The following is a 72089-nucleotide window of genomic DNA, read 5'->3' on the forward strand; positions in this document are numbered from 1 at the left end:
CTTTTTATGGCTGAATAATATACCATTGTGTATATGTACCATATTTCTTTCTCCATTCATCTGTTGATGGACACTTAGGTTGTTTTTGTATCTTGGCTATTGTAAATAATGCAGCAATAAATATAGAGGTACATATATGTTTTCAAATCAGGGATTTTGTTTTCTAAAGGTAAATTCATAGGAGTGGAATTACTGAATCAAATGGCATTTTAGTTCTTTGAGGAACCCCCATATTGCTTTCCACAGCAGTTGTACCCATGTATATTCCCACCAATAGTGTAGGAGGGTTTCCATTTCTCTTCATCCTCGCCAACATTTGTTATTTCTTATCTTTTGATAGTGGCCATTCTAACAGTTGTGAGGTGATAACTCACTGTGGTTTAGATTTGCATTTCCCTGATGATTAGCAATGTGGAGCATCTTTTCATGTGCCTCTTGGCCATTTATTTGTATTTCTTTTCTGGAGAAGTGTCTGTTCAGATCCTCTGCCCATTTCTTAATCAATCAGGTTATTTATTTTTGGGGGTGTTGAGACATGTGAGTTCTTAATATGTTTTAGATGTTAACCCCTTATCAGATGAGTTATTTACAAATATATTCTTCCATATAATAGGTTGCCTTTTTGTTCTGCTGATAGTGTCATTTGCTGTACAGAAGCTTTTTAGTTGGTATAGTCCCACTTACTCATTTTTTATTTTGTTTCCCTTGCCCAAGATTTGTCCAGGAAAAAAAATTGCTTACTTATGTTCAAGAGATTTTTCCCTATGTGTTCTTCTAAGAGTTTTATGGTTTCATGTCTTATATTCAGATCTTTGATCCACTTCGAGTTTACTTTTGTGTATGGGGTTGAACAGTAACTCAGTTTCATTCTCTTACATGTAGCTGTCCAGTTTTGCCAACACCATTTGTTGAAGAGGCTATTTCCCCATTGTATATCCATGGCTTCTTTATCGTATATTACTTGACAATATATGTTTGTATCTGGGCTTTCTGTTATGTTCCATTGATCCATGGGTCTGTTCTTCTGCCAGTACCAAACTTTCAGGACTAACTTTCTAACAGGGACTATTTATAAAGCTAGGCTGGGCCTCTGAGAACTCAGAAGTACCACTGTGGGGCCCCCTTACCCTTTCCCCTCTCACGTTCAGCCCCTATCAGCGCAGTGCCTCTTGCTACAGTGGGTGACAGGCCCACCTGGGTCCTCCACTCAGCAGTAAACAGCTGAGGAATGTAGTGAAATTGAGCCTGGCCTTCCGTGACCTATCAGGTGAGGCACAGTGATGAGAGCTGTGAAATTTGGCTCATGCCAGTGTATCCAGCCAACCCTGACTCAAGTCATTTCCTCTGAGAAGCTACCTGTATGGATTTGGAGGTCAGATGGAAGGACTCAGTTGCTTCCTTGGCATTTGTGTTTCCTTGGTAGGTGGAGAGGTCTGTGAAGGATCAAACTGATGGTGTCTCTGGCCTGCCGTCATCAGGCCCCCCTCACAGCACATCACCCAAGGCCCCACCCAACACAGCAAATGCATCTGGAAGGTTTCAGGCAGGGGTACAGGGAGCATAGTGTGCTTGCTATACTAAGTTCATTTTAAAAACCCCAGACTCAGGCAATTAGAAATAAAGAGTGTGTTTCAGTATTTTCTTAACAAATGAATTGGCAAAGAACAAGCTCTCTGGTAATATCACTGCTCTCTTCACCACTTAGCATTCACCATGTGCCTGCCATGGTGGTAGGTGTTTAACATGCTCTACTAGCTGGGTTCTCAGTGGCTCCAGCTCAATCACCCTCCCAACTACTTGGGCAGGAAGAGACTTCCTTTCCTCAAGAAGGCGAGAGAGACAGAGGCTTCTGTTTGGACACCAGGGCCACAAAGGCAAGCCAAGCCTTACTCCTTTTGAGGGATGGACACTGATTCTCCTGAGGCACAGCACCTTCCGGAGGAGGTCAGCCCAGCCATGTGAAAGCCCTGAGTGGAAACTCAACACTATGAAGGCATTGTCCTTTATCTTAGACCAGCAAAGAGGGCACCCCATGATCTTTGCCAGCAGATGGTGAGACTCCAGGCCTAAACCAAAAGCCTGTGACACGTCCTTTTCTTGGCACCAACTCCTTTCAAAACCTTGAATGAATTCCCCCACTGTACACACCTCAGTATCTACAGATGTGAAATGGGAAGAATATCAACACATGGGGAAGGATTGAGGAGGGACACAATATTTCAGTAAACCATTTACTGAGCACCTTTTCTCCAAGAAACTTGGTGCCAACTCTGCACTACATTGTCAACTCTTCCATGAAGTTAGCAGTGCCCACACCACTCCCCCCTGGTGTCGTCTGAGCTCAAAGTCTTATTCCTCTCGTGTCAGATAAAAATAATGGGTATGCATTAATGTCTCTTCATAGTGTATTTACAGTAACTAAAACCACTCACAAGGCACACTCTTTTCCTGCAAAACTGTAGTAACAGCTACTCAGAGTCTGCCAGTCAGTGTGGGCATGGACACTGATCTGCATCATCAAGGCAGCAGGCTCGCTATTGCAGTCTGTCTTTCAGACATCAAAAGGAGGCCACTGCACAGAGTGGTGTCCTCTGCCAGAGCATCTCAGGGCCCAGACTTGTGTGCAGGAAATGTCCTCTCAGAAGCAGACAATCCGCTTATCATCTTCAAAGACTTTGGCTTCCTCTGGCTTTATCAAGTTTCCATTTAGGCTGTTGTAAAAAAACAAGTGAAATGTTAGGGACTGTTGTACACTCTTTCCCAATATGTGTCCCTAACACACTCTTGTGCTTCACATGACCCTGAAACTGAGGAATGTGCTCTATTCAAATACTTGTTTGATGTATTACTCCTTCCCAGTCACCATCGCTCTGTGAACTGGGTCTTATTAAGGTCACCAGCAGCCTCTATGAACCTGCATGTAACATTTTCCAGGGCTTGTCTTTCTTGACAGGCACAGGCATTTGGCTGCCCTCTCCCTCCTTGGACACTACCTTCCCTGGGCTTGCCGGAGCACTCCGGTTCTTCTCCTGTGTTTGGTCATTCCTTCTCCGTTTCCTTGCCCACATTCTCCTACTGAGATTTCCTCCAGGATTGGGGCTAGGCCCTGTTCCCCAGGCTACCTCCTCTATGCCATGACCTCACCCGTAGGCTAGTGGCAGCAGCCGAGAGTCCTCCACTCCAGAGCTGCCTACCTACTTGACATGTCTTGGGTATCTTCCAGGCACCTCAAAGCGGCCCTACCTCCCCAGAGTTCCCTAGCTCAGTGTATGGTACCACTCTTCATCCCATTGTGCAAGTTAGTGACCTGGGGGACAATCGTGATACCCTCTTCCTCCCCTTCACATTCTGTCACAGACTCCATTCTATTCCCTAAACATCCTTGGTTGCCTCCCTGGAGCCTCTCCATACCTCCACCACCCCCGTTCCTGGTCTGAGCACTCACCTCTTCTCTGGATCACTGCAATGTCCTACTGACTGGTCCCTTTACATGTACTCTGGCCCCCTCAAGTCCCATTTTCCTAGAGGAGCCAGAGTGGTCTTTTTACAATACAAACTTTAACATCCCTCTCTGCTTCAAATCCTTCAGTGGCTCTGCACTGCTTCTAGGATAAAGACCAGCATATGGAACATGACCCACAGATCTCCTCCATCTCCACTGCCCCCTATTCCACAATGTCTGAACCCTAAGACACATCACCTTACTGCTCTTCCAAGGACCCCATGCTCCTTCCTGCCTCAGAGCCTTTGCATATGTTGTTCCTCCTACCTGGAACACATTTTCTCCAACCTCAACCAACTAAATCTTATTAATCCTTCATAGCTTAGTTTATTTTTATTTATTTATTTTTATCCTATACTTCTTGATCCCCTTCACCTATTCTTCCTCTTACCGCACTCTCCTAACCTCTAGCAACTGCCAGTTTTTATGAGACTGTTCCTGGGTTTTGTTTTTTGTTCATAGGTTTCACATATAAGTGAAGTCATGGGTATTTATCTCTGACTTACTTCACTCAGCATAATAGCCTCTAGGTCCATCCATGTTGTTACAAATGGCAAGATGCCATTCTTTTTTTTATGGCTGAGCAAGAATCCATTATATATATATATGTACCACATCTTTTTTATGCATTCATCTATCAATAGCCATTCAGGTTGTTTTGATTATCTTGGTTCCTCTAAGTAATGCTGTGTTAAAGGAGTGCATGTATCTTTTTAGGTAAGTGATTTTGTTTTCCTTGGGTAAATTCCCAGAAATGGATTTGCTGGGTCACATGGTATTTCTATTTTTAGTTTTTTGAGAAACCTCCGTACTGCTTTCCACTGTGACCGCCAATTTATAATCCCACCAGCAATATACAAGGGTTCCATGTTCTCCACATCCTTGCCAACACTTGTTATTTATTGTCTTGTTGATACTAGCCCTTATGACTGGTATGAGGTGGTACCTCATTCTGGATTTGATTTGTTTATCTCTGATGATGAGTGATGTTGAGCATCTTTTCATGTGGCTGCTGGCCATCTGTCTTCTTTGGAAAAATGTCTATTCAGGTCCTCTGCCCATTTTTTAATTGGATCATTTGTTTTTTTGGTGTTCAGTTGTATTGAGTTCTTTATATATTTTTTATATTAGTCCCTTATTGGGTATATTGTTTGCAAGTATGCTCTCCCATTCAGGAGGTTGCATTTCTGTTTGGCTGATGGTTTCTTTCACTGTGCAGAAGCTTTTTAGTTTGATGTAGTTTCACTTGTTTATTTTTGTTTTTGTTTCTCTTGTCAGGAAAGACATATCCGGAAAAGGAACTGCTAGGGCCAATGATGAAGACTTTACTGCCTGTGTTTTCTTCTAGGAATTTTATGATTTCAGATCCTACATTTAGGTCTTTAATCCATTTCAAGTTTATTTTTTGTATGGTTGTAAGACAGTGATCTAGTTTCATTCTTTTGTATGTAGCTGTCCAGTCTTCTCAACACCACTTATTGAAGAGACTGTCTTCTCTGCATTGTGTATTCTTGTCTCCTTTATCATACATTAATAGACAATATAAGCATAGGTTTATTTCTGGGCTCTCTGTTCTGTTCCATTGGTCTATGTGTCTGTTTTTGTGCCAGTACCATACTATTGATTACTACAGCTTTGTAGTAGAGTTTGAAATCAGACTGTGATACCTCAAGCTTTGTTCTTCTCTCTCAAGATTGCTTTGTCTATTTGGGGTCTTTTGTGCTTACAACAAACCTTAGGATTATTTGCTCTAGTTCTGTGAAAAAGGCCAATGTTATTTTGATAGGGACTGCATTGAATCTGTAGATTGCTTTCAGCAGTATGGCCATTTTAACAATATTAATTCTTCCTATCCATGAGCATGGCATAGCTTTGTTTGTGTTTTCAATTTCTTTCATCAGTGTCTTAGTTTTCAGAGTACAAGTCTTTTAACCCACTGGTTACATTTATTCTTATGTATGTATTCCTTTTGATGCAGTTGTAAATAGGATTTTCTTAATTTTTCTTTCTGGTAGTTTGTTACTTGTATATAAAAATACAACAGGATTCTGTACATTGATTTTGTATACTATAACTTTACTGAATTCATTTATTCTAGTAGTTTTTTGGTAGAGTCTTAAGGGTTTTCTACATATAATATTATGTATCTGCAGATAGTCACAATTTTACTTGTTCCATACTAATTTGGATGCCTTCTGTTTCTTTTTCTTGCCTGGTTGCTATGGCTAGAACTTCTAGTACAATGCTGAATAAAAGACAAGGCACCCTTGTCTTGTTCCTGATCTTAGAGGAAAAGCTTCCCATTTTTCATCACTTAGTATGACGTTAGTAGAAGGTCTGTCATATATGGCCATTATGTTGAGATATGTTCTCTTTCTACCCACTTGGTTGAGAGTTTTTATCATGAATGGATCCTGAATTTTGTCAAATGCTTTTTAGGCATCTGTTGAGGTGATCCTTTGGTTTTTATCCTTTTATTAATGTGATGTATCACACTGACTGATTTGCAGATATTGAACCACCCTTGCATCCCTGGAATAAATCCTCTTGGTCATAGTGAATGATCCTTTTATGTATTTTTAAATTCAGTTTGCTAATATTTTGTTGGGAAGTTTTACATCTATGTTCATCAGGGATATTGGTCTGTAATTTACTTTTTCTGTAGCTTTTTTGTCTGGTTTTGGTATTAAGATGATGCTGGCCCCATAGAATGAATTTGGAAGCTTTCTTTCCTTTAATTATTTGAAATAGTGTGAAAAGAATAGGTATTAACTCTTCTTTAGATGTCAAGTAGAATTCTGTGAAGCCATCTAGTCCTGGACTTTTGTATGTTGGGAGTTTGTGATTACTGCTTGAATTTCATTACTAGTAATCAGTCTGTTCAGATTTTTTACTTCCTGGTTCAGTGTTAGAAAATTGCATGTTTCTAGGAATTTATCCATTTCTTCTGGGTTGTCCAATTTGTTGGCATATAATTTTTTATAGTAATCTCTTAAAATTATTGGTATTTCTGTGGTGTCAGTTGTAACTTCTCCTTATTCATTTCTGATTTTTCAGTCTTTTCTTGATGAGTCTAGCTGAAGGTATACCAATTTGTTTATTTTTTCAAAGAAGCAGCTCTTAGTTTTATTGACCCTTTGTATTGTTTTTTTACCTTCTACTTAACTTATTTCTGTTATTATTTCCTTCCTTTTAACTCTGGGGTTTCGTTCTTTTCCTAGTGCCTTTAGGTGTAGGGTTAGATTGTTTGAGGTTTTTCTTGTTGAGGTAGGCCTGTAATGCTATAAACTTCCCTCTTAGAACTGCTTTTACTTCATCCCAAAGATTCAGCATTGTTTTCTTAAAATTTTCATTACTCTCCAAGTATATTTTTATTTCCTCTTTAATTTCTTCATTGACTCATTGACTATATAGTAGCATGCTGCTTAGCCTCTACAGGTTTTGTTTGTTTGTTTTTTCAAGTATTTTTCCTGTAGTTGGTTTTCAGTTTCATACTGTTGTGGTCAGAAAAGATGTTTGGTATGATTTCCATCTTCCTAAACCTATTAAGACTTGCTTTGTGGCCTAACATGTGGTCTGTCCTGGAAAATGTTTTGTATATACTTGAAAATAAATATTCTGTTTTTGGATGTAATGTTCTGTATTTATCTGTTAGGTAGATTGTCTAATGTGTCATTCAAAGTCATTGTTTCCTTTGATGATCTATCTATCCATTGATGTAAATGGGGTGTTAAAAGTCCCCTGATATTGTATTGCTGTCAGTTTCATCCTTCATGTCTGTTACTATTTGCTCTTTGTATTTAGGTGCTTCTATTTTGGGTGCATAGATATTTGTACTTGTTATATCTTCTTGTTGGACTGATCCCTTTATGATTATGTAATGTGCTTTGTCTCTTGTTTCTTTGCTTTGAAGTCTATTTTGTCTGATATAAGAACTGTTACTCCTGCTTTTTTCTCCCTTTTATTTGCACGAAATACCATTTTCCATTCCTTTCATTCTGTTGTAGTTGTTATTACAGTTTTGCAGGAAAAGAGTGTGCCTTGTGAGTGGTTTTAGTTACTTACAGTCTATGTCTGTCTTTGGTTCTGAAGTGAGTCTCTTGGAGGCAGCTAATAGTCTTATTTTTTTTTCATCCATTCAGTCACCCTGTGTCTTTTGATTAGAGCATTTAGTTCATTTACATTTAATTATTGATGGCTATGTACTTACTGCCATTTTGTTAAACATTTTCTGGTGGATTTTGTCATTTTTATTTGGTACATTTTTTCTTGTGCTCTTGTGTATGATGACTTTTCTTCTTTTTAGTGTTATGACTGGATTCCTTTCTCTTTATTTTTTGTGTATTTCAGGTTATGTAGCTTCTGTATGTCTCATATATATAGGGGTCTATGTTAAGTTGGTAGTTGCTCAAGTTCAAATACATTCAAACAGCGCTATATTAACTCCTCCTCCTTCACATTATGTATATGTTGTCTTAACACCTTTTAGTGATTCCCTTAACTAATTTTTAGAAGTAGTTGATTTTACAACTCTTGTCATTTAACCTTCATACTGGCTTTTAGGTGATTGGTCTACCACCTTTGCTATCTTTCATCAGTGAATTTTTTTCTCATAATTTTCTTCTACTATGGCTTTCCTTTTCTTCTTAAGCCCCTTTAACATTTCCTCTAAGTCTGATTTAGTGGTGGTGAACTCCTTTAACCTATCTGAGAAACTCTTTCTCTGGATTTTAACTCTGAATAATAACCTTGGTTGAATGGTAATTCTTGGTTGTAGGTCTTTCTCTTTCAGCACTTTGAATAAATCATGCCACTCCTTTCTGGCCTGTAGAGTTTCTGCTAAAAAAAATCTGCTTTAGCCTTATGGAATTTCCCTTATATCTAACTCATTGCTTCTTTCTTGCTTCTTTTAATATTTTGTCTTTGACATTTTAATTGCATGTTTTCATGTGGATCTCTTTGGGTTCATCTTATCTGTGGCTCTCTGTGATCCCTGGATCCGGATGTGTTTCCTTCTCTAGGGTAGGGAAGTTTTCAACCCTTTTCTCTTTCTTTTCTCCTTCTGGGACTTATATAATACAAATGCTAAGACATTTTATGTTGTCCCAGAGCTCCCTCAGCCTATCCTCATTTCTTTTTATTCTGTTTTCTTTCTGCTGTTCCGTTTGGGTGCTTCCATTACTCTCTTCCAAGCTGCTGATCTGTGTTCCTCTGCAGCCTCTAATTTGTTGATTCCCTCTAGTATATTTTTTATTTCATTTGTTGTATTCCTCATTTCAGATTGGTTCTTTTTTAGGTTTTCTCTTTGTTTAAGTCCTCTTCTGTCAAGTCTGGTCGGTTATCTTTATAATCATTGCTTTGAACTCTTTAATTTTTTTAATTCAGTTTTTTCCTAAAGCTTTCTTCATTTGGAGTATATTCCCCAGTCTGTTCATTTTGTTTGACTTTCTGTGCTTCGTTCTATGAATTAATCGAAAGGGCTACCTCTCCCAGTCTTGAAGGATTGGTCTTGGGAAGACTGCACGTGCCTGGTGGTTTTGGCTGGTTGGGGGTCTCCCAGGTGGACAATGGGCTGGCCCCTCTCTGGCAGGGTGGCTGTGGAATCCAGGAGTCTCCTGGGTTTTTCTCTGGGTGGGGACCAGGAGGCCACCTCCATCAGGGCTGGTGTGTTCACTCTGACTCAGCTCTTGGACATGATGTGTGGGGAATGTAAACATTGTAGCTCATCTGCTCCTCTAGTCCCAGAGAGAGTTTCAGCAGTTTCCCTGTCTTTTCAAAACCACCCAACAACTATTGAAACTGTCCCACTGTGGCGTGTGGTAAATGCTATAATTTACGTCAGGTCATTGAACGCTTGAATCTTTGAAGGAGAACTCACTAAGGGATTTCATGTTTCAAGTTCTTTTTGGAGGGAGATGAAGTATAAATAAATGTCAGATACAGGAAATGGGTCCATCTATGCAATGATGGCTCCTGGACTGCACACCTTGAAGCTAAAGACATATGGCTCTATAAAAACAGTCCTTTGGGCAGGAAAGGTGGTTTTTGGGAGGTAGCAAATGCACATTTTGAAGCTTAACAGAATTAAAGCAGTGTGTGTTCTCACATGGGCCTGACCAGTCTTTGACAAAGTGGAGGCACACTGCTGTCTGCAAACTTTTGCACCCTGGGCTGAGGGTGCAGTGGACTCTGCTTTGTGAGTACATGTGCCACAGCAGCTTTCATCAGCCATGAAGCTGGGCTTTCTTCTCTAGGGCAGTGTTTTTCATGACCCCAGTTAAGAATTACATTGTGAACCAGCATCTGTGCATTCATACACCCACATCTGAAACAAGATTATGAAATACTTCATACTATGCACAGTGCATTCTGTTATTCAGTTTCATTTTTTAAATAATGCTACTTGTAACCCACCAAATTGATTTTATAATCTAACAAATTCCAAAGCAAAATGAAAAAAAAAACATCTCTAGGAGCTGAGTTCAGGAAGCTAGATCTTAATTAATTAACTTATTTTTGGCTGTGAGATTTTGAAACCGGCATGACAGAAGTAGTTGATGAATAACTACCCCCTGAACTGAGGGTTGGGGTTCACAGTGAAGTGCTCTATGGATCTCGGGGGAGCCACCAGGGGGGTAGGATTCCTGTGATCTGTGTCCTCAAGAGAAGTCAGGCTCTGCTCCACACTGGGCTTCTCCACAGGTCAGAACCCCACAGTGCAGGGCTGTGTCAGGCCTGAGATGGAGGACAAATTCCAGAGGACTTAAGCATCTAGGTTCAGGGCCCTTCCTGTCCATTTCACTGCCATATGTCCAGCACCTAAACAGCTGTTGCAATTTGTTACTGATGGGAAAACCCACCACACTTTATATAAGCCTCAGGGGTGTGTGTGTCTTGGGGGAGGTAAAGTGGAATGGGGCTCAGTGTTATATAGTAAAGCAAATGATGTGGTTTCCCTCCTCTAGAATAAGCAAGTCCTCAGACAGAGAGGGGAAGTGAGAAAAAGCACACCTCAGCTCCGATCCAGCCTAGAAACCCAGAGGGGGAAAACAATGCACCCGAAATTTCAGCCAGCATATCCATCTCTCCGTCTCATGAGTCCCAGGGTGACTCACTTTCTCTGGGAGCCCATTCTGAGCTGTTGCCCCTATGCAGGCAGACAAGGCAGGGAGGTCTGGAGAGGAGAGCACTGACTATGAAGTGGGGCAGTCTGGGCCTCAGTTTCTGCATCTGTGGAATGGAAATAATCATTGCTGCTGTTATCAAGAGGTAGATGGGCCTTACCAAATCTCCATTATGCCAGTGTTCTTCTGTAATGCACCCGCCAGCTGGGCAATCCCTTTAGCTGTGATCTGGTTCTGGATCAGCCTGAAGGAAGAATGTGTCTCATATAAATATGTAATGCTAGACCTGCCCCATTCATTAAGGAGTTCCAAAGGCATGGTGGGAATGAGACAGGGTCAGAGGAAGAACTGCGTCTATGTGGCTTATTAACCTGGCTGAGAGCATCTTGATATCTACCAGAATAAGGGGCATCCTTTAAAATGTTTGACTTTTTTGGTATATTTTTATAGTGAGCATATGTGTATTCACATGAAAATAGTTTGATACATAAACTTGGGTGTGCCTGACATTACTCATTGCAAAGGTACCCAGTCAAAAATGTTGGGCGTCCACCAGTTCAAACAACGAATTCTAAGAAACATTCAGGAAATAGGCAGTCTGATGTTTCCTGCTATAAAAGGAGTGGCTATAAAGTTAAGTAGCTGCTACGATGGTACCATGACCTACCCAACCTCAGAGGGAGAAGAAAGAGTGCTGCTGCCACTCATGGGTCCCAGCGGCAAACCATCAGTAACAGGGCCTCTAAGCATAGAGCCCATTATGTTGGGTAGCAGTGGTTCAAATGACGCAAAGGTTTCACATATAGCTGGGAAGCCCAAGCAATTCCTGAAATGCTCTCAACCCAGCCAGGAAATAAATGCAGCATGAGGCAGTAATGTGCCTGCTTCATCACAGACTCACTCCTGGCTCTCTGTAGAATACAGCTGCTGCCAAACTTGACCCTTAAAAGGCCTGGGCACTGAACCTGACCCAAGAAGGCACCCAGCCAGGAAGATGAGGGTCTATGCTGTCGTGATTGATGGGATTATAGAAATTAAGTGTGAAGGGGCCAACCACTGAAAGAAGCAGTATAGCAAGTGGTTAAAAGTCCCTCTCCTACAGCACCCAGTCCCTGCTTCTCAGCTGCAGATCGGTGAGGAAATAAGCTATCGGTGCCTCAGTTGCCTCATCTGTAAAATGGGAATAACTTTAAGGACCTCGCCCCCCAACCCCAGCCCCAGGTGAGGTTCAATGGGAGGGTGTGATGAAGCAATTCTCGCAATCTCTCCACAAGGCCAGTAGAAAGGAGCTCGTCACCATTGCTGCCTAAGTACCAGGGTTAGGCGGCTGTGCTGCAGCTGGGACCCCTGGACTCAGCAGCAGAGGTGGTGACCTGGTAAGCACGATCCCAATGTAACCTGGCATTTTCACAAAAGGAGCAAACACAGAACCTGCAAGTGGTAGTTAAACTCAGCTAATCTCATCACCTCTTTCACTCTTACTGCCACTGGCACCACCTATGCCTTCCGGGGGCAGGGTGAGCTGCCTCCAGCCAAGACTTGGCAAGAAGCCAGGCAGGAGAGCTAAGAAAAAAAACCTGCTAGTGCTCAGGAACGTGTGGCTGCTGGGGCCATTTTCAGTAGGGCCACTGTGGTCTGTGCACACACCAAGCAGCCAAGACTCACTCCCTCGCCCTGTTCTCCCTGCAGGCACTGAACTCTACCTCGGGAAGGACCAAAAAGAAACAAAACCAAAAACAGCAGTAGCTCTGACAGACTACCTTTTTTACAGAAATTGACAAAGTGATATAAAATTCATATAGAAGTGCAGGAGACTCAGAATAGCCAGAACAAGCTTGAACACAAAAACTGGAAGACTCTAACTTCCTGATTTCAAAGCTTACTACAAAGTTAACAATAAACAGGAGTGATCTGGGCATAAGGATAAACACAGGGATCAATGAACTAGAATAGAAAATCCAGAAATAAACCCATACATTTGTGATTGGTTGATTTTTGGCAAAAGAATGAAGTTGGACCCATCTGCCTCATAACAAATAAAACTCCATATGGATCAAAGATCTAAATGTAAGCACAAAACTGTAACATTTAAGAGAAAATGTAGGCATCTTTCTTAGACACCTAATGCACAAGCAACAAAAGAAAAAATAGGACTTCATCAAAATTAAAAATTATTGTGCTTCAAAGGTCACTGTCAAGAAAGAGTGAAAACCCAGATGAAATACTTGCAAATTGTGTATCTAGAGGCAGAGCCAAGATGGCGGCATGAGTAGAGCAGTGGAAATCTCCTCCCAAAACCACATACATATATGAAAATATAACAAAGACAACTCTTCCTCGAATAAAGACCAGAGGACACAGGACAACATCCAGACCACATCCGCACCTGAGAGAACCCAGCGCCTCGCAAAGGGGCAGCCCGAGCCAGGCCACGCCCACAGCAACAGCGGAGATTAACTCCATAGCAGCCGGGCAGGAAGCAGAAACCCTGTCTGCGCGCAGCTGCGCAGCACAAGCCACTAGAGGTCGCTGTTCTCCCAGGAGAGGAGGGCCACAAACCAACAAGAAAGGAAGTCCTTCCAGCCGTCACTCGTCCCAGCTCTGCAAACTATTCCTATCACCATGAAAAGGCAAAGCTACAGGCAGACAAAGATCACAGAGACAACACCAGAGAAGGAGACAGACCTAACCAGTCTTCCTGACAAAGAATTCAAAATAAAAATCATAAACATGCTGATAGAGATGCAGAGAAATATGCAAGAGATATGGGATGAAGTCCAGAGGGAGACCACAGATGCCAGAAACGAGATCGCAGAAATGAAACAAACTCTGGAAGGGTTTATAAGCAGAATGGATAGGATGCAAGAGGCCATTGATGGAATTGAAATCAGAGAACAGGAACGCATAGAAGCTGACACAGAGAGAGATAAAAGGATCTTCAGGAATGAAACAATATTAAGAGAACTGTGTGACCAATCCAAAAGGGACAATATCCATATTATAGGGGTACCAGAAGAAGAGAGAGGAAAAGGGATGGAAAGTATCTTGGAAGAAATAATTGCTGAAAACTTCCCCAATCTGGGAGAGGAAATAATTGAACAGACCATGGAAATACACAGAACCCCCAACAGAAAAGATCCAAGGAGGACAACACCAAGACACATAATAATTAAAGTGGCAAAGATCAAGGACAAGGAAAGAGTTTTAAAGGCAGCCGGAGAGAAAAAGGTCACCTATAAAGGAAAACCCATCAGGCTAACATCAGACTTCTCGACAGAAACCCTACAGGCCAGAAGAGAATGGCATGATATATTTCATGCAGTGAAACACAAGGGCCTTGAACCAAAGATACTGTATCCAGCACGACTATCATTTAAATATGATGGCGGGATTAAACAATTCCCAGGCAAACAAAAGCTGAGGGAATTTGTTTCCCACAAACCACATCTACAGGGCATCTTACAGGGACTGCTCTAGATGGGAGCACTCCTAGAAAGAGCACAGAACAAAACACCCAACATATGAAGAATGGAGGAGGAGGAATAAGAAGGGAGAGAAGAAAAGAATCTCCAGACAGTGTATATAACAGCTCAATAAGCGAGCTAAGTTAGGCAGTAAGATACTAAAGAGGCTAGCCTTGAACCTTTGGTAACCACAAATCTAAAGCCTGTAATGGCAATAAGTACATATATTTCAATAGTCACCCTAAATGTAAATGGACTTAATGCACCAATCAAAAGACACAGAGTAATAGAATGGATAAAAAAGCAAGACCCATCTATATGCTGCTTACAAGAAACTCACCTCAAACCCAAAGACATGTACAGACTAAAAGTCAAGGGAGGGAAAAACATATTTCAGGCAAACAACAGCAAGAAGAAAGCAGGGGTTGCAGTACTAATATCAGACAAAATAGACTTCAAAACAAAGAAAGTAACAAGAGATAAAGAAGGACACTACATAATGATAAAGGGCTCAGTCCAACAAGAGGATATAACCATTCTAAATATATATGCATCCAACACAGGAGCACCAGCATATGTGAAACAAATACTAACAGAACTAAAGGGGGAAATAGACTGCAATGCATTCATTTTAGGAGACTTCAACACACCACTCACCCCAAACGATAAATCCACTGGGCAGAAAATAAGTAAGGACACAGAGGCACTGAACAACACACTAGAATAGATGGACCTAATAGACATCTATAGAACTCTACATCCAAAAGCAACAGGATATACATTCTTCTCAAGTGCACATGGAACATTCACCAGAATAGACCACATACAAGCCCACAAAAAGAGCCTCAGTAAAATCCAAAAGATTGAAATTCTACCAACCAATTTTTCAGATCACAAAGGTATAAAACTAGAAATAAATTCTACAAAGAAAACAAAAAGGCTCACAAACACATGGAGGCTTAACAACATGCTCCTAAATAATCAATGGATCAACGAACAAATTAAAATAGAGATCAAGGAATATATAGAAACAAATGACAACACCAACACAAAGCCCCAACTTCTGTGGGATGCAGCGAAAGCAGTCTTAAGAGGAAAGTATATAGCAATCCAGGCACACTTGAAGAAGGAAGAACAATCCCAAATGAATAGTCTAACATCACAATTATCGAAATTGGAAAAAGAAGAACAAATGAGGCCTAAAGTCAGCAGAAGGAGGGACATAATAAAGATCAGAGAAGAAATAAACAAAATTGAGAAGAATAAAACAATAGCAAAAATCAATGAAACCAAGTGCTGGTTCTTTGAGAAAATAAACAAAATAGATAAGCCTCTAGCCAAACTTATTAAGAGAAAAAGAGAATCAACACAAATCAACAGAATCAGAAATGAGAAAGGAAACATCATGACAGACTCCACAGAAATACAAAGAATTAGTAAAGACTACTATGAAAACCTATATGCCAACAAGCTGGAAAACCTAGAAGAAATGGACAACTTCCTAGAAAAATACAACCTTCCAAGACTGACCAAGGAAGAAACACAAAAGTTAAACAAACCAATTACGAGCAAAGAAATTGAAACGGTAATCAAAAAACTACCCAAAAACAAAACACCGGGGCCGGACGGATTTACCTCAGAATTTTATCAGACACACAGAAAAGACATAATACCCATTCTCCTTAAAGTTTTCCAAAAAATAGAAGAGGAGAGAATACTCCCAAATTCATTCTATGAAGTCAACATCACCCTAATACCAAAACCAGACAAAGATACCACCAAAAAAGGAAATTACAGACCAATATCCCTGATGAATGTAGATGCAAAAATACTTAATAAAATATTAGCAAACCAAATTCAAAAGTATATCAAAAGGATCATACACCATGACCAAGTGGGATTCATCCCAGGGATGCAAGGATGGTACAACATTCGAAAATCCATCAACATCATCCACCACATCAACAAAAAGAAAGACAAAAACCACATGATCATCTCCATAGATGCTGAAAAAGCATTTGACAAAATTCAACATCCATTCATGATAAAAACGCTCAGCAAAATGGGAATAGAGGGCAAGTACCTCAACATAATAAAGGCCATATATCATAAACCCACAGCCAACATTATACTGAACAGCGAGAAGCTGAAAGCTTTTCCTCTGAGATCAGGAACTAGACAGGGATGCCCACTCTCCCCACTGCTATTTAACATAGTACTGGAGGTCCTAGCCACGGCAATCAGACAAAACAAAGAAATACAAGGAATCCAGATTGGTAAAGAAGAAGTTAAACTGTCACTATTTGCAGATGACATGATACTATACATAAAAAAAACCCTAAAGACTCCACCCCAAAACTACTGGAACTGATATCAGAATACAGCAAAGTTGCAGGATACAAAATTAACACACAGAAATCTGTGGCTTTCCTATACACTAACAATGAACCAATAGAAAGAGAAATCAGGAAAACAATTCCATTCACAATTGCATCAAAAAGAATAAAATACCTAGGAATAAACCTAACCAAGGAAGAGAAAGACCTATACCTTGAAAACTACAAGACACTCTTAAGAGAAATTAAAAAGGACACTAACAAATGGAAACTCATCCCCTGCTCTTGGCTGGAAAGAATTATTATAGTCAAAATGGCCATCCTGCCCAAAGCAATATACAGATTTGATGCAATCCCTATCAAATTACCAGCAACATTCTTCAATGAACTGGAATAAATAATTCAAAAATTCATATGGAAACACCAAAGACCCCGAATAGCCAAAGCAATCCTGAGAAAGAAGAATAAAGTAGGGGGAATCTCACTCCCCAACTTCAAGCTCTACTATAAAGCCATAGTAATCAAGACAATTTGGTACTGGCACAAGAACAGAGCCACAGACCAGTGGAACAGACTAGAGAATCCAGACATTAACCCAAACATATATGGTCAATTAATATTTGATAAAGGAGCCATGGACATACAATGGCAAAATGACAGTGTCTTCAACAGATGGTGCTGGCAAAACTGGACAGCCACATGTAGGAGAATGAAACTGGACCATTGTCTAACTCCATATACAAAAGTAAATTCAAAATGGGTCAAAGACCTGAATGTAAGTCATGAAACCATTAAACTCTTGGAAAAAAACATAGGCAAAAACTTCTTAGACATAAACATGAGTGACCTCTTCTTGAATATATCTCCCCGGGCAAGGAAAACAACAGCAAAAATGAACAAGTGGGACTATATTAAGCTGAAAAGCTTCTGTACAGCAAAAGACACCATCAATAGAACAAAAAGGAACCCTACAGTATGGGAGAATATATTTGTAAATGACACATCCGATAAAGGCTTGACATCCAGAATATATAAAGAGCTCACACGCCTCAACAAACAAAAAACAAATAACCCAATTAAAAAATGGGCAGAGGAACTGAACAGACAGTTCTCCAAAAAAGAAATACAGATGGCCAACAGACACATGAAAAGATGCTCCACATGGCTAATTATCAGAGAAATGCAAATTAAAACCACAATGAGATATCACCTCACACCAGTAAGGATGGCTACCATCCAAAAGACAAACAACAACAAATGTTGGCGAGGCTGTGGACAAAGGGGAACCCTCCTACACTGCTGGTGGGAATGTAAATTAGTTCAACCATTGTGGAAAGCAGTATGGAGGTACATCAAAATGCTCAAAACAGACTTACCATTTTACCCAGGAATTCCACTCCTAGGAATTTACCCTAAGAATGCAGCAATCAAGTTTGAGAAAGACAGATGCACCCCTATGTTTATCGCAGCACTATTTCCAATAGCCAAGAATTGGAAGCAACCTAAATGTCCATCAGTAGATGAATGGATAAAGAAGATGTGGTACATATATACAATGGAATACTACTCAGCCATAAGAAGAGGGCAAATCCTATCATTTGCAGCAACATGGATGGAGCTGGAGGGTATTATGCTCAGTGAAATAAGCCAAGCAGAGAAAGAGAAATACCAAATGATTTCACTCATCTGTGGAGTAAAAGAACAAAGGAAAAACTGAAGGAACAAAACAGCAGCGGAATCACAGAACTCAAGAATGAACTAACAGGTACCAAAGGGAAAGGGACTGGGGAGGATGAGTGGGTAGGGAGGGATAAGGGGGGGTAAGAAGAAGGGGGTATTAAGATTAGCATGCATGGGGGGGTGGGAGAAAGGGGAGGGCTGTACAACACAGAGAAGACGAGTAGTGATTCTACAACATTTTGCTATGCTGATGGACAGTGACTGTAAAGGGGTTTATAGGGGGGACCTGGTATAGGGGAGAGCCTAGTAAACAAAATATTCTTCATGTAAGTGTAGACTAATGATAACAAAAAAAAAAGAAAGAAAGAAAAGGGGGTTTACTCCCTGATAGGATAAAACTAACTGTAAATCAACAATTAATGCATGCTTTAAATATCCTTAATTTTGATCACTTAAAGGGTGTCAGATGATCAGCTATGGAGGTACATTTTTCTGATAATATTCGTTTCTCTTAAAAAAAAAAAAAAAAAAAAGCAGTTCCTGTGTGGTGACCTGCAATGAGTTCTACACAATGGTATAAAGGGCATATCAAAGTGTAGGCAAAGGGTCTGTTTGTGTTTATACAGAGGATCAAAGCCTAATTGGGCTACCCAGAAAATGAACTAAGATACGATATGAAGAAGAACTTCCAACATCAGCACTCTCTGGAAGAGTCATACCAGAAGATGATCATCAAAAAACCTCAACAAAGATCCAGGCGATGCTGCAGTTGTAGCTGCATTCATCCCACCGGTTCCTGGACTTGCCATGGGAATGAAGAAGGAGATATCTAAGCTGGCCTGTGCATACAGTAAAACAACAAATTTGACTGGATCTATACTGTTGGAACTCAACCAAGAATTAGTAGAAGTGCAAGTTGTAGCACTTCAAAATCTTACGACTACAGACTATCTACTGTTAAAAGAACATATGGGATGTGAACAGTCCCCAAGAATGGGTTGTTTTAATTTGTCTGATTTCTCTCAGACTGTTCAAGTTCAGTTGGACAATATCCACCATATCATAGATAAGTTTTCACAAATGCCTAAGGTGCCTAACTGGTTTTCTTGGTTTCACTGGAGATGGCTGGTAATTATAGGTCTGCTTTGGTTATGTAACTGTATTCCTATTATGTTAATGTGTGTACGCAATTTAATTAGTAGTTTAAAACCTATACATGCTGAAGTTACTCTACAAGAAGATATGTCAAAGAAATAATCAATCTTCCCATGTTTTCTTCCATCTGCTACTCCTATAGCTTTTCTTCTTCCTTCCTAATTACAACCCTTAAATAGAATTCGTGCCTCATATCGAATTTACCGAGTATCATAATTCTTCCAAGTGGTAAAGATACCTCAAGACAAATACTGGGCATAAAAGCCACAGGGCATAAATCTGCAAAGAAGTAAAAAGCTAACCTTTTCAAACAATAAGGCTTCTCTCTCACTTACCAACTTTACATCTCCCTGTATGGCCCCGGAAGATGACTGGTTAGCCAGAGACGGGTAAGATTCCTCAAGGGAGGAACAACCTAAGACAGGCACAGTTGCAGGGGGGCCATCAGGTGAGAAATTGGGGATCAACAGAGGTGAGGCTTAGAACCTCACCCCCCGTTTTGAGAGAAATCTTCTGCATCCGTGGATGTTTTATTGCCCTTGTCTAGCTTGGATTAACACTTAGTCTACAGGCACACACCTGATCATCTACATTTGCTCTCTTACAACACTAAACTATGTTTTCTACCTTTATCTTGCATCTACCTACCACTTCAGCATTTTATTTAAAAAAATAATAATAATAATAATGGGAAAATGTGGGATTCACATATAAATCAAGTATAAAAATCAAACAAATATTCATATTTGACCTGATTGTTTATAGTTCATAATGCGTGATCAAAACCGAAAGTTTCTGTGATGACTGCCCTTGTACTGTTCACCATGTAAGAACTTACTCACTATGTAAGAACTTGTTCGTTATGCTTAAGATTGGAGACTGACGAGAATTAGGCTTGGGATGGATTAAGCATTGTGCATTGAGCATTGAGTCCCCTATACAGAATTTTATTGTTGTTAACAACCATTTGATCAATAAATATGAGAGATGCCCTCTCAAAAGAAAAAAAATATATTTTTGAAAGGAGATGGGGTAACAAACAACTAATCAGCTAATTACTTAATCAAAGAGCCATAAACATAGGAAGCCAAAATCTGATGAGGTGACATACTGAAACCTACTCAAACTAAATTACCATCAGTCAAGCCAGCAGTAGACTTTCCAGGTTGTGCAGATGCCAGCAAATGGAGGCAAGTGGGTCCAAATGAGAAAAGCAAACTTCACGGCACTGATATTTCTGCCTTACATTTGCCTCCTTAACCTCCCTACCTAAAGTGAGAGTCTTTGCCCAATACCTTTGCATCTTGCAGGGACATGATTGCTGAGCTTTGTGATGCACTAACATTCTTTGAATAATTTATGAAAATTTTGTTCACTTTTTATTTTCAAAGTTTGAATTTATTCATTTTTATTTTGAAATGATTCATTAATTGAAGTATTGTAATAGTTTTCTAGTTGTTTTTGTTTTTAATTGATTGATGCAGAGTATATGAGGTCTACCTGACATTGCAGATTTAAGGATGACGTACTATTTCACAAGAACACGACACAGGTTGTTTGGCTCACACTTGTTGTGGTATCTAAGATCCTTATGTGACAGCTTATACTCTAGGGGGGAAATGGAGACCTCAGTGTTCTAGGCCTCCAGTGGTGACCCTTCCCATCACAGGACTGCCCTTCTATCCCACCTATGACAGACCTCCCTTTCAGCACCTATTCCTTTGTTTTTTTTATCTGTTTATATAATCTGTCATCTCTATTGGAATTTGAGCATATTGGGTTTTCTGTGTGCCCTGCAATTAATACAACACTTGAGAGATGTTTGCTCCGTAAGTATTTATGGAATAAATGAGTAAATGGTTGAAAAAAAAAAAACTGTATATCTAGTAGATGTCTAGTACTCACAATATAAAGAACTCTTAACTCAGCAATAGAGACAACCTGAATTAAAAATGTGCAAAGGACATGGAGACAGTACCCAAGTGGCCAACAGGCACATGAAAAGACAGACAATAACAAGTGTTGGTGAGGATGTGGAGAAATGGGAACCTTCATGCATTACGACTGGGGGGAATATAGAGCCACACAGCCACTTTGAGAAACTGACAGTTCCTCAAAAAGTTGAACAGAGTGACCACATGACCCAACAGTTCCACTAATAGACACCCAGGAGAAAGGAAAACGTGTGCACATACACACATGTTCACAGCAGCAGGAGACATGACCCAAATCGCCACCAACTGATGAAAGAGTAAAACGTAAAATATTTCTGTAATGAATGTCAGCCATACAAAGCAATGAGGTATTGATAACATGCCATATGTAGATGAACCTTTAAAACTTAGGCTTCTGAAAGACCACAGAGACAAAAGGTCATGTATTGTCTGACTCTGTTTCTCTGGAATGCCCAGAATAGGCAAATCCACAGAATAGTTTTGTGTTCTCCAGGGTCTGGGGAGGAGGATGGTGAGCTCAGTGTGTACAGGGTGTTTTGGGGTGGGGGAGGTGGGTGGGTAAAACTATTCTAGAATTAGATGGTGATTGCACAGAAATACTAAAAAATGCTATACTAAAAACCACTGAACTGTATATACTACAAAAGGGTGAATTTTATAGTTTGTGTATTTTATCTCAAAAAATTATTTTCAAAAAATAGCAGTCTGAAATTCCTGCTAGGTGGCTATAAAGTTAAGTAGCTGCTAAGATGGTACCATGACCTACCCAACCTCACAGGGATAAGAAACAGCGCTTCTGAGTTACCATAAATGTTTCAGTGTCTGGTTGACTTTCAACATCTCTGCCAAGCTCTCTGCCACTTCATCATCAAGTTCATTTTTGGTAAGCCTAGAAGAGAAGGGGAGACATGAGGAAATACTTGAACTTCTTCCTTTTCAGACTTCAGCATTTTACATTGTTTCAAACATAGATTTTCAAAATTGTTTTAAAGGTTTTTTGAGGGGAAAAAGGATTAAAAATCATACACTGGCAAACAGGTCTAGTATCAGAACTTGCATGACATGTTCATTATTCTCACTAACTAATTTGCTGATATCTAGGAGCACTGAGATGGTAGAGTTTAGACAGACCTGTACTCTGATTTCCTCACCCATATGGAGTTTATGATCCAGGTGAGTAAATAAAATACAAATGAGTAAAATGGAATAAATGACACATAGGAAAAGGAACACACACCAAAGAGCCCTGTCAGAAGGCAGCATACAGTTGATGAGAGCCCCTGGAGTGTGGAGGGAGCGAGGGCTGTGGGCTTCCCATGATGGAGCAGGGGGCACGCAGCCAGGCCCTGTGTGGCTGGCTGCCTGGGGAGAAGGGCAACGTAGGAAGAGGAAGAGAAAATTTTGAGCCAAGCATATGAAAGTTGGACTCTGTTGGCATATCTGAGGGTGTTCTGAGGACATCCCTGACACTCAGGCTGGCCAGTCTTCCGGTTTTCCTGAGGCCTTGGTTGGCAAAGAAGTCTAAGGCCTTGAACCCCTACTCCTGCGACCCATATCCCCCTCTGCTCTAGTCTGTGCTTCCACAAACAGCTGTTTTCTTCTCTAGGAGGAAATTAAATTATCAACCTACTTTAAGGAAAGGCCACTCTTCACAGATTCCAGGCTGTGTACAGTCTCTGGAATAATCCCTGAGACCCAACCTTTCAAAATGGCTGGTTCTTACCAGAATATTCTGAGAGACGTGTTCTGCTGCAGAGCCTGTGCAAGACTCCTTCCTCCTTCTGTAGAAATGCCGTTGAATGCGAGACTAGGAAGGAAAAACATTTGGGTGGATCATTAGACACAGCCCCGTCTGGCTTTGGCTTCAGCAACCGCACCAGCAGGGAAGACTCCACCTGGAGGCATCCCCTGCCTGGCCGACGAGGCAGGAAGCCGGAAGTGCCTGGCCTGGCCAGCAGCCGCTCAGACTTTGTTGCTCCAGGACCTACTGATCAGAGCAGGAGGACAGGCCCAACACTGCTCAAGGAGAGGCCAGACAGGAAACCAAACATCAGAAAGACCAGGTCCTAGCGCAGCCTGGGCGCTCAGGAGGCCTGGTGAGCTGTGCTTCAGAGGGCTGACATGTTCGAGCTGCCTGCCAATGAGTCCTGCTGAAACCTCCCTCTTCTCATAAAGAGGACCTCTATGGCCCCTAGCATCTTGGATCCTTTGTCAGTAGCAGGAAGGATACAAATAAAAGGGAGAGTCTCAAGGCCTAAAGGGGGCCGGGAGGAGCATGTCTGTTCACAGAGATGAAGGGTCCCTGTCTCAACACCATCCCGAGAGAGAGGAAGGGCAGCATCCCTTTGGGGTTTATCTGGACTTAACAACTCCCCACCCCCTGCTCAGGGGCTGGCAGTGTCCTGCGTCTTGAGCTGGGTGGTGGTTATGCTGGTGTATGCGTGTCGGGTCACTGAGCTGAGCACTTAAGAGTGATGTACTTTATTGTATGCCACTTACATTTAAGATAGAAAAATCACACACACAAATCCCTGCCCCGTTAGGGGCGCTGACCACCCTCTTCCCCTCAGTCCACTCCTGGCACACCAAGAGGTGCAGAGAGACCGGGTGGCCCTGGAGACAGCAGGTCTCTGCGCCTCGCTTACCTCAGGTTGGTCAGGCTGGGATGGTTCCTCAGAGCCTCTGCAAATGCCTTTGCTCCTTCATCACCAATTCTGTTGCCCCACATCCTAAGGACAAAGGCAAGACAGTGAGCATTAATTCCCACTCACCCCTTATTTTTTGCTGGTGGCCATGGCCTGACTGTAGGCTCAACAGGCAGATGTTTTTGCTTTGTCCTCGGAGCTCTGGCCTAGAGACAAATTTCTACACCAGCTCCTTAGTGAGCTGCTCTGGAGTCCAAATTCAAAGGACAATGTAGGGGTAAAAAGCAGGAGCCTTGTCAGCATAAGTTGATCAGTTAATTGCACAATTAGATACCAAGTGCCTCCTCTAAGCTTTTGGATAGCTGTCAAAGAGCCTAAGCTCATGACACCCAGACATATGCCCCCGACAAGTACAGACTGTCAGGCAGACATAGCCAGCTGCCTGGGAAGCACCTTTAGAAACCTTAGCAGCAGTGTTGCTTTTAAGAGGACGCTACCAAACCACATGGGATGGGTTGTTGTGGTTTAGGCAGGTAAGTGCAATGATGAAGCTCTGCTCTCTCCAGATCACACACCTTGAGAGGATATGGCTAAAGGGGGGTCCAGTGTGTATGGTAAGACGTGGGGCTCCAGAGCCAGACTCACATCCTGGCTCCGCCACCCCCTGGCCTGTGCACGCTTGGGCAAACCCCGGACTCTCAGGTCTTAGTCTCCACAATCTGCAGAATAGGTATAGTAAGAGCACTCCCTGGCAGGGCTGTTGTTAGGATTAGGTTGGTCAGTATATGCAAAGCACTTAGAACAGGGCCTGGCCTATACTGAGTGTCTGCTCTTCTGTATAGGCTGAAGGGCACTGTTCACTTTAAAGCAAGTCGCATGGCTCACTCACAATGAGCCGGAGCTGCCTCGGCAGCACACTCCCACCACGCCAGTGGCCCACCTGTGTCCTTCCCGGTGCGGCCTGCTAAAGCCCCAGAATGAGAGCTTCCAGTGTTTTGTATAAAAAGTGCATGTATTATACAAGTGATTGGTATCAAATTCTTAATAAAGTGTTAAACTATTCATGACATGAGGTTAAGAAAAAGGATAGTGGCACAAAATAAGTACTAATGTATAATAGAGCATACACATGTGAGAGCAAGAAAGTGCACAGCTCTGACCCCAAATGTTGACAGTGAGTATTTCTAGGAACATAATTATTATGTTTTTTAAACTTCCCATAGTTTACAAATAAAATTATATGTTTCCTTGACAGATTAAAAATCTCAACAATATAAAAAGCCCCAGAATCAAAACCACAAAAGATACACTCATAGGCATTAGGACAGTTACTATGCAAAAAACAGGAAATAACAAGTATAGGTGAGGATGTGGAGAATTCGGAACCTTTGTGCATTGCTGGTGGGAATGCAAATGGTGTGATCACAATGGAAAACAGTACGGCAGTTCCTCAGAAAACTCAAGCATTACCACCTGGTCCAGCAATTCCACTTCTGCATATATGGCCAAAAGAATTGAAATAAAATCATTGAAGAGAGATTTGTACACCCATGTTAATGCAGCACTATAATAGCTAAAAGGTGGACATAGCCCAAGTGTCCATCAACAGATGTATGGATAAGCAAAACGTGGCGGATACAATGGACTATTACTCAGCTTTAAAAAGCAAGGAAATTCTGGCACATGCTACATCATGGATGAACTTCAAGGACATAAAAGTGGCCATCTTAACCAATCATTCGTGTCCTATTATTTGTTCCTAAGTGCATGCTAAGTGAAATAAGCCAGCTACAAAAGGACAAATACTACATGATGCCACGTATGTGAGGCGCCTACAGCGGTCAGACGCATGGAGTGGGAGGGTGGTTGCTGAGGGGGTGGGGAGTGCTTGCTAATGGGCACAGAGTTTCAGTTTTGCAAAATGAAGAAAGTTCTGAAGACAGATGGTGGGGATGGCTGCACAACTATACGAATGTACTTAATGCCACTGAACTGTACATTTAAAATTGGTTAAGATGGCAACTTTTATGTTATTTATATTTAACCGTAATAAAAAAACTGAATAAAAAAATCCTCCAGAGAATATATCATATCCTTAAAATGAAGAGCATGTACCTGGGGAAACTCACCACATGGGCTGGAATAGCTCCCTCAACTTGCCAGCAGTAATAACACTATTTTTGCATCAATTACATTAAGTCCCATGTAATTGAAGCTGTAGTCGGTCGTGGCACTTGCCACCTCATTTCACGTGCAGAAGCCAGGGGGGCCCACGAGGGCGTCAGAGATGGAAGCTCCTCGGGGCCTGCCCCAGTGATCCTTTTGGGATATCTATGTACTGAAAGGCCACCAGGCACTCGTGTCCACACAACAGGTTGTATCACACATGCGTGCATTCGCCTCTACTTACCCAACTTCAAAGATTGATTTGCTGTTCTTCACAGCCAGGGCGAGGCACTTTCCTCCTTCGCTCGTTATTTTGTTTTCTCCCAGTCTGCAGAGAGAAGTGTGCACACGTCAGCCTCCAGCTGTGAGGGGACTCCAGCGTCACAGAGCCCCTCTGGCCCTCTTGGGGGGTGTGGTTGCTCGTGGGACCACAGCAGCCGTGCCCCGACCTTCCCTTCAGGGAAGGACCTGAAGCCTGAGCACCAGTCGAGATTCCTCTCCAGGAGATGGTCATAGTCTCTGCAGAAATGTAGGAACTGAGCTTCCCCAGGGGCTCTTTCAATGGCCTCCAGAGAGTTACTCATCTCTACCTGCAGACCAGGGAGACCTGCCGCAGGTGCAAACGTCCGAGGTGTGTGTGTGCCAGGGCAGCACCAGGGGCTCCTCCAAGGCTGGCGCTTTGTCACGCTCAGCGGGGCATTTCTGTGACAGGGCCAGTGACCAAGCTCTTGTGTGCAACTAGGTTGGTGCTGTGGTCTGAATGTTTGTGCCTCCCTGAAATCCTACCTCCTAAGGTGATGGTATTAGGCGGCAATCCTTTGGGAGGTGACTAGGTCATGGGGGCAGAGCCCTCGTGAGTGGGGTTAGTGACATAAAGAGGCCGCAGAGCACTCCCTTGTCCCCTCTTCCACAGGGCACAGGTACGGCAGGAAGGGTCAAGGAAGCAGGCTCTCACCAGACACCTATCTGCCATTGGACTCCCCAGCCTCCACAACTGAAAAGGAAACTTCCAGGGCTTATAAGCCACTCAGTTGATGGCATTTTGTTATAGAAGCCTGAATGAATGAAGACAATGAGGAACTTCCTCGGGGGACAAAAGACCTCCAGAAAGGCTGACACTGTGGCCTGTCTTCCTGTCAGTAGTTAATGAAAGCAAAATGCCACACTTCTCCCCGCACCAGTAGATGGCCCTTCCAAACTCCAAGCCTCCCCCACAGGCCGTAATTCCCCAGGTGGCCAGCTCACCTCTCCACAGGGATGACCAGTATGGCCCTGGGGCAAGCAAGAAGGCTTTAGGGTAGGAGCCCTTTATGTAACATGTAATCTCTGTTTGAATAATGAAGGGTGACCAGGAGAAGCTCCCGAAGAACCGAGCCCACCCTGCTCACTTAAGGTGTGTGAGGCCTGTGCACTCGTCCAGGATCCTGGCGATGTACCTGGCTCCAACATCGGTGATCTGGTTGTTGTATAAGCTACGAGAGAAAGCACAGCCATGAGACTTTATAACTCCTGACGGTGTCTTACAGACCCCCACCCCATTTTCTGAGTGAGTATGTGCTGATTTCAGAAGGCTAGGCTGGACGCATGGAAAGCAGTTTGGGGCTCTGGGATCTGGCAGGCTGGGTGACACCACCTTCCCCAGCCTTGTAACCTGGGACAAATGACTGACCTCTCTGCGTCTCGGCTGCTCCATCAGTAACACAGGTGTAAGAGTTGCAGCTCCTTCCAAGGGCTGACATGAGGGTGATGAGCCCGTTCCAAGCCCCCAAAGCAAGCGCCCCACAAGGTCAGGTGACGGGTATTTTCAGATTAAGATTACAGGCAGCGTCTTTAGGGGGAAAGTTTCTGAGAATTGCAACCACCTCAGTGTCTACTTTTAGCCATTTTACCCTTGATAGCAAATCAACAAGGCAGAGAGAAGAAAGTGCTAGCTGGGCAGGTTTCCAGGAAGGTTCCACAGCCACCCAGCACTCCTGAGCAGAAAGGCGGCCTGCACTCATGTGCTTCCGTGGCCTCACTCCGCAGCTGAGGGCACAGGCCCAGAGGAGTTGGCCGAGTGGCGCCCCCGCACCACCTCAGTGGGGGCTGTGGGGCTGGCTGACCTCGGCCACAATCCCTTACCTCAATCTCCAAACACCAAAGGCTCTGAAAACCCCGCTTTTTGTAATTATTTTGGCAACTGATGTGGCGCTATTCGTGGTTCTTTATCCCAACTGGTATGAATGTTCATACATTTTGCTGCAGGAATATTAAGGTATTTGGAAATGGGGGATGGCCCGAGACCCACTGTTACTTAGCGTGTCATGTCACTACCAGGCAGCACACCCTGAATTCTGATTCATGTCTTGCCCCAAGGGTGCTGGATGAAGAATCAAGGGCCTATAGCCATGAAGTCTAACACAGAAACAGTACCTAACATTTAACAAACGTCCCTGCAGATTCTCTCATTGTATCTCCCAGTCACCACTTGTACAATCACTGGCCTCAAAGAGGATCCCGGTTACACAAGGGAGCAGCCTGGGCTCAGTGACACTTCCCATCTTGCCCGGGAGTGAGCTGCCGAGCCAAGAGCAAATCCAGGACTCCCGGGAGCCTGTCCAGCGCTCTTCCAGCGGCCCCCGGCCCTCCATCTCCCTGCCAGTGACCCACATGAATGGCAACTCCTGCTGTATTATTACTGTATAGCTGGCTCGGTGCTTAGAAATACATACCCTAGAAATGTCAGGATTTTGTATTTGGTCAGCTCTTCATACAGAACCTTCACCCCACTGTCAGTGATCTGGTTCACGCTGAGCCTGCAACAAAAGAGCAGGAAGGAGCACCCCATCTGCAGCATCCAGAGACTGTCGGTCCTAGAGTCTCCCCAGCTATACACATCCCCTGAGAGAACCGTCGCAGCAGTCAGATGGACAGACAGACCCTACCGAGCCTGGACACCGTGGGCCAGCAGGCCTGCCCGGAACCACCCCATCAGTGAGGCTATGGCACACCCTGATTCAACACCAGAGCTACAAGGGACACATGAAGGACCCCTAGGACAGCCATCTCTGATACCCTGCATTTCTGAGTGGCCCACGTGTGGCCAGACCTTCTGTGTGGTTCTTACTGCCCAGGGGTCTGCGGGATGTGGAAATGTGTACAGCTGCTGTCAGTGGTGACAAGGCTGAGAGAGGGAATGTTCTACCATCTAGCAAGTGGGGCCACAGACAGTAGATGTCCTGCAAAACACTGGACAGTCCCCTCAAGAACTGTCCCACCCACCATGCCAACAGCCTCCCCATCTGGAAACACATGGGCTAAACCTAACTAGCCACTTGGAAAGGTCAGTCGCAGCAGACAGTACCTGCGGCATATGGTCCTGCAGGGAAGTGCCAGTGGCGACAGAAACACCAGTGTCCTGACCAGAAGAGGCCGGCAAGTGCACTGACCAACTCCTCTTTAATGCAAACGCTGCCTCAGTGGGCCTGGCTCAGGGCAGGGGCAGGAAAAGACAGCCTTGAGATGATGAATGCCTCTGGACAAGGGCCTGTGGCACAAAGCAATCGCTCTGTGAAATCCCTACACGAGCAGGATACTTTGATGTGGCTAAAATGTAGAATAATTGTTACTAACAAAGTGATCTCTATAACAAACTACCCAGATCTTCTCAATCCTCCACCCTGTCACTTAGGTGAGGCTGAAGGACAGCGATGGCTCAGGGACAGATGGGAGTGAGGGGGGGAGCTGAGGCTCCGGGGTTGGGGGAGGTGATGGGCCAGGCCTCAGTAAACCTGTCCTGTAAAGGGCCAGACAGCCAGTATTTTAGGCGCTGTGGGCCATATGGTCTCTATTGCAACTACTCAATTCTGTAGGGTGAAGCAGCCAATATCTAAATAAACAGGTATGTCCGTGTTGCAATAAAACTTTATAACACAAGCCATGGGCCAAATTGGGCCCCCAATTTGACCTCTGTAATAAGTAAAAGGCTGAACAGGTAAAAGCTTGATTTTTAGACCACAACAAAATGATCAGGTGAGACACTCTAGACCCCACACCCCATGGTACCCACTAGGTGCTAGGGCACAGGGTGTGCACACACTGCATGGCCATCCCACGGTGCCAGACACTACTAGTCACTCCCAGGAGCTATGCTTTCCTGGAAACAGAACAGAACCCCCCATCTTTTAAGTAGGCACATGTGACTAAGTTCAGTCCTGTGACATCTAAGCAGAACTCTCATTAGCAATAGCTGAGAACTCTTCAAAAAGGGATGCGTCCTTCTTTGCCCTTCCTTTTTCCTGGGGGCTAGAATACTGAGTGAATGTTGGCTGGAGCTTGAGCAGCCATGTCAGGCTAAGAGTTCTTAGAAGTCAGGTAGAGAGGACAGTAGGGTGGGAAGGCAGACAGGAGCCTGGACTCCTGGGGGTCCCACAGGCTCCGTAGCAGCTCTGAACACCCTCCCCTAGGCTTCTGCATAAGAGACAAACAAGCTTGTCATTTATCTAAGCCACTGATATTTTGAGTTTTCCCTTAGCCAAAATTAATCCTAGGTGCTGGCCTCAGAGACTCAAAATGCTTCCCTGGGGTTGCCCATTTCCCCTACTCTCTCTTTTACTGATATGGAGGAAAAATTCACTTGGGGACAGCTGCCCAGGGCAGGGCCCCACACTGGCACACTCCACCTTCTGAAATGAGCGCAGGGAGGCACTGAATATGGGTCCACATACGGCCACGGACGGAGGCTCACTGGCTGAGAGTGCAGAGAGCGGGTTCCTGGCCTTCTGGTAGCCGCGGGCACCCTACCTCCCACCGCTCCCGCACAATATACACTCTGGCACTGGTGTAACAAGTACCTGGGGTCAGTTCCAAATCTCCTCTGCTCTTCAGAAATTCATGAGCCAAGTAACAGAACTGCAACCCTCAGAGATTTACAAGCATTTACAGGAAATGCTAACAGAAGCAAGCAGCCGCTCTTTCCTCTAAACCATCAAATGGGAAACAAACCAAGAGTCAGCATTCTTTACTGAGATCCCTGGCAGCTCAGGCCTGGTGGCTTGGATCATGGGAAGCACCTAGTGCCCATCAGCACAGAGTCTGCCCTTTCTGCAACCATAATGGCTTCCATGTGCAGTAAACGTTTCACGGGCCGTCTCTGAGCCTCACCTCAAAAGGCAGATTATGATTCTGGCTCCACCGTGACCCCACTGTGTGACCTTGAGCAACTTAGTAACTTCTCTGTGCCTCCACTTTCTTTGCCAAACTGGAAATGACAGAACCTACCTTACAGTACTTACAGGAAATAATAACTGTACCTACCAGTTAAGAGGATTAAGTCAGGGTAACATTTGCAGTAGACTTCACCTATTCTCAACAAATGCTGGTTGCTATTACTGTAATCACTGGGATACGAGCATCTCCTTTTTCCAGATGAGAGTACTGAGGCTCAGTGACATTAAGCAACGTGTCCAACAACACCCAGCTGGTCCCTGGGCTTGGAAGCCGTGATCCTTGCCCTCTGCCGCCTGAGATGGAATAGGTCCAGAGGTTCCAAGACCAGTGGACATGAGTCCTAGGGTCCAGGAGGTCCCCGCCCACTGCTAGTCCTGGTACCCCCCAGGCCTGGCCCACCCGGCCCCTTGCGGCTCCCGTGCCTGGCAGCCTCACCTGATGACAGTGAGGCGGCTGAAGCAGGGCTGCAGTTCCCGCACGCCATAGTCGTTGAGATTGTTGTTGTCCAGGTCGAGGGCGAGCTGCTTGCGGAAGTGGTGCAGGACGAAGGAGAGGGCGCTGCAGTCGGCCGAGCAGGCATTGCAGTAGGTCAGCTTGAGGTAGTCAGCGCAGATGCCCCTGGCGGCCAGCTGCCCCACCTTCTCGCTCTGTGTCTCATAGATGCAACGCAGCATCCAGATGAAGGTGGGCATGGCCTGCACCTGGTGAAAGCCGCCAGAATGAACTCGAGGCAGGTTCTTCAGGTAGGACCGCAGGCTGGCAAACAGATGTGCCCACAGGGCCTTCCGCTTTCTCCTCAGGGCCGTGGTGGGCACCAGGTGCCCCAGGAGTTTCTGTTTGGCTTTAGACAGCAACCCGCATAGGAAGAGGTTGGTGAAATGAAAGTGATCCTTGTTCTTGAAGGGGTCTTCCCCCGCTAGGCCCCTACCCCCGAGACACTGGGCAGGGAGGAAGGGGGGGTAACAGGACTCTGCTGCCCCCACCCCATCAGGTGCCCACTCCTGGAAGAACCTGAGCAGCTCCCGAGTGCCCACCTTGGCATCCACCACAAGGAAGAAGGCAGTTAAGAAGGACTGGAGAGTGATGTGCAAAAACTCATAGGACTGCTGCTCCCCTCCGAGGCCCAGCTCCGGCACAGCCCGAAGGAAGCCCAGCTGCAGGTCCCCTTCCCGCACCTTGGAGGCCTGCATCTCCTCCTGGTGGAAGACAAAGAGGTTCTTCTCCATGCCCCCGTGGGCCACCTGCCCCAGCGAGTGCAGGGTGCCCAGGCCCGCGAGGAAGGTCTCTGTCTGGCTCCGTGTGTTCCGCTGCACCAGGCTAGTGGGCTGCACCCTGTTCAGGTGGACCTCGGTGACTAGCAGAAAGATGTCAGTCAGGGTCACTGTGTAGTTGGGCAGCTGCAGGGAGCCCTCGAAGGCTCTGTGGAAGTGCTGGAAGCACCGGAAGATGATCCAGCAGAAGAGGGGCACGGCACACAGGCTACAGAGGTTGGGGTTGGCTTCCAGCTGGTTGAGCAGGCGGTCCTGAACAGCCCGGTCAGGGAACATCCTCCTGGTGTAGGCCTGCAGGTGGCTGGGGGAGAAGCCCCGCAGCAGCACCTTCTTCCGGAGGAGCTGGCGTGGGACTTCAGTGCCCGTGCGGGCCGTGAGCAGCTTGCTGGTGCCCTGGAGCAGCTTTCCACTGAGCAAGTTGGCCAACAGGACCAGGGGGTGGGCAGGCTCCCAGGGGGAGCAGGTGTCGGGCGCACTGCTCAGGTCGAAGTCTGAATGCAGCTCGTCCAGGCCGTCGAAGGTGAAGAGGGCTGTGTGGGGGAAGCGCAGCAGGAAGGCGAACACCTCCTCAGGGTCCTGCTCTGGGTAGCAGTAATGCTTGAAGAGCAGGTCCTGCAGGCACAGGACGTCGCTGTCCTTGAAGCAGCTGAACATGCGGCAGCGGAAGTGGAAGAAGAACTTGATTCCCGCGTCCAGCTGGCCCGCGGCCCAGAGGCTCTGCAGCCGCTGCAGCAGCATGGATTTGCCCACACCCGCGTCCCCGCACACGAACACGGTCTCAGCCTGCTCGTTCAGGACGCCCGTGGAGTGGTCCAGGAGGCAGGCCAGGCTGCCCAGCCTGCCCAGGCTCTCGTTGCCGAAGCCGACCAGCTCCATGATGGTGTCCGTGTACGCCTCCTCCAGCAGCAGCTGCTCCTTCTGTGAGTAGCACAGGACGAACATGGAATCGAGGCCCAGCTGGTGTCGCAGCTTCTGGATGTACCTGCTCACTGGAGGGACAGTGAGAGTGGGCACAGGAGTCCCAGGAGGTTAGGTCCAGGGGACAGGTGGAGGTAGAGAATGAGAGGCAGGCAGAACCAGCACCCCGCAGGGAGGTCTCAGGAGAAGCACCCCATGGACAAATGAACCCCAACTGGACCCTGAGGCCAAGTGCAGTGACCCCTCAAATGCAGGTCCTCAAGACCCTCAAAGAGCCAGTGCTCCAAAATCTGAGGGTCCTCAGGCCCCCACACCCTGCCTGACTTCAGATTTAGCTGGCCAGAGGGCACAGACTTCAACTGGGACCGGTGTCCGAGGCAGACTCCCTTATGCCTCTGTACAAGTTATCATCGAACGCCAGCTATAATCTGAAGCCCTCTCAATGTAAGGGCCAGGCCAGATCACCCTGCTGCCCCACCCCAGCCCCTAGGTCCTGTTCAAATAACACGAGCCAGTCTCCCTGAATCTTGTACTGCTGAGGGAGAAATTGCCCTAAACTTTCCTTCTCTTATTGCACTGCTCTTGAAACAACGGGAAGTCTCACAAAACTGAATGATAAGACTTGGTGAACAGAGACAACGTCGGACATTAATCTGCATTAGAGAGGAGCTGTGCCTCCTCCGGGGCGCCACGACTGAGTGAACTGCCATGAAAACCAGCCTTCTCAAACCACGCAGGCACGCCAGCCCTGGCCCCCCAGCTGAGCCCCAGGCTGCCCACAGGGGAGCAGATGGTTAATGTGCTTCCATGAGCACCATGCTCTCAGCAACCCTGAGCTACGAGGTGAGCTTACACCAAAAGGGAGGTGGTCCTTCCCCAGACCAAGAGTGTTCTATAAATTCCTTTAAAAGAGGTTTTTGGGTTTTAATTATAATTCAATGAACAAAAATTAGACACACGTGCACATTTCCAGATTTATCTATAACCCTTTCCCATCAACTTTGGCCAACTTAATTGTCTGTGTAGAATTTTTAAAATGGATATTTTTTACAGTCTTATTAAGGCATAATTTATATACCATAAAATTCACCCATTTTACAGTAAGTATTTTATACTAGTCAGTGATTTTTATTAAATTTACAGAGTTACACAAACACCCCTACAATCCAGTTCTAGAACATCTCAATCAGAAGCCCATGTGCAGTCAACTCCTGGCCCCAGCAACTGGCCAAACTGCTTTCTGTCTCTCCAAATTATTTTCTGGATGTTTCATATAGATGGAATCATACAATATGTACTCTTTCATATCTGGCTTCCTGTAAAATGAGTTATACTATAAAAGCTACCAAAGTAGCTGGCTAAAGGAAGCGATGGAGAAATCTTTTGAAAGAACTATTCGTCACAGGGCTATTTTCCTTGTTTCCTGGGAAAGGAATCAAAGTACAGCGGGAAGAAACAGTAAGACTAAAAAGCCAGCAGTGGCCGGCAGGTGTCCACTGGAGCCGTAGAAACAAGAACTTGGCCCTGACCCTGCTGGGTGGCCTGGTTTCCCCTAAACACACACCTCCCTATTCAGGACATTGTCCTTTGTTTCTGTTCTCAAGGTCAAAGTGGATTATTTAAAAATTAGAGTTTGGGACCTTGGTGCTGGTACTACCAACAACTGTCTCAAAGTGAACAGCACGAGCGTGGAAGGAAGACTGGCTGGTCCCCAGGCCAGATCGCTGCCCCAATTACATGGCTCGCACGGCACGCTCAACTGCTGTTGTCCCATCACCGCTTGCGATTATACACTTGTGTGATGATTTCCTGCTGGCCTCCTGCATTAGTCTCTGAGCTCCCTGAGCGTGGGAACCATATCTGGGTCTGCTCCCCTGGCATCCAGTGCCACCCAGTGGGCACATCATTAAACAAACACCTTCTACTTGGCAGTTAACTAATGGGTACCATGGTGCTTTTTGCAAATAAGGACTGGCATCCAGGGATGACAGAAAACTGCCTAGAATCAAATTTGGAAAGACTTTAAAAAGGAAAAAAAGGCAACTTGAATTTATGTAGCCATTCAAATGTCTATACATGTCAAAACAGGAAATGAGGTCAGAACAGTAGACATTCCCACCCTTCCACGGGCCCCTCTGTGGAAGACCAGCTACATATGGCCAGTTCAGCTTAGTCCCCTGGGCTGCACTTGGGTGACAGGGATCAGCCCTCCTTTTCTAAAAGGGAATGGGGCACCTGGGTCCGCTGCCCCAGGTGGAAGGCAGGGCTGGCCAATGGCAGCCCACACTCTGAGGCCCACTTTTCCAAACTGCAAGGCCTTGCTTGTTCGGTGTCTGCACTGCCCCCCGGGAGCTGACTCATACCTGGGTCAGTGTTGACAACAGCTTTGCTCTGAATGAGCTGAGAAGGGGAAAAGCCGATCTCTGACAGCCAAGGCCTGAGGTCCACGTAGGCATCTGCAAGTTGCTGGAGCACGTAGAGGAAGAACTCGGACACTTCCTCACCCTTGCTCTGTACCAGGTCCAGAATTTTGCGGACCTAGAGGCAGCATAAGCACGAGGGTATGAGCTGGCACTAGGGCTGTCCCCCCATCAGAGAGGTCCACAAGCTCGTTCTGCAGCCTCAAGCGTGACCGTCCACCCAGCCAGTGTGAGATGCTAACACTGAGGGCCTGGAACCTGTGAAGTGACTGCCTCAGCAAGAAATAAAAACCACACAGCTCTGAGAAACCAGGCGGCTTCCATGAGCCTCGCAATGAGAAAGTCAAACTCATAAACAGAGCAGTGCCCACCACCCCTGGGATTCTCTGTGTCTCCTTTTCCCTCTTAACCCAGAGCCACTGCCATCCAGGAATGAGTGTAGACAGGACAACATGACCCCATACGATAATGGGGTGGGCACTGGGCCACATGGCAAGGGGTAACAGACACCCCCTTAAGTTATACCTTAAAAATGGTTTTGTGCGTTATTAAAAATGCAGGAAATAAAAATCACAGAAATCTGCTACTACACTCCCCCAGAAAACCTGCTCTCTTTTGAGCCCAGAAGGATCATGTTACAAACAAGTTCTGTCACCCCTCTAACCAAGAAGGGGTTTTTTGGTCTCACCAATTCTATTTTTCAGAAGATGACACAAAACTAAAATGAAACTAAGGCTGCTAAGATTTCTCACAGGGAGGTGTGGAAAATTCTTTATTATGGACCCTGCTTGAGACACATTCTCACACCAGAGGCAAGGGCCAGTCTGAGTCTTCGCCAGCAGCAAGCAGCTCTCCAGAGTTTAAAGACACTGAATGAACATCACTGCTGGTGTTTTATGCTCATTTTCTTTTTCTTTTTTTTAATGCTTGCTCACTTTTTCCTGCCTACTACCTTAAAGTACATTGAAAAACAAGTTGGTTGGGAACCAATACACATAGAAGGAGAGCTGATGTAAGGGGAGTTTGCTCTGTGTTTACACAGAAGTAAAATGCGTAATTTGTGCAGTAAGCATATAACTCAAGTGTTTATGTTCTTAAAGAACCCCAGTGGGAAATTCTGCCCAGAGCCTTGAGCTCCCAAAGCTCCTCCCTCAGGCTGACTGGGAGAAGCCCCTTCTGGCTACAGGCGGGCTTCCTGCCGGCTCCAGGCCCTGTCACGGCACCTTGTCGGGCTGCGTGGGGCAGGCACACACGATCTCGGCATCCTCGGCGGAGAAGTAGTCGTTCTCCAGCAGGTTGTCCAGCAGACACTGAGTGTTGTGTATGTGAGTGACCAGAAGTTCCCGGCTGGTTTTCAAGAGCTGAATGTGGGAGTGAGGCTCTGATGGGGTCACTTCCATCTCACCGCTGCCCTGCTTGTCCATGGTTAGAGGAGCAAGCGGCTGCCTTCCGCAAATTCATCTTTGGCTGCGTGTGCCTTCCCAGCAGAAGAAGAATCTGGTCCCAGGGCCCCTGCCTCTCGGTGTAGCCCCTGAAGAGACAAATGAAATCACCAACAAACAAGCCACGGAAAGACTCCCTCCACCTCCCTTTGGTCCTAGAATTTCTCTGCTTAGGGCAGGAAGGAGCCATGCTTAAGACATTGATCTGAGATATATTAAAGAAGAAAACAGAACCTAGTTGCTTCTGCTGTGGGTTACGTTGCTAGGGTAGGTGACAAAAGTGAGGTAACCCTACTGTTTAGTGAAACTTGATTATCTTTAAAGAAACAAAACTGTGGCCTCAGTCCTAGACTGGATTAGAGATGGAAAGGTGTATTATTTTCCATAGAAAGGCTAACTGGGATTGGAGGCTTCCACATATCCCTGAGAGAGGAAAGGGCCCAGAAGTGGGAGCAGAGGAACCGTGGGGACTGGTGGGAAAGAAGGTCTGAGTACAAAATGGTTGAGGAGAGAGACACAAGCAGGAAGCCTCCTGGCAGCAGCCAGAGCCCAGGAACCTGCGAACAGTGACAGCTCCATCATTACTGCCCATCCTGGGGCGTGCTGCCTGCAACCAGACTTCAGCTCTCCTTGCACCTTCAACAGAAAATCTGCTCTATCAGAGCACCTTGGGGAGAGAAGAGAGGCGATAGGCATGTGGAGTGAAGCAGGACAGTGGGAGGGCACGGGGTAAGGTGGCACGGACTTCCAAGTGGTGGACGATTGGGAGATGCCATCTCCTTGGGGGTCCTTGAAAACCTCCTGGACATGCTGGACTTCCTGTCTGGGTAAGGACAGGGGCCCCAGCTATTCTATGTGGTTTATCTGACCTACCCCCAAGTTGCCCTGATTTGCTTTCTTATAGCATGAGCTCCTTCAGCCACGTTCCCAGTCATTCTTGGGTATATAACATAGAGCATTACCTTGGAAATGGAAAGGTCTTGAACCAGTCACTTCATCCTTCCTCCAGATAGGAAAACCCACACATTCCAAAGAGACAGTTTAAAAAAATTTTTTTTGAACTCAAAAAGAAATTCACAGACCTCTAAACCTGTCAGTGCCAATTAATGTATGTTTCTTAAGCTCATATCTGTCCACATTTAAGTCCAGTGGTTCTCAATTTTTTTTCCACCAAGTCACATAGATCTCCTGGTCTTTGACACACTCTTGTTTTTCTTCTTTTACCTATCAAGTTGCTAAACATTACAAGCCTTACAGATTCTCAGCAGGACCCCACATAATAACTTCCCTTTTATAACCTGAATGATTGAGCAAGAGACACTACAATTCAACATTGTAAGCAGCAGAAGGACACAATATCCTTACCAAAAAGAATGTAAAGGGATGAAAATTCCTTTACTGTCCCACTAAACGAATGCTTATCCAGTATAGATGCTAATTCAGCCTTTTCTATTATGGTCGAGTCTGGGACCCACTTGAGGATCTACAGCTTTAGAAAATTTGTTCCCTTCAGGGGTACCAGTTTATAGTATTAAATTTAAATGAGTGGCTATCTCTATCAAAATACCACAGCATTCTTCAAAGAACTAGAACAAATAGTTCCAAAATTCATATGGAACCACAAAGACCTTGAATAGCCAAATCAATCCTGAGAAGGAAGAATAAAGCTGGGGTGACTATGCTTCCCAACTTCAAGCTCTACTACAAAGCCACAATAATCACAACAATTTGGTACTGGCACAAGAACAGACCCATTGATCAATGGAATGGAATAAAGAGCCCAGATATGAACCCACACATACTATGGCCAATTAATACATGATAAAGGAGCCATGGATATACAACAGGGAAATGACAGCCTCTTCAACAACTGTTGTTGGCAAAGCTGGACAGCTACATGTAAGAGAATGAAACTGAGTTACTGCCTAACTGCATACACAAAAGTAAACTCAACTCAAAATGGATCAAAGACCTGAATGTAAGTCATGAAACCATAAAATTCTAAGAAGAAAAGCATAGCCAAAAATTTCTAGAATATAAACATGAGTAACTTTTTCCTGAACACATCACCTTGGGCAAGGGAAACAAAAGCAAAAATGAACAAATAGTACTTACATCAAATGAAAAAGCTACTGTACAACAATGGACAGCATCAGCAGGACGAAAAGGCATCCTACAGTATGGAAGAATATATTCATAAACAACATATCCAATAAGGGGTTAACATCCAAAATATATAAAGAACTCACCCCCTCAACACCCAAAAAGCAAATAACCCAATTAAAAAATGGGCGGAGGATATGAACAGGCACTTCTCCAAAGAAGAAATTCAGATGGCCAACAGGCACATGAAAAGATGCTCCACATCACTAATTATCAGGGAAATGCAAATTAAACCACAATGAGAAACCACCTCACACCAGTTAGGATGGCCAACATCCAAAAGATAAAGAACAACAAATGCTGGTGAGGATGGAGAGAAAGGGGAACCTCCTACACTGTTGGTGGGAATGTAAACTGGTTCTACCATTGTGGAAAGCAATACAGATGTTCCTCAAAAAACTAAATATAGAAATGCCATTTGACCCAGTAATTCCACTCCTAGGAATTTACCCAAAGAAAACAAGATCCTTCAGAAAGACATATGCACCCCTATGTTTATTGCAGCACTATTTACAATAGCCAAGAAATGGAAGTACCCTAAGTGTCCATCAGTAGATGAACGGATAAAGAAGATGTGGTACATGTGCACAATGGGATATTACTCAGCCATAAGAAAACAGATCCTACCATTTGCATCAACATGGATGGAGCTAGCAGGTATTATGCTCAGTGAAATAAGCCAAGCGGAGAAAGACAAGTATCAAATAATTTACTCATTTGTGGAGTATAACAACAAAGCAAAACTGAAGGAACAAAACATCAGCAGACTCACAGACTCCAAGAAGGGACTAGTGGTTACCAAAGGGAAGGGGCTAGGGAGGGAGGGAGAAGGGGATTAAGGGCCATTACAATTAGCACACATAATGTAGTGGGGGGGAGGCACAGGGAAGGCAGTACAATACGGAGAAGACAAGTAATGACTCTATAGCATTTTAGTACCCTGATGGACAGTGACTGCAATGAGGTGTGCGGGGGGACTCAATAATATGGTGAATGTTGTAACCACAATGTTGCTCATGTGAAACCTTCATAAGATTGTATATCCATGATAACCTTAATAAAAAAAAATTTAAAGGAGTGACTAATAATACCTTTTTAAGTTTCTGGCATTGTTCTTTAAGGTCAAACTATTTTAAATTAACATTCTCTCCTTAAATCTTCAATTTCCAATTTCTCAAATCAGTAAAACCACAGAAAAGAAAGATTTCTTTGAAAAATACTATTGTAATGAATGTAAGGAATGAAGGAAACTGGAGACAGGATAATTTCTAAATGCAGAACTCTGGGCTCTCACAGTACTCTCTCTGTATCTTCTTCCTTTAGGACCTTGATTCCCAAACGTCAGTCATTCGGGCAATGTAGCCACTTTCCTTTTTTTGGCTATCAGTCAGTCCCACCTATACTTTATTTGCTTAAATTTTTGCTTTGGATTGACTATTTGAACACTAATAGATTAATTTTAAAGAAAATTTTAAGCATCACCATTGTAAATGAAAACCACTTTTCAATAAATAGAAATTAACACAAAAACAAATTCACATAAAGTCATGCTGTTGTATTCCAACTCAACACTGCTGCCTGGAAGGGCTCTGCATCTGAGGCCTGATTTCGCCTAGAAGTATGTGAGAGGTGTTCAAGACGTAGCTGCACAAAACTGAGACTTTGTTTTGGAGACAATGGTAAATGGGAGAGAACCGGAGAGGCAGTTGCCTTCCCGCGCCGTGAGTCAGTCTTCGTTCATGCATGGCTCTATTCTTCAGAAGGCCAGGATGGGTGTTACACTTCCTCCCTCTTCTCCTAAGCCTCATCTGTCAGTAGTGAGGGTTCCCTTTTACTCTTGGCTGTGTCTCACCCCTGCCTATGAGTCGCACAAGCCAGTGACTTCTTTCCCGGCCCTTCTCCACAGTCACCCCCACATGCATCTCTGCTTCCTGTCATCAAAGGCAGACTTAAGGAGAGTCTCCTGACTTACGGCCACCAAAGCAAAGCCATGAATTACATGTCAGCCCACAGGCAAGGAGTATGTTGTTTGTCATTTCCAAAACCCTGATTTGAGATTTAATCAGATTTGCAGAGTTAGCTCAATTCAGTAGGAACTTAACAACAAGGTGTAATGGTAGAAGAGGAAACATAGAAAGCTGACCCTGGTCTGGTAAACAGAATCCCAGGGAAGACCAAATCTGTATCAAGGGACACCAGAGAGAAGCTCAGTTCATGGGCATCTGGTTACCAGAGATACCAGGGACAGCTGGGGATCTCCTGGCCCGGAGAGGGATCCTTTCCTTTCACCTGGTAAAGGGTGGTTCTGGCCGATGGACAGGGTCTGAGCCTCACTTCCGGGCAAACAGCAGACCAAGGCTGGGCCGGGGCCAGGCACGGGGCTGCGCCTGCTCGGTGCTGGGCTCTCCCGGAGCAGTGGTGCAGAGCGCGGGGCAGGGGCTGAAGCTGCAGATGCTGGTGGGACGGCTCCAGGAAACCACCAAGGCAAACTCAAGCCCACAGCGGCGGCCAGGCAACGGCCCCCAGCAGCAGAGAAGAGAGAAACAAAGTGGAGACATGAGGCGGCAGAAATGAGGGGAGGGCTAACCTCGAGCTGTCTCTTGAGACAAAGGCCATAGCCTGCTGGCGAGCCCCTGGGAGCCAAGGGTGTTGGGTGGCACCCCACTCACCCCTCTTCCCGGCTTGCTTATTTGCCCACCAAGAGGTTTCATTCCCAGGTAAGAGAACCCCAGGTCAGTCCACCACTGCAGGCTCCTTAGGGAGATCTTTGCCCAGGTCCCATCTTGCAATTTGATCTTCTCAGCTAAATATAAAGTCTGTAGACCTCAGAGGGAAAGTTCAAGAAAGCTTCTGTGAAGAAAATGAAGCAAGGATTGGGAGGACAGGCATTCAAACGCAAAAAGAAACAGAGAACAGAGGGATTCTGTTAGACTACACAGTAGACTGTTGAATAGAAAGAAAATAAAGATTGCATGTGTAATTTAACATTTTCTAGTAGCCACACTAATAAAAAACAAGTGAAACCAATTTTAATATATTTTGCTTAACCCAATATATTCAATATATTATTTCACTATATAATCAATATAGAATTAGTGAAATATTTTATATTTGTTTTTTTTCATATACTAAGGCTTTGAAATCTGATGTGTATTTTATACTTTCAGTACATCTCAATTTGGACCAACTACACTTCAAGGGCTTAGTGACCGCATGTAGCCAGTGACGACCGTAGTGGACGGCGCAGCTCTGGGGCCATCACTGGGAGCCAGGGTGGGAAGGCATCTGAGCTGCGCACACACACACACACACCACTTCCATCAGAAATACTGATGCAGCAGTGACTCTGAATTGGCCACACACACACACACACACACACACACACCACTTCCATCAGAAATACTGATGCAGCAGTGACTCTGAATTGGCCACACACACACACACACACACACACACACACACACACACACACACACACACCACTTCCATCAGAAATACTGATGCAGCAGTGACTCTGAATTGGCCACACACACACACACACACACACACACACACACACACACACACACACCACTTCCATCAGAAATACTGATGCAGCAGTGACTCTGAATTGGCTTTCGGAGTAGTTTCTCAGTAAGTCAATGAGACAGATGGTTAAAGGAGGGAGGTCACTGATGATTCTGGAACTCAGAAAGAAAATAAGCATTGGATCTACTGGTTTATAGTTGCAGGTAAAATTCTTTTCAACTATTAGATATAAATTTTCATCTTTCCATGCTTACAAAGATAAAAAAGACACAGAAGTGCTATTGATAATACAGTGAGACAGGGACTCTCATACACCAGGGGTAGAAATATACACATAGGTGGAAACCTTCTGGAAACCCCTTTGACAGTAGGTATAAAGAGCTTGTGAAAAGTTTGAATTTAGCAGTTTCCCATTATAGAAATCTGCTTTCTGAAAAGATTCAGAGTTTCTGACAGTTTTGTGTTTTTTTTGTTTTTCATTTTAAACAAGAGGCTTCTACTTCTAACTATGGTAGAGTAGCTTGTGGCTCCCACAGCCAAGCACAGGTGAACTGATCAGCAAATTGGGGTACTCACACAGCACAGCATTATTCAACAATATGAATGAAATTCTAATACAACGCAAATGAGTGTCACAGATACTATGCTGAGCAAGAGAAATCAGACTCAAACGAGTACATATGATTCTAGAAATCTGATCTAGAATCAGAGCATTGGTTTCCAGGGGCAGGAGGATGGGCATAGAGAGAAATCGCATAGAGGGATAAGGGAAATGTCTAGGGAGACAGAAAAGTTATCTTGATTGGAGTGCTTTATCTCACACATGGGTGTGTGTATGTATATACACATGATTTGTCAAAAGTCATCAACTGTACACTTAAAATCTGTAAATGTTATTGTATGAAATACTTTAATGAAGTCTTTTAAAAAATAAAGGCAAAATACATTTCCAGATAAATAAAAATTGAGGGACTTCGTTGCCAGCTAGCTGCACTAAAATTAATACTAAACAGAGTTTTTCAGGTAGAACAAAAATTATCCCAAGACAAAAAAAAAAAAAAAAAGAAAGAAAGAAAATGAGAGCAACATGTGGGTAAATATAAATGTGTACTGACTGAACAAAACATTAATATTTTGTAGGGTCCAAAATATATGTAGAACTAACAAGTATGATGGCAATAACACAAAAGAAAGAATGGAGTAAATGGAGTTAAAGTGTCCTAAGGTCAAAGCATTTTCTAGTAATAGGCAAAAATATTACTTTGTATTTGTGATAATTCAAGGACTCAACTTTTAATCTCTAAGATTACCACTAAAAAATAGTGAAAGAATACAAGTCAATAGAACGAGAAAATGGAATAATATACAATTCTAAAAGCAAGGAGAGAAAAAGGTACATAAAACAAGTGAGACAAAAATAGACAACAGATGTAAATACAATCCAACTACATTAGTAATTCAATTACATATAAATGGACTAAATATACCAATTATAAAACATATTGGCATTCTTGATAGAAAAAAACTACATACAGCTTAAACAGACACCTTAAGTGACAGAGTTTAAATTCATTTATTTCCTGGAAGTGAGAAAAGAAATACTAGGTGTATCATCACCAAAGTGGAATTTAAGGAAATAAATGTTATTAGCAATAGAGGAATATTTCAGAATGATAAAATGATCAATTCTGAAGGATGATATAAAAATTTTAATTTGTATGCACCTAGTAACATATTTTCAAAATATATAAAGAAAAAAACTGACAAACCTAAAAGGAGAAATAGACAAATCCACAATTGCAATGGGTGACTTTAATGCATTTCTCAAAATAACTGAAAGAATAGACCAAACAAACAAACCCAAAACAGAATATGAAGAATCTCAACAGAACACTTCACAAGTCTCTTAACTGACCTCTAGAGAACACTGTGCCCACCAGCAACAAATGCCCAGCATTTTAAGTGACATAGAATGCTTGTCAAAACCAAACACACTGTGGACCATAAAGCAAGTTCTTAACATATTTTAAAAGACTGAAATCATTCAGAATTTATCTCTGACCACTGTGGAATTAAGATGGAAATCAAAAGTAAAAATATACCCAGAAAAACCTTCAAACCCATAGGGTCATGATGCAGGTTTGGCATCACACTGCATGTATTTGCTACACCTTTACTGTTACCTTGGATTTCTTTGTAACCATCAAGACCCTCTTTTTAGCTGCAGAAGCTGGTTTCTGACAGATCCTTTGCTTACCTGGTTTTTATTTACATAGAGTAAGAGCCACCCATCCTCTTTGCTCTTTTAACGCCTCATACCTGAGACATTCCATATGCCAAACAGAGGATCAAAGGTGGTACCCAATGGCAGCACCTCCCTCGGCCTGGCCTGCCTATCTGAATCACTACAGCAAGCTGGGCACCTCGGTCAGCTGCCAGCCCCTGACAACATGCTATCAGCAGTGGGACTGAGGGAGAGCTGCAGGGGGCAGGCCAGGGGCTGCTGGCTAGAAAGACTCCAGGATGCCCTGGCCTCACGCATCCCTCTTCCTCCTCTGTGTCAAGCCCTGCTGTGTGGGGGCCCCATTAGGGCACAGAACGATCATCACTAATACTGAGCAAGTGCTTCACTGGAGGCTCAGCATCCAACAAATTCTTTCTACTCACCCTGTGGGACACAATAACAGAGTTAGACATGGTCTCTGGAGCCAGCCAGGCTGAGGGGCTGACTAAAGCCTGCCTCCACCCTCCACTAGCAAGTTAGCCATCCTCTCTGTGCCTCAGTTTCCTCTAGTGAGGGTCCTTGCCTCAGAGTGTTGATGTAAGGACTGAGCTAATATTCACAAAGTGCTCAGTCCAGGACTGGCATACATAAATACTCAGGGATTATCACCTCATTTCATCTCTATTACCTCGCTCAATCCTTAGGTGGCAGAGGTCATTGTTACTACCGATTTACAAATGAGGAAACTGAGGCACACAGAGGTTAAGTGTCTTACTCAAATCACAATGTTTATAAGCCGGCAGGGCAGGCAAACAGAACAAGGGACTACAAGTGTGGTGGGCATGTGGAGTGGGAATGAATGGAGAGCTCCTGGGCAGTCTGTAGCTCCGAGGCTTCCTTGGGCTCCACCAGAGCCCCCTGCAGTGGAAGGTGGCAAGGAGAAGTGGTTAGAGCCCACCTCCTAGGGAGTTTGAATTGAGACACTTGAGATGCCGAATCCCAGTCATCCCCAGCACCTGAGTGGTGGGTCACAGCTGCCCATTGCTGAGTGTCCACAGCCACCCAGGCATGCCAGGCCTTGTGCTGTGTACCCTCATACTGAACCCCTATGAGCAGAGACCATGTCAGGGGGCCCCTGTGCCCTGAGACACTTGCAAACACATCCATTCAGCAGCCGCTTTGTTCTGTGTGAATCATCCAGAAGAGTATGAGTCCAGGCTTCTCCTCCCACAGTGTAAATATGAATGCCAACTCCTAGGACAAGCAGGCAGAACTTGGCCTCAATCCGAGCTGACAGGCTGGGTCCAGAACAGAAACCTCAAGACAGTCATTTCCCATCACTCACACTGGCCTCATGATTTCACTTTCCTCAGATGCCCAGTCGTTGGGAATCACCATTTACTCTTTATCTATATATTTCAAAACAAATGACACAGCTTTCCACAAGCTAGTGTTGCAATACTGGCAGTTAAATTCCTAACAGATCTGCAACCTGTTCCTTTAAACATTCTTTAACAATGCAGCAGATGCTATCTTAGAGTTGTAGCTGAGAGGTTTTTTTAAGCAGTAAGCTCTGTGAAGTCAGGCCATGCAACAAGCATTTCTGCTGCCCCCACTTTCCGCACAGAGGCTGGAAACAAACCAAACACAAGCAAAATCAAGGCCAGCTTCGAGGGCGCCCAGGCACTGCGGAGTTCAGCCAGGGCTGCCAGCCTCTGCTCCCATCCTGCCACCCTTCCCACCTGCACCCCACCAAGTTCTGTTCATTTCTCAAGAACGTCAGATCCAAAACAGGCTGCTGCTCTCCGGCCATAGGAAAAAGTGATTTTATAAAGAGACGGGATTAGCTTATGGGATATGAATTTATTGACCCCCAGGACAGTTCTCTCTGACTTTCCTATCCCTTCCATGAAAACAACACACTGATAGAGGCATGTTGCTCCTTAAACATTGGGATTCTACTCCTAGGGAGCAGATGGATTACACCTGCCTACCCCCTTGAAGTCACTTGCTTTGACTCATAAAATGCAAACAGAAGTGGAATGAATTGGCCCTGGCAGGAAGCTTTCGGCCTCAGGGCATAGTTGATCAGTGTGCAGCTCTCTTTTTCCTCTGGTGCTATGAGCAGCAACATTCAAGGTGGTGGCTGCTCCGCCTGCCAGGGTGCACAAATAGTGACAATGACAGCCTCCTGCTAAGTGGCAACGGGCACAGAGTGTGAGCAAGACTCAAACCTTTAGAATTAGCTGTTACTGCAGCACAACCTAGCCCAGCCTAACGGCTGCCATACTTTTGGACAAAAAAAGCATTCAGCACATTGTTAGGAAACTGAGGCCCAGAGAGGTGAAGTGAGTTACCCAAGGCCAGGCAGCTGGCTGGGGGCAGAGCAGGAACTACTCGGAGTCTGGCCAAGGGTACTTGACTCTCCTCCTTCACAAGATAACAATTTCTATAGGACAGCAACTCCCAACATTAAAGGATCACTTGTGAGAAAGATAAACTACTATGTATTTTTTTAAGAGACTATGAAACTGACTATTTGTTGGATAAGAGTTACAGCATCATTCCCTGCCCACCTCTGACTTAGCAATAACCTATGAAAGAAAATACTAACTTATTAAAAAGAAAAAAAGGCAGATAAGGAAGCCATGCATATTCCTGACTTGTACTGCGGTGGTTGCATCCACTTGTTGTGGCTCCAGGTCCTTCACCTCGCTCCACTCAGCTTCTTGGCCCACACCAGAACCGCAGCCTTCCAGCTCAGGCCACCACTGTCACCTCTGTCACAGTCATCAGGGAGGAGCCACGATCAGTGGTAAAAACGAATGTGATGGAGCTGCATGTACTGACAGAGGAAGAGCTTCGAGACATATTGTCACAAAAATGCAAGATGAAGATAAAGTATAACAACATTTATATAACTTGCCCATATTGCCAGCCCTACACACAAAGCCTATTTTCTACAAATAAACATCTACAAGCATAAATGCAAAGAAAAATATCTCGAAGACAAAACACTGTGAGAACAGAGATGACTTCTGGACAGGGAAGGCGGACACCAGGATTGGTATAGTGCTCTGTTTAATCATCAAGACTCTGACGACCTCTTGAGGCAGGTCAACGAAATCTTTGTAGCAATCATCTTATCCTAAGGAACCCTGACTTTGACCTCAAAGCACCCAGGCCCCTACAACAATGGTGCAGTTCCCGTTCAAATGAATGATGGCTCCTTAAAACCACACTCAGATGGGATGTTATGATTCTTTCTGTGCACATGTAAATAAATGAAATGATTTTCCTGGTCTGGTGAAATATCACAGTCCAGCTGATGGTGAGAAGTTTTATTTTGCCTTCAAAATAAATAAACAGGAGTCTAACAAATCATGGAACTGTCACTTAGCTTGGCTTGAAATAAGGAATCTAAAGTGAAAAATCAATCCCCACAAAAATAGTAGAGAGCCAAAGAGCCAGCAAAACTTATTTTCAAGTAGTTTTTTGACCTTAGGACCCCAAGCAATACCATATTGAAGAAATGGGCACAATGACCCAACTTCCCATGTCCTGTGTCTTGCCTTGCCCCCTTCCGTCCAGGTAACCCAAGCCTGCGGACACTTTAACACAGTACTGCCCTCTGTGTCTGACCCCAGGCATGTTTTGTTTTGATGAATGATGCCAAAGGAACCTTACACTTTCCCGTCCAATCTGTTCCTCACCCAGATGGTTGTCATTACCACGGAAACCATTTTAGATTCTTTCTCCCTTTCTGTTAAAAGCACATCCTGTCACTAAGGTTTAACCAGCAAATACCATCTCTGGCAAATCTGCACCCTGTCATGCACAATTTGGGCTTGATCTGCAGCCTCTTCAGGCCAGTGTTACAACGATGATGATAATTACACTGCGTTTATTAACAGGATCCACTTGGATATTCAGGGATAAAGACAATGTGCTCAGCGCGGCTCCACCCTTCTTGAGGATGCATAAAAATGAAGTGGGTGGATTAACCCAACAGCAACAGAACAGGAAGCTAATGCCAAGCACATTTTCATACAATATTGACAGAGTTGTGCAGAGAACAAAATGGGTCGACCCAGACTGGGTCCCACTTTCCCTGGTGCACAATCCACAAAAACAAGAGCTCCATTATGCTTCCAGGCCTTAGAAACTAGACAAATGCAAGCTGCCCCTCTTTAATGCATCTGCAGAGAACCCTACTTCTCATGGGGTTTGGTTTTGTTCTCAGTCCTGTATGCCCCTGCCACACCAGAAAAGTACTGACAGCCCCTATGAAGAAAACTTGGCAGATGCATGGGGCTGCAATTATTATTTAAGGCTTTTAAATTCATTAATGCTCATTAAGCTTCTGAAAGTAGTTAATCCCTTAGAATTTAAAAGCAGATGCAGAAGTTAGTCTCAGTATTTCCTCTCTCTCTCCCTCTCTTTGCCCCTTCCCTCCCTCCCTCCATCTCTCTATCTCCTTTTCTGTCTTTCTTGCAAAAGCACCATTTGGTTTGAACTCCAGGTACAGACCCTGCCACACTGCCTACAAAGGCGGGACTGCTGAGCCAGCCAGGGTGAGTGCGGGGCAGCCCGTGGGGACACAGGTGTCCTCTTACAGCCACCCAGGGCCCTCTGGGAAGCCAGTGTCCGACTCTGCATCCTTCAGAGCCAAGCATCATCTTCTGGTCAAGGAACCCTGTTCAGAACGCACACAGAGCCATCCCTCCCCTCCCTGCTGGATCCATGGACTTCAGGAGAAGAACAGAAGGTTGTCCAAAGCTCTCATTTTAGAGATGAGGAAACTGAGGGGGCAGGGCAGAGAATTGTCTGGTTCAACCAAAGCAGAACCCAGATCTCACCGGCACAGAGGCAAATGCTTCTTTTGTTTACGTCCAGCTAGAGTAGCCCCTCAGCAACCAGAGGGCCTCACCCCATTCCCCAGCAGGGTCTGACATCTTCTGTCTGTCTGTCTGTCTGTCCGAATGGGGAAAGGGCTCCTCCCCTCAGCCCCTCCTGCCTGCTTGGAACTCCTGTGGCATTTATCCCCACCTCTCTCAGAGGACTTGGTGCTTTTATTTTTTCCTTTTCCTAGATTCTCCCTTCACAGTGACTGAATGTGACAGCAAAGGGCCAAGACTCTAAAACCAGACTGCCTAGTTCCGATCACCAGCCATGTGAGTTGGACAAACAACTCCACCCTCTGCGCTTCAGTGTTCTTATCTATAAAGTGCAGATAACAACAGCACCTTCCTCCAAGGATGGCTGTGAGCATCCTGTGAGTTATATTAACATACGGTATTCAGAACAGCACTAGTCATGCTGTAAGCACTGATCATGGTTAAGGACAGGGCAGTCTGGGCCAGGACTTCTGGTTGGTTCACCTTTGAGGCCAGCATTGACTATGAGGGATGGTGTACATCTGATTAGTCACAGTATCTCCAGTTCAGAGTGGATGCTAGATCAAAACTGTGGAATGAATGATTGCAGCACAATGCACTGCTTATACCAGGTGCTGCATTAATGCTCACTGAAGAATATGTGATTTCCAGAGCTCACAGACTCACTTAGGGAATGTCACTTGCTTAGTTAATTAGAGGATAAATTCAGATTTTCAGACACTAATATTTTCTACTGCTCTAAGTCATTTATATTAGTTGCTGTCTTAAAAAAGTTTAACCAGAGCCCAGCTCTCAATTTCCAGAGCATTGTCTATACATTCTCTTGGTACATAAGCATCAGTTCTTTGTGACAATGCCTCCCCCCAGTGCCCTATGGGGCTGATGTGCAATGGTTGATTAATATTTTCCTGGTGTTACTCAGGCTTTGAAAAGCCAAATTCCAAAAACACCCACTGGGGCCAGTGAATAAGAATATTTGAATAAAGGAAGACAAGAGAAACCCAGGTGAGCCAGATACCCGTATCTGGAGCTCTGTAAGTGCGTTTAAGAGCTCATACAAAAGAAAGTGCTGGAGAAGTGGCAGGTCTGGAAGCCCGGGGACATCTGGAGATGGCATTTAGGACCAACACAGAAGATGTCTGGGGCTTCTCAGATGAAAGCATTCCGCTAGAACAGAGCATGTCAGGCACCTTAAGGGCTTGAGTAAATAAACACTCTGCGGACTGCTGGCCAAAACACGGAGCTGAAGACTTTTGTTCACCCCAGCTGAATGGGTATCCACAGTCAGCAGCTGTCTGGGACACAAATTGACTCAGAGGCTCCAAGGGAGGGTTTCTAGGATGTGCGTGGGGTGACCCTGACAGGCGCTGAGAAGATACCAAGTTCTTCTGAGAGGCGACACGCGGGCCTGGGCCACTCCAGAGCCCTTGCCCATCTTAGGGAGCAGGCCCACCCGGCATGCCAATATACACCTGGCTGTCACCTCTCACTCTGTGACCTCATGACAACTACCTAAGAGAATGGGGATAATGCAGACACCCCAGAGCCAGCCAGCATGCTGTGGTGAGGCCCCTGGCAGTTTGGAGGCTTTTTCTGTGACCTGAAAGCTTCAAAGGAAGAATCTCTTTTCTCCAAACCCTGTGCTTTTTAAGTGTATGCAAATTCCCCAGGAGATGAACAGGGCTGGGAAAGACCTTGTTCAGGGCTTCTGGGCTAAAGCCAGAGGGAGAACAAACTAGGATGAAACACCGTTCAATGCTCCTTCCCTTGGCCAGGGGGGGCGCCTAGCATTTTATAGCTGCAGATCCTGACACTCTGACACCTATGCTCCCAACCTGCCCATGCTCTTTGGGGGCTTTTGTTCCTGTTTCCAAGGGGCCAGGAAGGACTCCTTGGAATTCTACCATCCTCCACCCATGGGGGCTCCTGCTGAAGGATGCCGGTGCCTAGGAGACCCACACGTCTGCCCCAGAAAACCACAGGCCTGCACTGTGGCCAGGCAGACCAGGCCCTGCATCCTGGTTCTGCCATCTTTTGCTTTGTTCTGAGCTTCAGTTCCTTCATCCAGAAATTGGAAACCATAATTTCTGTCTCCAGAATTGTCTCACACATTAAGACAGGGTTTAAAACAATAATAAGGGTTATTAATTATCTTCCCATGAATTATCTCCCCTAACAGAGAAAAGGTGGGGGGAATCTCAAGGCCTCCCACTGCCTTTTAGAACAAAATTCCAAATCCTTCCCAGACTAGGAGGCTCTGCTTGGCCTGAGCTTGGTTCCCCTTTTCACTCCCTCTGCATCCTCCTCAACACAACTAAGTCATTCCCACCTCTGCTCTAACTCCTGTTCATCCCCAAATCCTAGCTGAAAAGGCTCATTCTTGGAAAGGCAAATCCCAGACTCCCCTAATCCTAGTACAGCTCTTCTGACTCATGATACACTATAGTTTCCACATGTACTTATCACAAACTATATAGTTATTTGTGTGTTTATACCCCTTCCTCCTCCAGGAGCTTGCAAACGCCATTTGGTCAGGTGCTGGGTCTCTTTCACTCATTGCTGTACCCCATTAGCAGAGTCCTGGCACAAGCAAGGTCTTCTGATAGTATTTGTTGAATTAATGTGTTGGTGAGTTGAAGCCCCAGTGAGCCAGGAGGAACCAGGAGCTACAAACAGCTTTCTAACAGCCTTCAACACCAGGCCGGGAAGCCAGCAAACCGCTTCACTCCCATGGGAAAGCTGGAAAAATAATGGTCGTCTCATTTCTGGAAATGCTAAAGCATCCATAACTCACTCAATGGAGAATTTGCTCATCTGGGCCCTTGTTCAACTGGCCAAGGCCTCTTGAAAGATTGCCAGAGCTCCAAATGAGGCAAACACTATGAGGTGTAAAGCACTGGGAAGCTGAGTAAGGAATGTTTTATTTGTCACTGAGGTATTTACACCAGAATGCACAAACCTTAGTGCACAACGTATTTGGAGTTTTTTAGAAGGTAGTGTACCTGGAACAGGCCACTGCACTTTGGAGGGGATGTTTAAGCACTTCCATGTCCACCCGAGCCCCATCCTGGGGCTGGTTTCTGTCTCCTCAAAGATCCCGCACGCCTGCCTGCAGGAAGACATGTTTTATTACCCCTAGGTTAACAATCTCAGTACACTGAGACGACATTTATCTCAAAACAAACATCATAAGCGACTCTAACAATGTCAGTCAATACCAGTATCAGCATTCCCACATCCCTACCTTACCCAGTGGTAGGCAACGGTTGAGGTTTAAAAGTTGCAAATCTGAGGAAGGGTGAGGGGAATGGGGAGATGTTCTGCTTTCACCTCATAAGCAGGCAGTTCTTTGGAAGCTGGAGCCTTATGTCCAGAAATTCAGCTCCACAAAGAGCAGAAGCATCTCTGCTGGGGAATCACCAGAGGTGGGCTTGGGGAGACAGGGAGGGGAGCCAAGAGAGGAGCCCAGACTGAGCTCTGGTTCAGTGGCCACATGGGACTTTGCTTCCGATCCTGGGACGGTACATATTACCTTATTTGCGGCTAGTTATTTAATCTCCTTGAGTCTCAGCAGTCTCATCTGTAAAATGGGGGAATGATAACTACTGCATATGGTGTTGGGAAGATCAAATAATCAAAACAAAACAAAACAAAACAAAACTCTAAAGTCTGGGACCAGCATTGCATGTAGTAAATCTATGTGTTTGCAATTACTATTTCAGGTCTACCAGATCAGACACAGCATCATTTCATTTCACTAAACCTCTGACCAATCCCTCCAGATAGGTAGTTACCCCCATTTCACAAACAGAAAAACTGAGGCTTATGGGGGTTAAATACCTTATCCCAAGCCACACAGCTAAGAGACAGCAAGCAGCACCTGAACCCAAGTAGCCTTCAGAATCATGATCATCACGATCACCATTTCCTGGAAGCAGATGATGTGCTCACCACTTTACATCAATTACCTCATCAAATACTCAAAACCACTCTGAAATGAAGGAATTATTAGAACTATTTTACCACAGAGGGCACAGAGTTGGAAAGCTTAAATATCTTGGTGAGGATCACACAATTAAGGAAAAAAATAGGGGTTTGATCTCAGTTCTGACACCAAAACCTATGGTTTCTTCCATATAAGTCCTGCCTGGCTGCTATTTGTTATAGATCTTATAGCTCCAATTGAAATCACCAGTGAGCCTAAATTCATATTAAATGTAAAGCTCTGGTCTTGTTAAATGGGGTCCAGAAGTGGCCCTCTCAATGAAGGGGCCTGTTGTCATGAAGTGTAAGGAGAAAGGATAACCCCAGAGAAAAGCCTAGTTTTCCACCAAGTTCCTTCTAGAAGGTTTGGTGCAGGGTCATAGACAGCAAATGGGGAATGTGGTAAAGCCTAGCCACAGCAATCAGACAACATAAAGAGATAAAAGGCATCCAGATTGGTAAGGAAGAAGTTAAACTGTCACTATTTGCAGATTACATGATATTATACATAGAAAACCCTAAAGACACCATCAAAAAACTATCAAAACTAATAACTAGATTCAGCAAAGTTGTAGCATATAAAATTAATACACAGAAATCTGTTGCATTCATATATACTAACAATGAACTAGCAGAAAGAGAAATCAGGAAAAAAATTCCATTTACAATTGCATCAAAAAGAATAAAATACCTGGGAATAAATCTAACCAAGGAGGTGAAAGACCTATACACTGAAAACTTATGCACTCATGAGAGAAATTAAAGAATTTAGACACCAAAAAATGGAAATCTATCCCATACTCATAAATAGAAAGAAATTAGTATTGTCAAAATGAACATCCTGCCCAAAGCAATTTACAGATTCAATGCATTCCCTATCAAAATACCAAGAGCATTTTTCAATGAACTAGAACAAACAGTTCTAAGATTCATATGGAACCACAGAAGACTCCGAATAGCCAAAGCAATCCTGAGAAAGTAGAACAAAACTGGGAGGATTATGCTCCCCAACTTCAAGCTCTACTACAGAGCTACAGTAATCAAAATAATATGGTACTGGCACAAGCACAGACCCATAGATCAACAGAATAGAGAGCCCAGATATAAACCCACACATATATGGTCCATTGATATACAATAAAGGAGCCACGGCTATACAATGGGGAAATGACAGCTTCTTTAACAACTGGTGTTGGCAAAGCTGGACAGCTACATGCAAGAGAATGAAACTGGGTTACTGCCTAACTCCATACACAAAAGTAAACTCAAAATTAATCAAAGACCTAAATGTAAGTCATAAAACCATAAAACTCTTAGAAGAAAACATAGGCAAAGATCTCTTAAATATAAGTGTGAGCAATTTTTTCCTGGACATGTCTCCTCAGGCAAGGGGACAAAAATGAAAATGAACAAGTGGGACTACATCAAACTAAAAAGCTTCTGTACAGGAGATAGTTGCACAGCATGGAGAATATAGCCAGTGATTCTGTAACATCTTCCTATGTTGACAAACAGTAGCTGTACTAATGGGGGTGAGGGTTTAATAATATGGATAACTGTTAAACCACTGAGCTGTACACGTGAAACTAATATCTATTAAAAAAAACACAGGAAGTTCTTAGTCGTTAGACCTTTATATTTGGAAATCAGAACAGTATTTTCTCAAGAAAAGCATGTGCTCACAGCCCCTCTGCCATGTAAGGATTTTCCTTAGCAATTCGTGACAGCCTACTCAGTTACATCTGGCTCTGAAAATATTTACCAAGTCACTATATCCTCCCAACTCTTTTCTACACCTAATGTGTATGGTGGTGGTGACATGGCAGACGGCAAATACCACATTCTGTAACAAAGATATGAGTGTTGATTTTTCATGTTTTATTAAAATATTAATCTGCCAAGTGCTGATGCTAATCTGGCACTCACTTTTTAATTACCTGAGCCCTTATGTTGACCTATTTATTAATCCTTTAAACTACAGTCTCCTATTACAGGAAAATAACTACTCAGCAAAACAAATTCCAAAATGGCAGTTAACTGGTAGCATAGCCTCTTGATTTCAATGAAATGCAACACAGAATTGCCTTGCTGGCTCTAAAGCAGCACATCCCTTGCTAGGACACTCTGCTCTGTCTTGCTAAGCACTACTGAGCCTTGGAATGGCAGCAACCCAGGCCCTGCGGGCTCAGTGGCTCCAGAGGCTGAGAGGATGGCAGAAGGGAGGGGTGGTGAGCTTGGCTGGGCCAACCGTGCATCATAACCTCTACCCACAGCTTGGTCTGTGCAGTTCTAGATAACGCACAAGAATAAAAATCCAAGCCAGGAAGTCTTGCTTTGACAAGCTTTCTAACACTGGGTAAACACCACCAATTAATTGAAATGGCAGTAACTACTCATTTCTTTGTAGGAGAGTCAAGTTTGGAAAAAAACGCTTGCCCTCAAATGAACATTTAATGCACCAAAGAGCCTAAGTAAGTTCAGACTTTGTGGATAGATGAAAAGGACCCCCTTCGTGTAAGATGCAACTGACTTTGCCTAGAAGATAAAGGGATGTGGACTCCCAGAAACTTGCAAAATACCTACAGTTTCTGCATGGTGAACCTCCAGCACAAATACAAATTTTAGCTTTTCTAATTTTATCTTGCCTAAAATCCTCCCCCCTGATAAAAAGAAGTGTAAAAGAAACTGGTAACTTAGAATCTCAGATACTAGGTTTATGTCTTATATTTTGAAGAAATATTGAACTCTTTTCTTTAGAAGAGACAAGAATTTGATATTCTCCTTTTAGCTAAAATCAGCAATCGTACATGTGCTATAAAAACACTTGATCTCTACAGTACCTGCATTACGTCACTGTTTATATTTTCAATGTCTAAACAGCACTGCTGTTACTATCAAAGTGATTGTCAGTGACATATGCAGCAGGTACCAGGATGAACAGCTGGGATGCCAGCACTGACACTTGTAGGGTGAGGTCCCCTCTTCCCCCAAATTCCTGACGGTTGCTGGTCACTGAATGATTCATTGTTGCTAGGCCAAGAGTCAGAAGCAAAACAGACACAGCTGGGGCATGGACTGGGGGTGTTACCAGGAGAGAGACATGTGTGCTCACAGGGATTGTGAGACCCTGCAGACAGCCCAGCCTTCTTGGGAGCCTATTTTTTTAATAAGTGTAGCAGTGGGGTGCAGGAAGTCTCAAAACTGAGGACCACTTTTGTCAAGAAATCAATTCCTATTACATGTTGTGAAATCTGTTCTAGAGCCATTAATAAGCAAGCCCTGTGGAGAGAAGCTGATGGCCTGAAATTCCAAACCAAAAAGCACACAGAGACCCGAAGGAGAAAGAGCCACACGGCGCTCCCCTGAGCAGGGCAGGAGAAAAGCAAGGGAGTGGAGTTCTGAGGGAGACAATTTCTGAATATGCTCCCTCATAGCAGCTGTGCTAAATAAATTGTCAGTACAAATCAGCACTGCTGAGCCTAATAACTACCACTGATGGAGCACCTGCTATGGGCCACCTACCCTGCCAGGTGTTGATACACATTATTTCCTATTAGTCCCATGACAGAGTAACTACTTTTATTCCTATTTTACAGGAAAGAAAACAGGGGCTCAGAGAGATCAACTTGCCCATGGCTACAAATCACAAAAGTGACAGAATCTGAATTTTGGCCCAGGTCTGATGGACTCCAAAGCTTCTGGAATTCTCCATTCCACAAAAATCAACCTACTCTTCTTAGACCTTTAGAAGTCCTCCCTTCTCCTCTCAGCTGTTGTTTATTTTAAATCCACCTTTCTTATCTACTGCATATGTGGTAGAAGCACATCTCCTGTCCAGAAGCTCTGCTTGCTAGGATTATAGCTAGAATCTACCCCAGGGAGAGGGCAGAGTCCATCCTGTGACATCCACTCCTAATATCCACAGTGGTGTTCCCTGCACACAGTACATCTAAAATAACGGGCTTTTAGGAGGGACAAACCTGACCTCATGGCAAGCACACCTGGCTTCATCCTTCAAGCAGAAAACCCAGCTGTCAAGGCCTTTGGTTTACTGGTTTCCCCCAACTTAATTTCGAATGCCAGTGTGGATAAAATGAGAGTTCCTGTGGCCAGGATTCTCACCTGGCCATGGTTGACTGCACACCTGTGGGCAATACATTGCTGTTGACGCTATATAAACAGCTCCGCCCAGTCCTCTGGGCGCAACACGGTGGCAGGGCTGCAAGGCTGCAGAAGAGCAGAGGCTGGAGTGGTGGCAGTGCCGAGGACAGAGGCTCAGAGGATGGCTGTGCGGACAGAGGGGCCCAGAGGCAGAGACAGGCTTGCTGCATGCAGACTCGCTCTGAGTAAATGGGATTCTAGTGACTGACCTGCCACCTCGAAATAAACTTGGGTATAACCCTTTCACCCCAAGAACGTTTTGCTGTCAATTTCTTTGGTCATACTGAATCCACAGCGAACCTGCCCGGGGCTGAAACCCATGGGCAAGAGGCATTTCCTGGAATGCAGAACCAAGGTGTCATCATAATCATGCATGCCTTCTTTTTCACTATGTGTCAAAAAACTGTGAAGATCTGAGGCTTTCTTGAACACACTTTTCAGGGGACCCTGCAAAGCATTGCCTCATTCCTCTTCTCTGCGCTCAGGAAGCCCAAGGGAAGTCCGCCACCCAGGACAACGCGAGGCACTGGGAGCAGCCACATCTGTCTAGTCTGTAATGCATCAAGGCCCCTGGCTGCCTTCCCACCTTCTCTGGGCAGCCACCCTGTGGTCACTGGTTCCCAGCGCTGGCTGCACACTGGAATCACCTCGGGAGTTTCAGTGAAGTAGAGGCCTGGCCCCGCCCCCAGGGATTTTGATGTTATTGGTCTGGGTTGAGGCCCAGGAATCCGGATTTTAAAAGCGCCCACGTGATTCTAAGGTGCAGGAAGGACTGAGAAGCCCTGCCTAAACCACTGTGGACTAAAAGATCCCACTGATGGTGCAGTTCATCCCCCTAAACTTTCACCGCATTCCTCAATTTTCACCGAATTCCTTCTCCGCCTCGTTCCACCCAGAGCTCTTTACGAACAGCTCTGCATTCCGCCCACACGCAAGACCCCGTCTCCCTGCGCTTCCTCACGTGCGACGCCCAGGACCCCAGAAAAGTTCTGCAACGCGCGAACCATCACTCCGCTTCCCGTCTCTGGGACTTACTTGGCTGACGGGTTTGCAGACGTGGTAGCAGCTTGGGAGAGAGAGCGGGGGTCCCGGGTCCGTCCTGTGGCCCTGGAGCCCAAGGCGGTGTGGCAGCGCAAGGGGCAGGGCGGGGCGGCCGCCTAAGCAGCCCGGAACGGGAACTGGCGGGATGGCAGCGGTGGCCGCGCCCCGGGCCTCGGCTGGCCGGGCGGAGAGGCCGAGGCCGTGCAGAGCGGACGAGGCGGGGTCGGCAGTGCGGCGGCTCGCCGGGGCCGCGCGCGGGAAGTCGGGAGAGGCGGTGGGCAGAAATTGGCCGGGCAGCCCCCGGGGCGCCCCCTGCCGGAGCACAAGCGGCCGACCCACCGCGCGGGAGCGACCGAGCAGGTCCGCGGGTTGGCCCGAGGGTACGCACCAAGGAACTCGTCGTTCCAGCTCGGCCACGGCCGCCGCGAGTCCAGACCCGTCCCCTTGAAAGTGCCAACCCAGCAACTGCAATCGGAGGAAACGTCAGGGCACGAGGGTGAAACTCCTGTGAAACTGTGGCTCCGCTCTCCGAGGAAGAGTAGCTCAAGCTAATCAAACTCTTTACAACAGTGTGTACTTCAATTTACACTCGTTTAAATCTAAGCTTTTCTTTTTGTCCTTAAATTTGTTCTTGGCAGTGTACATTTTATATTCTACACATTGTTGCTGCAATGACTTGTAAAGTTAACAAAGCTAGTAAGTTTCCCCAATAAAATGTTTTCTAAATGTTTTAAATGGGGAAGGTCCACATAAGGCATATAATGCTGAAAGTTGTCATTTACCATGCCAAAGTACATTCAGTCATGTACTCACAGATGCTTGGGAATTTAAATTCCCATCAAAGTCTGCCCTCTGAGAAAAGTATATTTGTTAACTCAAAAATGAAACTTTGCAAAGGTAAAACTGATGGGATACAATGTGCAAATTGGAGAGCACAAAAATAAAGATGCTAAAGATACTAATTCCTCCAGTTTACTCCTATATGAACCTCTGGTAGAAAAATTAGTGTCTTGCCAATGGGTTTCAGCCCTGGACAAGTTCATTATGGATTCAATGTGAACAAAGAAATGACAATGGAACGTTCTTGGGGTGAAAGGGTTTTACCCAACTTTATTTCCATGGTGGCAGGTCAATCACTAGAATCCCATCCACTCAGAGCGAGACTGTAAGCAGCAAGGCAGTCTCTGTCTCTGGGCCTCTACCTGCACGGCCATCTGTCTCTGTCCTCAGCGCTGCCACCACTCCAGCCTCTGCTCTGCTCTCCTGCAGCCGTGCAGCTGTGCCACTGTGTTGCCCAGAGCACTGGGCAGAGCTCTTCATATAGAGTCAATAGCAACATACTGCCCACGTGAGTAGTGAGCTAGCCGACCAGGGCCAGGTGAGAATCCTGGCCATAGAAACCTTCACTTTATCCACAATTAGAAACATTTTTCTTCTAGGGTACTTAATTTTGTCTTCCATGTCTTTTAAACATTTTCATATTTTCCATATCCTGTTTCTCTGTATTCCAAGTAACTTCTTCAGTTCTGTCTTCCCACCCATCAATAATTTTATAGATATTTTAATCTGCTGTTTATCTCATCTGTGGAAGGCAGGTTAGTGCTACTATGATGTCCATGTCCTACACCTGGAAGCTGTGACTATAGCAAAGGAGAATTAAAGTAGCAACTGGGGTTAAGGGTGCTAAGCAGCTGGCTTTGAGATGGGAAGATTATCATGGCTTTAGTAGGGGCCCAATGTAATCACAAGGGTTCTTATAAGTGGAAGGCAGAAGGAAAACCAGAGATGTAGCTGGAGAAGGACTTGGCCTGATGTTGCTGGCTTCGAAGATGGAGGAATGGGGCTCTGAACCAAGGAATACAGGTGGTTCCTAAAAGCTGGAAAAGGCAAGGAGATGGATTCACCCACAGACCCTCCAAAAGGAACATAGTCCTGCTGACACTTTGATTGTAGCCCAGTAGACCCATCTCAGACTTCTGACCTCCAGAACTGTAAGATAATACATATGTGTTGTTTCAGCCACTAAATTTGTGGTAACTTGTTACAGCAGCAATAGGAAACCAATACACCATCCACTTAAGTTATTAGTTTCAACAATATTTGCTTTCCATGAGTCCTTTGGTTCTATTTTTAGTTTTCTTGGTCATTATTAATATTCTCCTGTTCTTTGCTGATTCTGTTATTTTTTTAATACATACATATTGTTTTTCATTAAACTCTTTAAGATAATTATACATCCGCATGCAGCTGTAAGAAAGAATACAAAGAAATCTATGTACCCAACCCAACCTCTCAATAATTCAATGGGTAACTGTATTCACCCATATTATTGCTTACCAATTTTTTTCCTTTCTGGTGTTCCAAAGTTCCTTCTTTTAGTATTTCCTTTCTGTTTAGAGAAGTTTCTTCAGTCCTTTTTTTAGTGTAGGTCTGCTGGCATCAAATTTTCCTAGATTTCCTTCATCTGAGAATGTCTTGATTTTTCCCCCTTATTCTCAAAGGCTATTTTTACTGGATTCTGTGTTAACAGTTCTTTTCTTTCAGCCTTGAAAAAATGTGCTACCTTTCTTCTGGCTTCCATGGTTTCTTATGAGAAATCTGAGGTCATTTGAATGGTTTTTCACCGGTAGATAAGGTGTCATCTTTCCTTCACTGCTCAAGAATTGTTGTCCTTAGTTTTCATAAGTTTGGCTATAATGTGTCTGGTGTGGATTTCTTTGGGTTTATGTTTGAGGCTCACTCTGTTTCTTTTCATTAATGTTAGCTACTATTTACTAGGCAACAGTTGTAAGCCAGGCTATTTTCTGCACACTATCACTAATCCCACCACAGAGCTGGGAGTTAGGCATCTGCTATGTTAAACCACATGGAACTGTCATGGCTTCACTTTGCTTCTTCAATCTGTAGGTTTATGTGTTTTGCCAAATTCAGGACATTTAAGCCATGATTTCTTTGGGTACTTTCTCAGCCTGCCTTCTTTATTCTGAGACTCTCATGACACAAAATTTAGATCTCCTACTATAGCTTCACAGGTCCCTGAGGCTCTGTTGTTGTTTTTGTCTATTTCTCTCTGCTGTTTAGACTGAATAGTTTCTATTGTTCTATCTTCCAGTTCATTGATTCTTTCCTCTGTCCCCTTCATTCTGCTGTTGAGCCCATCCACTAAGCTTTAGATTTTAGCTGTTATATTTTTCAGTTCTAAAATTTCCATTTGGTTATTTTTTGTATCTTTTCTTTCTTTACTGAGAATTTATTTTCATTTGGTTTAAGCACGTTTCTCATTGCTCACTGAAGCTTTTTTATGATGGCTGCTTTAAAATCTTTGTCAGGTAATTCTAATACATCTGTCATTTCAACATCTACTGATTGTCTTTTTCACTTAGAGATCTTCCTGGTTTTTGGAATGAGTGATTTCAATTAAACCTGGACATTTGGAACTCGTAAGACTCTGAATCTTACTGAAATCTTCCATTTCAGCTGGCTTCCTCTGAAACTATTCCAGCAGAGAAAGGCTAGGGGACACTTATCTTGATACAGCTAAATGAAGGTAGTTCAGGTTCCCACTTAGTTGCTATTATCACCCAAGCGAGGGTGCACCTTGTTATTGCTGTGTAGAAATTCCAGCTCCCTCCTAGGCCTCCACTGGGACCTCCTCTTGGCTCCTAGGAGTGGAAATGCTTCATTATTCCCCACTATATGGCCTCCACTGATCCACTGAGAAGGGTGGCTTTATCACCTAGAGGTGATGAAAGTCCGGACCTACCACTAGGCCTCCTCTGAAGGGGGAGGAGCCCCTTGTTCCTGCCAGATGGGGGTGTAAGTCCAGGCTCCCACATGGTCTCCATGACACTCCTGGGCTGGCTACTCTGGGTGCCTTTCCTACTTGGTCTGACACCACCCTAGTGGTAGCAGCAGGGGAGAGGGTCAGGGTGCCTTGTACTGTCTGGTGAGTGGAAGTTTGGGCTCCTCCCCCTGGACCTTTGCTGGCATGGGTAGAGAAGTGGTGCTCTAGAGGGTGCTTGGCTGGAATAGAGCATTTATTCTCTAGACGTTTTGTTTTGCTAGATTGTCTCCTACTCCTTTTGCTACAGAGGACAGGCTTTTCTTTCTGTTTGTGCTCATTGGTGCTTTCAGGTTGATGGCTTCTTTGGTTAATCTGAGATGTATGAAGCAAATGAAAATCCAAAGAATTCAGTGCCATGTCATGCCTTGGGTCCTAAGGCCCTAGCCAGTCTGCTTTCCTCCACCTTTCAGTCTTCTGTATGCTTTATGTATGTTTAGGGATTTTAGTTGTGCTTCACTAAAGGAATAGAGAAGAGTATATCTACTCCATCTTCCCAGAAGTCAGTCTCCATTTTACTTACTTTATATTGTTTTTGATCATGTTAGTATTTCAAAACCTAGGGGATCTTTTTTTCTGTTTTCATTCATGGTATATCATTTTCCTTATTATAATTTTTTAAAAATTTAAGTAGCAAACCTGAGGACCTCAATTAGGATTACTTTCTTCAGAGAAGATATGCATCTGCCTCTGCCAGGAGCCACAGGCTTACTAACTAGGGACCATTTTAATTATCTTCAAGGGCCCTAGTTTCATATAGAACTTTGAGGTTCAGTTGTCCTGTCCTGCAGTAGGAATGCTAAAGGGTTAGCAAATTCCAGAGCTATTACTGAATTTGTACCCAAGGACATTAGGGCATTTGTTTACCAATACTATCTAATCTTTCAGTTTATAATTTATCTTTTTTGTGGGACAGGGATTGGTATACTTTGAAGATTTTCCTTATTTTCTTGCAAGCCCAGAAATACTTTTCAGAAACTACCTTTATTAGTTAGTCCAGGAACTGATGACACTGTGGCGAGAGGGCTGAAATCCCTTACATATGACATTTGGTAGTGCTGCTTTGAAAATGGCTGGAAAAACAGTATTCCTCATATGACTAGAGCTTTTTTTTTTAAAGGCCAGAAGACATAAAGGTTTTATTGTAGAGTTTTAAATTCCTTAATGAAACATCATTTTAGGTAGGTGAGCTACATTATTAGAATAATGTTCAATTTTTCTTATCTATAGCAAAACTGAGCCTTGCTCACTCTATTACCATAACGGGGTTCTGCACCACTGACAAGCTTGGTCTTGAGAGGAGTTAAGAGCTAGAGAAAAAGAGAATATTGGAAGATACACTTGAAAATAGTGAGGTATTCCATCTATAAAACATGGTCTAACTTGCAGTCAATGGCCCAGCCTTCCTACAGAATTGCAGCTGTAGCTGAAAACTCCTTTGGTTTTTTTCCCAAGAGAACAAACCAAAACTCTTATTTTATACTCCTACAGCTAGCCCATCACCCAATAACCTGATCAGAAGGTCCAGCTCCCTGCATTCCCCAGAGACATGAGATTTTTTTGATAACAAGTATAGTTTTATTCATGACTCCTCTTTCTTCTCTTTGATCAGTAAATAAATTTAAGAAGGTGACCATTTCTTGGTAAGTCGACAATCAAATTGGAGCTTCCACAAAACATTTTTTCCTCAGAATCTTGACTCTTCTACTTTAAAATCCTGCTTCAGAGACGGCCCTGTATAAACTTAATTCAGGGAGAGCAGTGATGACAGCTAGTACTTATTGTCAGGATGTGTTCTAAGTTCATTACATATTTGCTCCCGAAAACAACCCTAAGACATGGGCATTTTGGCCATCCTCACTCTACAGATGAGGCAACTGCGGTACAGAGTCAAGTGCCCGATGTCTCCCAGTGAGAAAATGGTGGAACTAAACTCATCCTGGTCTGTCTGGTTCCAGAGTCTGCACAATAATCCTCTCGTAAGACTGTATATGGCCAAGACCATATCCAGTAGGTATGATCTGAGTCCCCCTAACAAAATGAAGTATTTTAGTACTGAACAGAAGTTAAATCACAAATACATTTATTCCTCTAGGAAAAGTAAGCCATTTTTTAAATTAAAAAATTTTTATTATCAACTGCCTGTGTAGTTTCCTTGTTCTTATTAAGCTGATTAAAAAAAAAAAAATCCCAGAGCAGGGCGATTAGCCAGCACAGTCTTTAAGTTGCAAATCTGTCCTTTGTCACAGAGCAAGAATATACTTCAGATCAACTCAAGAAAATAACTTTCATGGAAGGAGTACCCACATCCCTTTGTCATACACTCCAGTGCCTCATGGCTCCCTTCTCAATTGTTTATAGAAAGAAACTGGGTTAGAAGTTAGTCTGAAAACAAGGAATTACTCAAGTGGATATGCTGGAGCACTGTTAAAAATATATTAAACATAGAGATACCCCAGATCTCTGTTCTAAACATTAGAAATATGTTAGTATAGAGAAAATATCTGCATTTTCTACTGCCGATGAATTTTTGCTTCTCCCTTTTTGATAATGTCTTTAATTTCTTCTGAGACTTCTCCTTCGTAGTCATTTGGTTCTATGGCATTTAACATCTTCTGATACTCCAGTGGCAAACCATTCTCTTTTGCACCCAAGCAAATGACCTAGAAATGGTTGTAATAAACAAACAAACAAAAAAATCTCTTTGGTTAGGAACATAACTTAGTACACCACAGCTTTGAGGTATATCAAAATGTGAATATTAGCTTTCAGATAACTCTAGAGTTAACTCCAGAACAAACAACTATAGAATGAACTAGAGATATAATCCTTCCTCTCGCATCAAGCATGAATGTGCAGGGAGTTTTCAAAGCCTTCATGGAACATCAATTCTACTCAATAATATGATTTAAAATATTTTTATATTAAGACAAAAACTTATAGAATTTGCATGATCTTTTAGGAAAAAAAACTCCATTCTTAAAAAAATGTAAAGTTTCCAGGGAACCTTTTAGTTTAATCCTGGAGTCTACCTGTAAATTAGATATGAGGGAATAAACAGCAACTGTGTTCAGTGATACTTCACAGATCCATAGCAGGGTAATTCCTCCAGGCTCCATACTAGAAAATTCCAGATTAGGCCCAGGGGCTGGGTTACCTACTCCAAGTGCCATGCCCTGATTGGGCCTGGCAAGAAGTACCTAAGTTTGAGTTTTCGGAAAGGGGTGTTGGGGACTCTATCTTACATTTTTTTCCTATGCCTTGTGGGAGTGGTTTCCCTGATTCTGAAGGCAATGTGACTTTTTTCCCCCTCCATCTAGAGATGAAAAACATTTCAGCAATAGGAAATATATGTTTTTCTCCATAAAAATGAATCTTGGTGTTCATGATATACTATTTTGTGGAGAGAAAAAAAATTACAAAAGCATATGTACAGAATAAATCTAAAAATACACTCCATGTTATTTTCTACTTTAAGAAAGAAAATATCTAGAATTATGACTCATATACATTTCTAAAAGTTTTAGGAACATAGTTCTATCATTACAAATCTGAACATTTTTCAATTTGCACTTTAGGTGAATAACTCATCTTTGTATTAAAAATATTTTCATTAAAATTAAGTGTTCATGCTGAACTTAAAACATAAAAGCCTTTTAAAAACAAGATATTCTTTAGCTCAATGAAAATTAAAAAGTAATCACCAAAACTCTTTGTAAGTAGCTTACCTTTTTATACTGGGGTGATGGGGGCACACTTTCATAATTTTTCACCAGATAACTTCGACAGGTTCTTTCTTTTCCTTCTTGAGTGTAAACATTAACTTCTATTGGGACATATGCTCCACTTTTAACCCCTTCTTGCCTGAAACCAGCACAGACAAATTTTAACCAAACTTAATTTAACCAAGTTTGTTAACTGTATTAACAATTTAACTAAACTATATATGGATGTATTTGCTCCTTACATACTGTGGTAGTATAACATATTATAAATACTACCATATAAAAAGTAAACTTGGCATTTCAATTAGAAATCCTAAGACTCACTATTACTTGGCATACTTTTAACAGATCTATTTATCCTATCTAAAAACATGTTTCAATGTAGTCATTTCAATATTTATACCCTTGAAACATTGTTCTCCAGGCAACAAAAATAAAGGCTGTGTTCTGACAGCAAGAAAATATTCACCCAGAGAAAAGTAGAGAGGATGGCTCATTTCTGTTTGCAAGTGAGGTAAAGTATCAAGTACATCAGATAATCTGCTCTTCTCAAGTCCTACTCTTTTTGGCCAACCTTCTTTACAATAAATGCTCTGCCACACAATTCCTGAGAGCTCTAATTCTAAAAAGTATCAAAGCATTTCTAATATACTGTTACAGTTTTATAAATCAATATTTCCCACTGATTCAACTACCACCTTAAAGAATTATTTTTTAAAAACTGGGTCTGATGAAAACTCAACAACTGCTTTTGACAAAATCAATAAAAATATGTAAAAATTATAAAACCTGCATGCCTTTTCACAATATGAAACTACAGATTTTTATAAAAAACAAATAGAATGAAAATAAGGATACCCATCTTTTACAGAGGAGTAACCTACCCTCCCAAATTTCAATCAGAAAATGTGACTTTTCTTTTTAGAAAATGTACATTAACTCTACTAGTGTTAAGAATATGTCTGTTGCTTATGGTTTTGAAAATCCAACAAATACATATGCACATCCTTGCATATAATCTACTGTTTGAATTAGTAATTTTTAAACTTGTTATTAGAAGCACCTACTTATCCAGAGAAATTAAATTGCTTTTGTTCATTTTCCATACTACTCCCCATACTTCATCGCCAGGACTTTGAAAAATGGTGGCTATACCTCCATGCCAAGTCTCACTTGTTTTGCCTTGGGGATTAGCAAAGTCAAGCTTAAAGTCCTACAAAGGAAACCAAAATGGTATGATCAGTATCCACTTGAACCAAAATTTCCCTCCTAAAAATAAAAAAAGATTTACCTTGAACTCCATGCAATTAAAACATATTCTTTAGTTGCTTCTATACATAAGTATCTGTGGGAAGTGCAAAGATAAACAAGGACACAGATCTCCAGGACTGTATTTTTCCATATTTTTCTTTAAAATAAAATGCATATTGATCCTCAAGGGAGGAACAACCTAAGACAGGCACAGTCGCAGGGGGCCCATCAGGTGAGAAATTGGGGATCAACAGAGGTGAGGCTTAGAACCTCACCCACCCTGTTTTGTGAGAAATCTTCTGCATCCGTGGATGTTTTGTTGCCCTTGTCTAGCTTGGATTAATACTTAGTCTATAGGCACAGACCTGATCATCTACATTTGCTCTCTTACAACACTAAACTATGTTTTCTACCTTTATCTTGCATCTACCTACCACTTCAGCATTTTATTTAAATAATAATAATAATAATAATAATAATAATAAGGGAGAAATGTGGGATTCACATATAAATCAAGTATAAAAATCAAACGAATAAAAAAAAATGCATATTGAATATGTGCATGTATCTTACCATAAACAAAAGGTTTAAGGGGAAAAATCCTGTAATGCCTATACAATTACTCTCATTTTTGAGAATTATTTCCCAGTCTCCTTACACATACACCGATTTTTAACTTAGGGCAGTTATAGTGAACATAACTGTTGAAACTGGGTGACAAGCTGGGGTTATAACATTCTACTTTCATGTATGTAGAGAGTACCCTGCTAGCATATATCACTATGTTTGCCCTAAGGGAGCTGGCATTTGAGGGTGATTTGAACACTTATAAACATTAACATTCATGGACTGTTCTCACGCATCTATAACAATAAGAGCAGCTAACAGTATAAAATCACTGGGCTCTATACTCTATGCTATGAGCTTTATATGGATTCCCATTTTTTACCTGTCAACTTTATTATACCCATTTAACAGTCAGAAAAACCGTGGTTTACAAAGATTGAACAACTTGCCTAAAGTCTCACAACTAATAAGTAACGGAACCAGGTTTCTAGTTTAGCTGCTTCTCACAGAGATGAGTAATCAGAGAACAGAGACCTGGGGAAGATTAAAAATCCTCACTTGGCTGTTTGGACTGGGAAGATTTCTGTCCATCTTTCCAGAGCTTAGTTTCCAAAAAAGGCTGGCCTAGATAATAAATCTAAAATTTATATTTTATCCCTCTCACTTTTATTTTCTTAAAAACCTTGTCAAACATTTCAGGAAAAAGGCTGCTTTGAGTGACCAGTACTTTCAACTGGTATATTGGATGTTCCAGGACCAAGCAACCCTGGCAAGAGATCTGATAAAAGTTACAGCCACACTAGGACCGGGTTGTCTATTGTTAAATATCCAATAAACAGTCTTCATTCCTCATCTTGCTCCACCTCTCAGGTGCTTCTGACAGTTAACCACCCTGTCATGATCTGCCTCCTGCCTGACTTTCAAACTGTTCTTTGATAGCTGTTCTCTTTGCCAACTCCTCCTCCATTACCTGGTCTTTAAATATTGGTGTTTCTAAGGGCTCAGTTTAGGTTCTTTCTCTGTTCATTCAGTAATTTACCCAAGACAGTCTCATTCCCTCCAACGACTTCAAGTAGCATCCAGAATTCCAATCATCTTTCAATCAAGCCCAGATCTCTCTTCTGAGCTTCAGAAAGTGCTTAGAACAGGGCCTCACATATAATGAGTACTTAATAAATGTTTACTAATATTTTTCTGCTCACTTATATAACAAGCATCTCAAACTCAGTACGTTCAAACTGAGCTTGATTTTCCCTCCCAAGTCTGATTCTCCTCTTTACAAACATCACCATCATCCATCCTGTTGCACCGAAAATCTCAGTCATCTTTGTTAACTGCTCCTCCCTTCCCAAATAAGCACCAAGGTTATCGCCTACATATCTCCCCTCCATCCTCCACTGCTACCACTCTAATCAAGGCACCATTATCTTTAGTCTGGGTTGCTTCAAAAGCTTTCTAACTGGGCTCCTCATATCCACTCTTGCCTCCCTTCCAATCCATTTTTCCACAGCAACCAGAATGAGCATTCAAAGGTACAAAATCTATCTTCTGTTTACTTAAATTCTGCAAGGGGTCTTTTCATTGCTCTCATGATGGAGACCAAAGTCTTCTTTGGCCTCGGTGATCCTGTAACATGTGGCCCTTCCTGATCTTTCCAGTCCTCATGCTACATCCTCCTCACACACTACACTCCAACCACATTAGCTAGAGCTTCGGCTTTCCTAAGATTTTTTTACATATGTTGTTCCTTCTGTTTTGTTTGCCCAAACATGACCTCTCCAATCATTCAGTTCTCAGATTAAAGGTCTCATTTTCAGGAACAGCTTTACTAAGCATCCTAGTTAGGGCAGGTCCCCAAGTCATACATACACTCCTATGTCTTTTTAAGACTTCACTTTTCTTTAGAGCAGTTTTAGGTTCATAGCAAAATTGGGAGGAAGTTACATGTCTCCTTTTTGAGACTGACCATAACTGTAATTGAATAATCATCCGTTTGAAAGGTCTTTCCCTTGTCCCACTGATAAGTTTGTGAGCCTCTTTCCCACATTTGGGGAATTCCCTATCTTACAAGTCTCAGGGTAGAAAGTGCCAAAGCCTGACTCCCATTTTTGAAGCTCCATATGATAGAAGTTGGTTCCTCCAACTTTGCTTGCAGCCAGGGCATGGGCATGTGGCCAATACTTAGCCAATCAAAACACCCACTTGGGGCTTTGAATTAGAAACTAGTGCCCAAAGACGCAGAAACTCCACCCTGGTGGCAGTGGCGACATCTGGGTTTTGGGAACTGCAGGAGTGTAATGACAGCAGCAGGCAGGGTGGGGAGCAGGTGGTGCCAGTGATGCACAATGCAGTGACAACGTTTGCCAAGCTCAGGGTGCTGCAGCGACCTCTGGGGCTGGTTCTGTCTGTGATACTGCCTGTGTTATGGGGGCCTCGCTTCCTTATGTCTGCCTGTTTGTCAGCTTTGCAGTTCTGCCTTTTGGGCATTCTGTGAACTTCCAACAACCTTTCAGCACATTCTTTTTATGCTTAAATCAGCCACTTTCTGTTGCTTGTCACTAAGAACTCTGGTGACAATAGCAGCGACCATATTTGTCTAAGTCGATGTCAAAAGGTTTTGTACATAATTTGTGTGTATTTCCCTCCTATAGACTGGAAGGTCCTCAAAGCATCCAACTTTACTCCAGGTTAAGTACTGGAATAATATGTACTAAATGAATGAATGGACTGTCCTGAAGAGCAGTGATTTTTACCAAGGTGGGTTATGGTTCATCCCGCCACAAGACATAACTGGGCACAGCCCTTAAGATAATAAGACACAGTTCCAGCCTTCAGGACCTGTCAGATCCGGAGCAAAAGACAGGTGAAAGAATTTTTACAAAACCAGGTGACAGGTCCTGTAGCAAAATCACGTACAGAACAGAAAGCAATTGATTACATGACGTGAGTCAGAGAAGGTTTCTCAGAGGCACCACTTGAATAGATTCTATGAGAACGGCCCTAAAGTTAGTGGACAAGAGAAGGAACGAGTAGCTTGTGGAACAGTTAGGACGGAGAAATCCCGGCAGCCCGGAGCGCACAGCTGCTGGGGTAGCATAGCTCCGGAGCGGTAGGCACAGGGCCTGGAGGGCAGCAGCCAGACCGTGCAGAACCCTGGGGGTGGGTACTCATGAGGAGGAGCTGCATTCCTGGCCCTGGTATGCAGACGCACGGACCCAGACAGCGGTTTCCCGAAACCCTGGTCCCCCGGTCTGTAGAGTGGGCGCGGCGTCGCAGGGGCGGGGTGGCGGGCACTGACCTGAAGGCGGGCCACGCAGATGAACACAGCCGACGGGTTGTGGAGGTGGATCCGCTCCGTCAACAAGTTGCTGCCATAAGCGAAGTACAGAAAACTCTCCTCCTTCTGGCCCTGGGGGTCCT

General features: G+C 43.9%; 2 protein-coding genes across 2 annotated transcripts in view; both read right to left on the minus strand.

The window, feature by feature from the left end:
- Positions 1 to 2391: 2391 nt before the first annotated feature.
- NOD1 (nucleotide binding oligomerization domain containing 1) lies at positions 2392 to 59707 on the minus strand. The gene is made up of 12 exons (XM_057504628.1): positions 59280 to 59707; positions 37068 to 37375; positions 35788 to 35962; positions 31671 to 33495; positions 28739 to 28822; positions 27416 to 27499; positions 26272 to 26355; positions 23862 to 23945; positions 22940 to 23023; positions 22022 to 22105; positions 10787 to 10870; positions 2392 to 2711 (listed from the first exon to the last, which is right to left on the minus strand). The coding sequence occupies exons 2-12, from the start codon at positions 37266 to 37268 to the stop codon at positions 2639 to 2641; spliced, it is 2862 nt and encodes a 953-aa protein (XP_057360611.1). The 5' UTR covers positions 37269 to 37375; positions 59280 to 59707; the 3' UTR covers positions 2392 to 2638.
- Positions 59708 to 65230: 5523 nt separating this feature from the next.
- The window catches only part of GGCT (gamma-glutamylcyclotransferase), a 6986-nt gene continuing 127 nt past the window's right edge, over positions 65231 to 72089 (minus strand). The window contains exons 1-4 of the mRNA XM_036897339.2: positions 71968 to 72089; positions 67919 to 68064; positions 66855 to 66990; positions 65231 to 65789 (exon numbers count right to left, since the gene is read on the minus strand). The exon at positions 71968 to 72089 is cut by the window's right edge and continues 127 nt beyond it. Coding sequence (XP_036753234.1) covers positions 65640 to 65789; positions 66855 to 66990; positions 67919 to 68064; positions 71968 to 72089 — 554 coding nt within the window. The 3' untranslated portion in view covers positions 65231 to 65639. The remainder of the gene's footprint in view (positions 65790 to 66854; positions 66991 to 67918; positions 68065 to 71967) is intronic.

Source organism: Manis pentadactyla, chromosome 7, assembly GCF_030020395.1.
Source record: "Manis pentadactyla isolate mManPen7 chromosome 7, mManPen7.hap1, whole genome shotgun sequence".
NCBI lineage: Eukaryota > Metazoa > Chordata > Mammalia > Pholidota > Manidae > Manis > Manis pentadactyla.

Coding starts and splice junctions, on each gene's coding strand:
- NOD1 (XM_057504628.1), bottom strand. CDS start 37,268: ATGGACAAGCAGGGCAGCGGTGAGATGGAAGTGACCCCATCAGAGCCT. Junction 28,823..31,670: donor AGCCGCCTCACTGTCATCAG/GTGAGGCTGCCA, acceptor CTTTTGTTGCAG/GCTCAGCGTGAACCAGATCA. Junction 23,024..23,861: donor CCCAGCCTGACCAACCTGAG/GTAAGCGAGGCG, acceptor TTTCCTTCCTAG/TCTCGCATTCAACGGCATTT.